The sequence below is a fragment of the Orcinus orca genome, chromosome 9, assembly GCF_937001465.1.
Source record: "Orcinus orca chromosome 9, mOrcOrc1.1, whole genome shotgun sequence".
Lineage (NCBI taxonomy): Eukaryota > Metazoa > Chordata > Mammalia > Artiodactyla > Delphinidae > Orcinus > Orcinus orca.
The window spans coordinates 80,125,585-80,197,673 of record NC_064567.1 but is presented as its reverse complement, the minus strand read 5'-3'; the positions used below and the strand labels follow the sequence as shown (position 1 = coordinate 80,197,673).

Sequence of the window (72,089 nt, the reverse complement as noted above, 5' to 3'; positions counted from 1 at the left end):
TGTTTTTTCATTAGTGGCTCTTACCACATCCCAATTAGCACCAAGGGTATGCATTTCTCCACAACCCCTTCAGCATTTATTGTCTGCAGAATGTTTGCTTGTGGCCTTTCTGACTGGCGTGAGCTGATAGGTTTCTGTAATTTGGATTTGTATGTCTTTAATAATCCCTAATGTTCAGCATCTTTCCACACCTTTCTCTTTTCTTTAGGAAAAACAAAGAAAAAAAGTGTGAGAACAATATACCTCTTGAAATTGTCTTCTTGGAAGGTTGCCCTCTTTTGAATTTTTGGTCGATTTTTGACCCCAGGATTTTTTTGGAGGCCAGGTGTAATTTACAGACCTGCAAGTTTGGTGAATATTTAGTGACCATTAGCACTGGCTTTAAAGCGGCTGTTGTGGGAAACGGCCACAAGGCGGCAGCATTTCTCCATTCCCAAATCTGGTTACTAGGGCAGCACAGCCTTTCTGGAAGTCGTGTTCCCAGGTTGTAAATTAGAATGGACTGTGCCAGGAAAAACCCCTGAAGTTTATGTCTCATTACTTCCTGTTCGTTGTTTTAATCGGGGTAATGATTAGAATACAGTTTGTCCTAGGTGTACACAGTCTGGTTCATTTGTGCATCATATATATCTATTCATGTACAGATCCTTTTCCCATGTAAAAGATTACAGAGTGTTCCGAAGACCTGCCTTGCTATGTGCTCCGTCTTTTTGATATATGTACTTAATCTGTATTTCTATAGGTATGGTAAATCTAATCTTAATTCATCCATTGCTACCACCTTTCCTCTTAGATACACATAGTTTGTTTTTTAAAGTCTCTGTGTGTCTTTGTCGGTGGAAATATGTCCATTTTTGTCAGTAGTTAGGTAACACCTATAAGTGATATGATAGGATATCTGTCTTTTGCTTTCCAATTTACCTCATGTTCTGTGATTCTCCCTAGGCTCATCTGTGGTGCCTCAAAGTGCAGTGTTTCATTGTTTTACATGGCTAGTATTCCGTTGTGTACATGGACCACTTCTTCCTTATCCATTCATCTGTTGATGGACATCTAGGTTGCTTCCATGTCTTGGCTACTGTGAATAAGGCCGCAGTGCAGCTTTTGCAGCCTGTGTCCTCTGGATTCTGGTCTTGTCAGGTGAGAGGCCCAGCGGTGGGCCTGCTGCATCGAATGGGAGCTCCGTTTTTACTTTTAAACGCAGCTCCTTTCTGTTCTCATTATTGGCTGTTACCACTTTACATCTCACCAGCAGCCAGAGGGTACACAGTTCTCTAAAAAACCCCTTCAGCACTTACTGTTTGAAGACTTTTTGATGATGGTCAGTCGACTGGTGTGAGTTGAAACCTTTTTGTAGATTAGATTTGCATGAGTCTAATATATCCTGATGTTGAGCTTTTATCCATTTTCCTTTTAAAGAGAGTGAGTAAAACTTACCTCTTCATGTTATCTTCTTGAACATTTTGCCTGTTTTGAATTTTCTGGCCATTCCCTACCTCAGGACATTTTTTGAGGGCAGGTGTCCTTTACAGCCCTGAGTCCTTGTGAATGTTAACGGACCGTTAGCTGTGGGCTTAAAGCCGCTCTTGCGGGAAACGGCCACAAGGCGGAAGCGTTTCTCCATTTCCGACTCGGGGGTTTTTGGGCAGCAGAGCCTTCCTGGAAATCCTGTTAGTAGGCTGCAAATTAGAGTGGAATGTGCCAGGGCAGACCCCCAAGAGATTATATCTCCTACTTCGTGTTTGTTTTTTTAAATTTAATTTTTATTAATTATCAGAGCAAATTTGATATATCATGCAGTTTCTGCTAGGTGTACAGAATCTGGTTCATCATATCAACGTATCCGTCTATTCATCTTTGGATCCTTTCCAAAGGAAAGGTTATTATACCGTGTTGAGTAGACCTCTGTTGGTATCCCGTAGGATTTTGTGATTATATATGTCATATGTATTAGTACGTGTCTGTTAACCCCCGTATCCTAATTCACCCATTCCTTACACCTTTCCATTTCGTTAAAGATCATTTTGTTTTCTCAATCCGTGCTTTTCCTTCTCTTGGAAATAAGTTCATGAGTATCACTTTTTAGGTAACACCTATGAGTGACGTCATAGTATATCTGTCTTTCAGTTTCTTTCTTCAAGTTGGGTGGTTATCTCTACGTCCTTATATCGTGGTGCAAAGGGCACTGTTTCATCGTTTTCCATAGCTAATATTCCATGGTTTACGTGGACCACTTCCTCTTTGTGCATTTTTCTGCTGATGGACCTTTATCGGGTTCTTCCAAGTGTTGGCTATGTTAAAGGTTCCTGCAGGGCAGGATTGCCAGCCCGTGTCTTTTCCATTCTGCTCTGCTCAGGTGATAGGCGGCGCATCAAAGGACCTACCAGATCACACGGTAGCTCAATTTTTACCCTTAAACGCACTTGCGTTATGTTCTCACTACTGGCTGCTACAAGTTTACATCCCCCCAGCAGCTAGAGGGTACACAGTTCTCTGAAACCCCTTCAGCATTTATTCTTTGTAGACTTTTTGCTGAAGGTCATTCTGATGGCTGTGAGGTGAACATTTATGTAGGTTGGATTTTCATGGCTTTATTAATTGCTGATGTTGAGCATTGTTCAATTCCCTTTTATTTTAAAGAAAAGAAGAAAGAAAAGACACAATGTGCATAAAATATGCCTCTTGAGATGTCTTCTTGAAATGTTGACGTCGTTTGAATTTTCTGGTCGATTTACGCCCCCAGGATGTTTTTTGATGGCAGGGTGTCATTTACAGGCCTGCAATTATTTTGAATATTAAGTGACCATTAGCGCTGTTGTGTGAAACGGCCAGAAGGCGGCAGCACTTCTCCTTACCAAATCTGGTTACTAGGGCAGCAGAGCCATAATGGAAGTTGTGTTGTAGCTTGTAAATTAGAACGGAATGTGCCAGGAAAAAGCCCCTTACGTTTATGTCTCATTACTTGCTGTTCGTTTTGTTTTAATTTAATTTTTATTTTGTATCCGAGAAAATTTGATTACAATGTTTTGTTTGTTCTAGGCGTGTGCAAGATGTGATTCTTTTACACATATATCTAGTCTTCTTCGGATCCTTTTCCCATGTAGGTTATGACCCAATGTTGAGTAGTCTTCTCTTGGTATGCCGTAGGTCTTTGGTGATGATACATTTCACGTGTGTTTGCATATCTCTGTTAACCCCAACATCCTAATGTATCCAATCCTCACACCTTTCCGTTTGGTGAACCGTAAGTTTGCTCAATGAATCTGTGATTACATTTCTCTGTGGAAATATCTTCACTGGTATCAATTTTTAGGTAACACCTATAAGTGATACGATAGGATATGTGTCTTTCGCTTTCTCACTTACTACCAGTTGCATGATTACCTCTAGACTCATCTACCGTGCTGCAAATGTCATTGTTTCATTTTTTTCCTTGGCTAATATTCCATCTGTACACGTACCACTTCTTCTCTGTCCACTCATCTCTTGATGGACTTTTTGGTTGATTCCGTGTCTTGGCTATTGTTGTACTGCTGCAGTGCATATTTCCTGCCTATGTCTTTCCAATTCTGTCTTCTTAGGTTACAGGCCGAGGAGTGGGCCTGATGGATCATATAGTATAGCTCAGTGTTACCTTTTAAAGACACATCCATTCTCTTCCCATTAGTGGCTCTTACCAGGTTACGTCCCACTTCAAATTGAGGGTATGCATTTCTCCACAACCTCTTCAGCATTGAGCGTTTGTACTTTCTTTGCTGATGGTTATTCTTAGCGGGGTGAGCTGATACCTCTTTGTGGTTGGATCCGCATGTGTCTCATAATCCCTTGAAATTGAGCTTTCGGGCATGTCCTTTTATTTTTCAAACCGTTATTACAGCTTACTTCTTCAAATTGTTTTCTTGAAATACGTGCCACATTTTGAAATGTTTTGGCCTTCACCTGCGTCAGGACATTTTGAGGGCAGGTTTCCTTTGCAGCCCTGCGGTACTTGTGCATATGAAGTGACCATTAGCAGAGATTTCGAAGCTGCTGTTGCAGGTATCAGCTAGAGGGCCGCAGTATTTCTACGTTCCCCACCCTGGTACCTAGGGAAGCAGACCTTCCTGCCAGTGGTGTTCCTCAGATACAAATTAGAGTGCAGTGTGCCCTGATAAACGCCCAAAACCTTGTGTCCTTACTTACGTTTGATGTTTTAATTTAATTTATATTTTTCAGTGGAGTAACATTCCGTTGCGTACATGGACGGCTTCTTCTTGGTGCATTCCTCTGTTGATGGACATTTTCATTGCTCCAAGTGTTGGCTACGGTAAGTATTGCTGGAGTGCAGGATTGCCAGCCTGTGACTTTTTGATTCTCATTTTCTCAGGGGGTAGGCCCGGCAGTGGGTGTGACTGATTGACTGCTAGCTCAATGTTTCCCTTTTCAAAGCACCTCCATTGTGTTTTCATGAGTGGCTCTTACCATGTCCCCCTTAGAACGGAGGGTACGCATTTCTCCACAATCCCTTCAGCATTTATTGCTTGCAGCATTTTTGCTAATGGCTTTTCTGACTGCTGTGAGCCGATAGGTTTTTGTAATTTGGGTTTGCGTGTCTTTAGAAATTCCTCAAATTCATCGTTTTTCCACGCCTTTTTCTTTCCTGTTAAAAAAAAGAGAGAGAGAAAAGTGTGAGTACAATATACCTCTTGAAATTGTCCTCTTGGAAGCTCGCCGTTTTTTGAATTTTGTGGTCGATTTTCGACCCCAGGATGTTTTTGGTGGGCAGGTGTCATTACAGAACTGCGAGTTTGGTGAATATTTAGTGACCTTTAGCCCTGGGTTTAAAGCTGCTGTTGTGTGAAACGGCCACAAGGCGGCAGCATTTCTCCATTTTCCAACTCTGGGTTTTTGGGCAGCAGAGCCTTCCTGGAAATCGTGTCAGTAGGCTGCAAATTAGAGTGGAATGTGCCAGGGCACATCCCCAAGAGCTTACATCTCCTCACTTTTTGCTTGTTTTTTAAATTTAATTTTTATTAGTTATCAGAGCAAATTTGATAAAAATATTTTGTTTCTCCTAGGTGTACAGAATCTGGTTCATGATATCAATGTATCTGTCTTTTTGTCTTTGGATTCTTTACTGTGTAGGTTATTACAGAGTGTTGAGTAGACCTCTCTTGGTATTCCATAGGTATTTTGTGATTATATATTTCATATGTATTAGTACATGTCTGTTTACCCCCATATCCTAATTCACACATTCCTTGCACTTCTCCATTTGGTTAAACATAATTGTTTCTTCTTAAGCCATGCTTTTCCTTCTCTTGGCAATAAGTTCATGAGTATCAATTTTTAGGTAACACCTATAAGTGATGACATAGGATATCTGTCTTTCACCTTCTTTCTTACTTCAAGGTGGGTGATTATCTCTAGGTCCTTATATGGTGGTGCAAACGGCACTGTTTCATTGTTTTCCATGGCTAATATTCCATTGTTTACATGGACCACTTCCTCTTTGTGCATTTTTCTGTTGATGGACATTTTGGTTTCTTCCAAGTCTTGGCTATGTTAAATGTTCCTGCAGTGCAGGATTGCCAGCCTGTGTCTTTTCCATTCTGCTCTGCTCAGGTGATAGGCGCATCAAACGACCTACCAGATCACATGGTAGCTCAATTTTTACCCCTAAAGGCACCTCCATTATGTTCTCAGTACTGGCTGTGAGCAGTTTACATCCCCCCAGCAGCTAGAGGGTACACAGTTCTCTGAAACCCCTTCAGCATTTATTCTTCGTAGACTTTTCGGTGAAGAACATTCTGACGGCTGTGAGGTAAACATTTCTGTAATTGGATTTGCAAGGCTTTATTAATTGCTGATGTTGAGCATTTTCCCATTCCCTTTTCCTTTTTAAAGATAAAAACGCAAGAAAAGACAAAATGTGCGTAAAATACGCCTCTTGAAATTGTCTTCTTGAAATGTTGACGTCTATTGAATTTTGTAGTCGCTTTACAACCCCAAGATTTTTTTTTGATGGCAGGTGTCATTTACAAGTCTGCAATTATTTTGAATATTAAGTGACCATTAGCACAGATTTCAAATCTGCTGTTGCAGGTATTGGCCAGAGGTCGGCAGCCTTTCTACGTTCCCCACTCTGGTACCTAGGGAAACAGACCTTCCCGCCAGTGGTGTTCCTCAGTTATAAATTAGAGTGCCATGTGCCCTGATAAACCCCCAAAAGCTGATGTCTCCTTACTTATGTTTGGTTTTTTAATTTAATTTATATTTTTTAGTGGAGTAATATTCCATTGTATTCATGGACCACTTCTGTGTGCATTCCTCTGTTGATGGACATTTTCGTTGCTTCCAAGTGTTGGCTATGGTAAATATTGCTGGAGTGCAGGATTGCCAGCCTGTGACTTTTTGATTCTCATTTTCTCAGGGGATAGGCCCGGCAGTGGGTGTGACTGATTGACTGCTAGCTCAATGTTTCCCTTTTCAAAGCACCTCCATTGTGTTTTTTCATTAGTGGCTCTTACCACATCCCAATTAGCACCAAGGGTATGCATTTCTCCACAACCCCTTCAGCATTTATTGTCTGCAGAATGTTTGCTTGTGGCCTTTCTGACTGGCGTGAGCTGATAGGTTTCTGTAATTTGGATTTGTATGTCTTTAATAATCCCTAATGTTCAGCATCTTTCCACACCTTTCTCTTTTCTTTAGGAAAAACAAAGAAAAAAAGTGTGAGAACAATATACCTCTTGAAATTGTCTTCTTGGAAGGTTGCCCTCTTTTGAATTTTTGGTCGATTTTTGACCCCAGGATTTTTTTGGAGGCCAGGTGTAATTTACAGACCTGCAAGTTTGGTGAATATTTAGTGACCATTAGCACTGGCTTTAAAGCGGCTGTTGTGGGAAACGGCCACAAGGCGGCAGCATTTCTCCATTCCCAAATCTGGTTACTAGGGCAGCACAGCCTTTCTGGAAGTCGTGTTCCCAGGTTGTAAATTAGAATGGACTGTGCCAGGAAAAACCCCTGAAGTTTATGTCTCATTACTTCCTGTTCGTTGTTTTAATCGGGGTAATGATTAGAATACAGTTTGTCCTAGGTGTACACAGTCTGGTTCATTTGTGCATCATATATATCTATTCATGTACAGATCCTTTTCCCATGTAAAAGATTACAGAGTGTTCCGAAGACCTGCCTTGCTATGTGCTCCGTCTTTTTGATATATGTACTTAATCTGTATTTCTATAGGTATGGTAAATCTAATCTTAATTCATCCATTGCTACCACCTTTCCTCTTAGATACACATAGTTTGTTTTTTAAAGTCTCTGTGTGTCTTTGTCGGTGGAAATATGTCCATTTTTGTCAGTAGTTAGGTAACACCTATAAGTGATATGATAGGATATCTGTCTTTTGCTTTCCAATTTACCTCATGTTCTGTGATTCTCCCTAGGCTCATCTGTGGTGCCTCAAAGTGCAGTGTTTCATTGTTTTACATGGCTAGTATTCCGTTGTGTACATGGACCACTTCTTCCTTATCCATTCATCTGTTGATGGACATCTAGGTTGCTTCCATGTCTTGGCTACTGTGAATAAGGCCGCAGTGCAGCTTTTGCAGCCTGTGTCCTCTGGATTCTGGTCTTGTCAGGTGAGAGGCCCAGCGGTGGGCCTGCTGCATCGAATGGGAGCTCCGTTTTTACTTTTAAACGCAGCTCCTTTCTGTTCTCATTATTGGCTGTTACCACTTTACATCTCACCAGCAGCCAGAGGGTACACAGTTCTCTAAAAAACCCCTTCAGCACTTACTGTTTGAAGACTTTTTGATGATGGTCAGTCGACTGGTGTGAGTTGAAACCTTTTTGTAGATTAGATTTGCATGAGTCTAATATATCCTGATGTTGAGCTTTTATCCATTTTCCTTTTAAAGAGAGTGAGTAAAACTTACCTCTTCATGTTATCTTCTTGAACATTTTGCCTGTTTTGAATTTTCTGGCCATTCCCTACCTCAGGACATTTTTTGAGGGCAGGTGTCCTTTACAGCCCTGAGTCCTTGTGAATGTTAACGGACCGTTAGCTGTGGGCTTAAAGCCGCTCTTGCGGGAAACGGCCACAAGGCGGAAGCGTTTCTCCATTTCCGACTCGGGGGTTTTTGGGCAGCAGAGCCTTCCTGGAAATCCTGTTAGTAGGCTGCAAATTAGAGTGGAATGTGCCAGGGCAGACCCCCAAGAGATTATATCTCCTACTTCGTGTTTGTTTTTTTAAATTTAATTTTTATTAATTATCAGAGCAAATTTGATATATCATGCAGTTTCTGCTAGGTGTACAGAATCTGGTTCATCATATCAACGTATCCGTCTATTCATCTTTGGATCCTTTCCAAAGGAAAGGTTATTATACCGTGTTGAGTAGACCTCTGTTGGTATCCCGTAGGATTTTGTGATTATATATGTCATATGTATTAGTACGTGTCTGTTAACCCCCGTATCCTAATTCACCCATTCCTTACACCTTTCCATTTCGTTAAAGATCATTTTGTTTTCTCAATCCGTGCTTTTCCTTCTCTTGGAAATAAGTTCATGAGTATCACTTTTTAGGTAACACCTATGAGTGACGTCATAGTATATCTGTCTTTCAGTTTCTTTCTTCAAGTTGGGTGGTTATCTCTACGTCCTTATATCGTGGTGCAAAGGGCACTGTTTCATCGTTTTCCATAGCTAATATTCCATTGTTTACGTGGACCACTTCCTCTTTGTGCATTTTTCTGCTGATGGACCTTTATCGGGTTCTTCCAAGTGTTGGCTATGTTAAAGGTTCCTGCAGGGCAGGATTGCCAGCCCGTGTCTTTTCCATTCTGCTCTGCTCAGGTGATAGGCGGCGCATCAAAGGACCTACCAGATCACACGGTAGCTCAATTTTTACCCTTAAACGCACTTGCGTTATGTTCTCACTACTGGCTGCTACAAGTTTACATCCCCCCAGCAGCTAGAGGGTACACAGTTCTCTGAAACCCCTTCAGCATTTATTCTTTGTAGACTTTTTGCTGAAGGTCATTCTGATGGCTGTGAGGTGAACATTTATGTAGGTTGGATTTTCATGGCTTTATTAATTGCTGATGTTGAGCATTGTTCAATTCCCTTTTATTTTAAAGAAAAGAAGAAAGAAAAGACACAATGTGCATAAAATATGCCTCTTGAGATGTCTTCTTGAAATGTTGACGTCGTTTGAATTTTCTGGTCGATTTACGCCCCCAGGATGTTTTTTGATGGCAGGGTGTCATTTACAGGCCTGCAATTATTTTGAATATTAAGTGACCATTAGCGCTGTTGTGTGAAACGGCCAGAAGGCGGCAGCACTTCTCCTTACCAAATCTGGTTACTAGGGCAGCAGAGCCATAATGGAAGTTGTGTTGTAGCTTGTAAATTAGAACGGAATGTGCCAGGAAAAAGCCCCTTACGTTTATGTCTCATTACTTGCTGTTCGTTTTGTTTTAATTTAATTTTTATTTTGTATCCGAGAAAATTTGATTACAATGTTTTGTTTGTTCTAGGCGTGTGCAAGATGTGATTCTTTTACACATATATCTAGTCTTCTTCGGATCCTTTTCCCATGTAGGTTATGACCCAATGTTGAGTAGTCTTCTCTTGGTATGCCGTAGGTCTTTGGTGATGATACATTTCACGTGTGTTTGCATATCTCTGTTAACCCCAACATCCTAATGTATCCAATCCTCACACCTTTCCGTTTGGTGAACCGTAAGTTTGCTCAATGAATCTGTGATTACATTTCTCTGTGGAAATATCTTCACTGGTATCAATTTTTAGGTAACACCTATAAGTGATACGATAGGATATGTGTCTTTCGCTTTCTCACTTACTACCAGTTGCATGATTACCTCTAGACTCATCTACCGTGCTGCAAATGTCATTGTTTCATTTTTTTCCTTGGCTAATATTCCATCTGTACACGTACCACTTCTTCTCTGTCCACTCATCTCTTGATGGACTTTTTGGTTGATTCCGTGTCTTGGCTATTGTTGTACTGCTGCAGTGCATATTTCCTGCCTATGTCTTTCCAATTCTGTCTTCTTAGGTTACAGGCCGAGGAGTGGGCCTGATGGATCATATAGTATAGCTCAGTGTTACCTTTTAAAGACACATCCATTCTCTTCCCATTAGTGGCTCTTACCAGGTTACGTCCCACTTCAAATTGAGGGTATGCATTTCTCCACAACCTCTTCAGCATTGAGCGTTTGTACTTTCTTTGCTGATGGTTATTCTTAGCGGGGTGAGCTGATACCTCTTTGTGGTTGGATCCGCATGTGTCTCATAATCCCTTGAAATTGAGCTTTCGGGCATGTCCTTTTATTTTTCAAACCGTTATTACAGCTTACTTCTTCAAATTGTTTTCTTGAAATACGTGCCACATTTTGAAATGTTTTGGCCTTCACCTGCGTCAGGACATTTTGAGGGCAGGTTTCCTTTGCAGCCCTGCGGTACTTGTGCATATGAAGTGACCATTAGCAGAGATTTCGAAGCTGCTGTTGCAGGTATCAGCTAGAGGGCCGCAGTATTTCTACGTTCCCCACCCTGGTACCTAGGGAAGCAGACCTTCCTGCCAGTGGTGTTCCTCAGATACAAATTAGAGTGCAGTGTGCCCTGATAAACGCCCAAAACCTTGTGTCCTTACTTACGTTTGATGTTTTAATTTAATTTATATTTTTCAGTGGAGTAACATTCCGTTGCGTACATGGACGGCTTCTTCTTGGTGCATTCCTCTGTTGATGGACATTTTCATTGCTCCAAGTGTTGGCTACGGTAAGTATTGCTGGAGTGCAGGATTGCCAGCCTGTGACTTTTTGATTCTCATTTTCTCAGGGGGTAGGCCCGGCAGTGGGTGTGACTGATTGACTGCTAGCTCAATGTTTCCCTTTTCAAAGCACCTCCATTGTGTTTTCATGAGTGGCTCTTACCATGTCCCCCTTAGAACGGAGGGTACGCATTTCTCCACAATCCCTTCAGCATTTATTGCTTGCAGCATTTTTGCTAATGGCTTTTCTGACTGCTGTGAGCCGATAGGTTTTTGTAATTTGGGTTTGCGTGTCTTTAGAAATTCCTCAAATTCATCGTTTTTCCACGCCTTTTTCTTTCCTGTTAAAAAAAAGAGAGAGAGAAAAGTGTGAGTACAATATACCTCTTGAAATTGTCCTCTTGGAAGCTCGCCGTTTTTTGAATTTTGTGGTCGATTTTCGACCCCAGGATGTTTTTGGTGGGCAGGTGTCATTACAGAACTGCGAGTTTGGTGAATATTTAGTGACCTTTAGCCCTGGGTTTAAAGCTGCTGTTGTGTGAAACGGCCACAAGGCGGCAGCATTTCTCCATTTTCCAACTCTGGGTTTTTGGGCAGCAGAGCCTTCCTGGAAATCGTGTTAGTAGGCTGCAAATTAGAGTGGAATGTGCCAGGGCACATCCCCAAGAGCTTACATCTCCTCACTTTTTGCTTGTTTTTTAAATTTAATTTTTATTAGTTATCAGAGCAAATTTGATAAAAATATTTTGTTTCTCCTAGGTGTACAGAATCTGGTTCATGATATCAATGTATCTGTCTTTTTGTCTTTGGATTCTTTACTGTGTAGGTTATTACAGAGTGTTGAGTAGACCTCTCTTGGTATTCCATAGGTATTTTGTGATTATATATTTCATATGTATTAGTACATGTCTGTTTACCCCCATATCCTAATTCACACATTCCTTGCACTTCTCCATTTGGTTAAACATAATTGTTTCTTCTTAAGCCATGCTTTTCCTTCTCTTGGCAATAAGTTCATGAGTATCAATTTTTAGGTAACACCTATAAGTGATGACATAGGATATCTGTCTTTCACCTTCTTTCTTACTTCAAGGTGGGTGATTATCTCTAGGTCCTTATATGGTGGTGCAAACGGCACTGTTTCATTGTTTTCCATGGCTAATATTCCATTGTTTACATGGACCACTTCCTCTTTGTGCATTTTTCTGTTGATGGACATTTTGGTTTCTTCCAAGTCTTGGCTATGTTAAATGTTCCTGCAGTGCAGGATTGCCAGCCTGTGTCTTTTCCATTCTGCTCTGCTCAGGTGATAGGCGCATCAAACGACCTACCAGATCACATGGTAGCTCAATTTTTACCCCTAAAGGCACCTCCATTATGTTCTCAGTACTGGCTGTGAGCAGTTTACATCCCCCCAGCAGCTAGAGGGTACACAGTTCTCTGAAACCCCTTCAGCATTTATTCTTCGTAGACTTTTCGGTGAAGAACATTCTGACGGCTGTGAGGTAAACATTTCTGTAATTGGATTTGCAAGGCTTTATTAATTGCTGATGTTGAGCATTTTCCCATTCCCTTTTCCTTTTTAAAGATAAAAACGCAAGAAAAGACAAAATGTGCGTAAAATACGCCTCTTGAAATTGTCTTCTTGAAATGTTGACGTCTATTGAATTTTGTAGTCGCTTTACAACCCCAAGATTTTTTTTTGATGGCAGGTGTCATTTACAAGTCTGCAATTATTTTGAATATTAAGTGACCATTAGCACAGATTTCAAATCTGCTGTTGCAGGTATTGGCCAGAGGTCGGCAGCCTTTCTACGTTCCCCACTCTGGTACCTAGGGAAACAGACCTTCCCGCCAGTGGTGTTCCTCAGTTATAAATTAGAGTGCCATGTGCCCTGATAAACCCCCAAAAGCTGATGTCTCCTTACTTATGTTTGGTTTTTTAATTTAATTTATATTTTTTAGTGGAGTAATATTCCATTGTATTCATGGACCACTTCTGTGTGCATTCCTCTGTTGATGGACATTTTCGTTGCTTCCAAGTGTTGGCTATGGTAAATATTGCTGGAGTGCAGGATTGCCAGCCTGTGACTTTTTGATTCTCATTTTCTCAGGGGATAGGCCCGGCAGTGGGTGTGACTGATTGACTGCTAGCTCAATGTTTCCCTTTTCAAAGCACCTCCATTGTGTTTTTTCATTAGTGGCTCTTACCACATCCCAATTAGCACCAAGGGTATGCATTTCTCCACAACCCCTTCAGCATTTATTGTCTGCAGAATGTTTGCTTGTGGCCTTTCTGACTGGCGTGAGCTGATAGGTTTCTGTAATTTGGATTTGTATGTCTTTAATAATCCCTAATGTTCAGCATCTTTCCACACCTTTCTCTTTTCTTTAGGAAAAACAAAGAAAAAAAGTGTGAGAACAATATACCTCTTGAAATTGTCTTCTTGGAAGGTTGCCCTCTTTTGAATTTTTGGTCGATTTTTGACCCCAGGATTTTTTTGGAGGCCAGGTGTAATTTACAGACCTGCAAGTTTGGTGAATATTTAGTGACCATTAGCACTGGCTTTAAAGCGGCTGTTGTGGGAAACGGCCACAAGGCGGCAGCATTTCTCCATTCCCAAATCTGGTTACTAGGGCAGCACAGCCTTTCTGGAAGTCGTGTTCCCAGGTTGTAAATTAGAATGGACTGTGCCAGGAAAAACCCCTGAAGTTTATGTCTCATTACTTCCTGTTCGTTGTTTTAATCGGGGTAATGATTAGAATACAGTTTGTCCTAGGTGTACACAGTCTGGTTCATTTGTGCATCATATATATCTATTCATGTACAGATCCTTTTCCCATGTAAAAGATTACAGAGTGTTCCGAAGACCTGCCTTGCTATGTGCTCCGTCTTTTTGATATATGTACTTAATCTGTATTTCTATAGGTATGGTAAATCTAATCTTAATTCATCCATTGCTACCACCTTTCCTCTTAGATACACATAGTTTGTTTTTTAAAGTCTCTGTGTGTCTTTGTCGGTGGAAATATGTCCATTTTTGTCAGTAGTTAGGTAACACCTATAAGTGATATGATAGGATATCTGTCTTTTGCTTTCCAATTTACCTCATGTTCTGTGATTCTCCCTAGGCTCATCTGTGGTGCCTCAAAGTGCAGTGTTTCATTGTTTTACATGGCTAGTATTCCGTTGTGTACATGGACCACTTCTTCCTTATCCATTCATCTGTTGATGGACATCTAGGTTGCTTCCATGTCTTGGCTACTGTGAATAAGGCCGCAGTGCAGCTTTTGCAGCCTGTGTCCTCTGGATTCTGGTCTTGTCAGGTGAGAGGCCCAGCGGTGGGCCTGCTGCATCGAATGGGAGCTCCGTTTTTACTTTTAAACGCAGCTCCTTTCTGTTCTCATTATTGGCTGTTACCACTTTACATCTCACCAGCAGCCAGAGGGTACACAGTTCTCTAAAAAACCCCTTCAGCACTTACTGTTTGAAGACTTTTTGATGATGGTCAGTCGACTGGTGTGAGTTGAAACCTTTTTGTAGATTAGATTTGCATGAGTCTAATATATCCTGATGTTGAGCTTTTATCCATTTTCCTTTTAAAGAGAGTGAGTAAAACTTACCTCTTCATGTTATCTTCTTGAACATTTTGCCTGTTTTGAATTTTCTGGCCATTCCCTACCTCAGGACATTTTTTGAGGGCAGGTGTCCTTTACAGCCCTGAGTCCTTGTGAATGTTAACGGACCGTTAGCTGTGGGCTTAAAGCCGCTCTTGCGGGAAACGGCCACAAGGCGGAAGCGTTTCTCCATTTCCGACTCGGGGGTTTTTGGGCAGCAGAGCCTTCCTGGAAATCCTGTTAGTAGGCTGCAAATTAGAGTGGAATGTGCCAGGGCAGACCCCCAAGAGATTATATCTCCTACTTCGTGTTTGTTTTTTTAAATTTAATTTTTATTAATTATCAGAGCAAATTTGATATATCATGCAGTTTCTGCTAGGTGTACAGAATCTGGTTCATCATATCAACGTATCCGTCTATTCATCTTTGGATCCTTTCCAAAGGAAAGGTTATTATACCGTGTTGAGTAGACCTCTGTTGGTATCCCGTAGGATTTTGTGATTATATATGTCATATGTATTAGTACGTGTCTGTTAACCCCCGTATCCTAATTCACCCCATTCCTTACACCTTTCCATTTCGTTAAAGATCATTTTGTTTTCTCAATCCGTGCTTTTCCTTCTCTTGGAAATAAGTTCATGAGTATCACTTTTTAGGTAACACCTATGAGTGACGTCATAGTATATCTGTCTTTCAGTTTCTTTCTTCAAGTTGGGTGGTTATCTCTACGTCCTTATATCGTGGTGCAAAGGGCACTGTTTCATCGTTTTCCATAGCTAATATTCCATTGTTTACGTGGACCACTTCCTCTTTGTGCATTTTTCTGCTGATGGACCTTTATCGGGTTCTTCCAAGTGTTGGCTATGTTAAAGGTTCCTGCAGGGCAGGATTGCCAGCCCGTGTCTTTTCCATTCTGCTCTGCTCAGGTGATAGGCGGCGCATCAAAGGACCTACCAGATCACACGGTAGCTCAATTTTTACCCTTAAACGCACTTGCGTTATGTTCTCACTACTGGCTGCTACAAGTTTACATCCCCCCAGCAGCTAGAGGGTACACAGTTCTCTGAAACCCCTTCAGCATTTATTCTTTGTAGACTTTTTGCTGAAGGTCATTCTGATGGCTGTGAGGTGAACATTTATGTAGGTTGGATTTTCATGGCTTTATTAATTGCTGATGTTGAGCATTGTTCAATTCCCTTTTATTTTAAAGAAAAGAAGAAAGAAAAGACACAATGTGCATAAAATATGCCTCTTGAGATGTCTTCTTGAAATGTTGACGTCGTTTGAATTTTCTGGTCGATTTACGCCCCCAGGATGTTTTTTGATGGCAGGGTGTCATTTACAGGCCTGCAATTATTTTGAATATTAAGTGACCATTAGCGCTGTTGTGTGAAACGGCCAGAAGGCGGCAGCACTTCTCCTTACCAAATCTGGTTACTAGGGCAGCAGAGCCATAATGGAAGTTGTGTTGTAGCTTGTAAATTAGAACGGAATGTGCCAGGAAAAAGCCCCTTACGTTTATGTCTCATTACTTGCTGTTCGTTTTGTTTTAATTTAATTTTTATTTTGTATCCGAGAAAATTTGATTACAATGTTTTGTTTGTTCTAGGCGTGTGCAAGATGTGATTCTTTTACACATATATCTAGTCTTCTTCGGATCCTTTTCCCATGTAGGTTATGACCCAATGTTGAGTAGTCTTCTCTTGGTATGCCGTAGGTCTTTGGTGATGATACATTTCACGTGTGTTTGCATATCTCTGTTAACCCCAACATCCTAATGTATCCAATCCTCACACCTTTCCGTTTGGTGAACCGTAAGTTTGCTCAATGAATCTGTGATTACATTTCTCTGTGGAAATATCTTCACTGGTATCAATTTTTAGGTAACACCTATAAGTGATACGATAGGATATGTGTCTTTCGCTTTCTCACTTACTACCAGTTGCATGATTACCTCTAGACTCATCTACCGTGCTGCAAATGTCATTGTTTCATTTTTTTCCTTGGCTAATATTCCATCTGTACACGTACCACTTCTTCTCTGTCCACTCATCTCTTGATGGACTTTTTGGTTGATTCCGTGTCTTGGCTATTGTTGTACTGCTGCAGTGCATATTTCCTGCCTATGTCTTTCCAATTCTGTCTTCTTAGGTTACAGGCCGAGGAGTGGGCCTGATGGATCATATAGTATAGCTCAGTGTTACCTTTTAAAGACACATCCATTCTCTTCCCATTAGTGGCTCTTACCAGGTTACGTCCCACTTCAAATTGAGGGTATGCATTTCTCCACAACCTCTTCAGCATTGAGCGTTTGTACTTTCTTTGCTGATGGTTATTCTTAGCGGGGTGAGCTGATACCTCTTTGTGGTTGGATCCGCATGTGTCTCATAATCCCTTGAAATTGAGCTTTCGGGCATGTCCTTTTATTTTTCAAACCGTTATTACAGCTTACTTCTTCAAATTGTTTTCTTGAAATACGTGCCACATTTTGAAATGTTTTGGCCTTCACCTGCGTCAGGACATTTTGAGGGCAGGTTTCCTTTGCAGCCCTGCGGTACTTGTGCATATGAAGTGACCATTAGCAGAGATTTCGAAGCTGCTGTTGCAGGTATCAGCTAGAGGGCCGCAGTATTTCTACGTTCCCCACCCTGGTACCTAGGGAAGCAGACCTTCCTGCCAGTGGTGTTCCTCAGATACAAATTAGAGTGCAGTGTGCCCTGATAAACGCCCAAAACCTTGTGTCCTTACTTACGTTTGATGTTTTAATTTAATTTATATTTTTCAGTGGAGTAACATTCCGTTGCGTACATGGACGGCTTCTTCTTGGTGCATTCCTCTGTTGATGGACATTTTCATTGCTCCAAGTGTTGGCTACGGTAAGTATTGCTGGAGTGCAGGATTGCCAGCCTGTGACTTTTTGATTCTCATTTTCTCAGGGGGTAGGCCCGGCAGTGGGTGTGACTGATTGACTGCTAGCTCAATGTTTCCCTTTTCAAAGCACCTCCATTGTGTTTTCATGAGTGGCTCTTACCATGTCCCCCTTAGAACGGAGGGTACGCATTTCTCCACAATCCCTTCAGCATTTATTGCTTGCAGCATTTTTGCTAATGGCTTTTCTGACTGCTGTGAGCCGATAGGTTTTTGTAATTTGGGTTTGCGTGTCTTTAGAAATTCCTCAAATTCATCGTTTTTCCACGCCTTTTTCTTTCCTGTTAAAAAAAAGAGAGAGAGAAAAGTGTGAGTACAATATACCTCTTGAAATTGTCCTCTTGGAAGCTCGCCGTTTTTTGAATTTTGTGGTCGATTTTCGACCCCAGGATGTTTTTGGTGGGCAGGTGTCATTACAGAACTGCGAGTTTGGTGAATATTTAGTGACCTTTAGCCCTGGGTTTAAAGCTGCTGTTGTGTGAAACGGCCACAAGGCGGCAGCATTTCTCCATTTTCCAACTCTGGGTTTTTGGGCAGCAGAGCCTTCCTGGAAATCGTGTTAGTAGGCTGCAAATTAGAGTGGAATGTGCCAGGGCACATCCCCAAGAGCTTACATCTCCTCACTTTTTGCTTGTTTTTTAAATTTAATTTTTATTAGTTATCAGAGCAAATTTGATAAAAATATTTTGTTTCTCCTAGGTGTACAGAATCTGGTTCATGATATCAATGTATCTGTCTTTTTGTCTTTGGATTCTTTACTGTGTAGGTTATTACAGAGTGTTGAGTAGACCTCTCTTGGTATTCCATAGGTATTTTGTGATTATATATTTCATATGTATTAGTACATGTCTGTTTACCCCCATATCCTAATTCACACATTCCTTGCACTTCTCCATTTGGTTAAACATAATTGTTTCTTCTTAAGCCATGCTTTTCCTTCTCTTGGCAATAAGTTCATGAGTATCAATTTTTAGGTAACACCTATAAGTGATGACATAGGATATCTGTCTTTCACCTTCTTTCTTACTTCAAGGTGGGTGATTATCTCTAGGTCCTTATATGGTGGTGCAAACGGCACTGTTTCATTGTTTTCCATGGCTAATATTCCATTGTTTACATGGACCACTTCCTCTTTGTGCATTTTTCTGTTGATGGACATTTTGGTTTCTTCCAAGTCTTGGCTATGTTAAATGTTCCTGCAGTGCAGGATTGCCAGCCTGTGTCTTTTCCATTCTGCTCTGCTCAGGTGATAGGCGCATCAAACGACCTACCAGATCACATGGTAGCTCAATTTTTACCCCTAAAGGCACCTCCATTATGTTCTCAGTACTGGCTGTGAGCAGTTTACATCCCCCCAGCAGCTAGAGGGTACACAGTTCTCTGAAACCCCTTCAGCATTTATTCTTCGTAGACTTTTCGGTGAAGAACATTCTGACGGCTGTGAGGTAAACATTTCTGTAATTGGATTTGCAAGGCTTTATTAATTGCTGATGTTGAGCATTTTCCCATTCCCTTTTCCTTTTTAAAGATAAAAACGCAAGAAAAGACAAAATGTGCGTAAAATACGCCTCTTGAAATTGTCTTCTTGAAATGTTGACGTCTATTGAATTTTGTAGTCGCTTTACAACCCCAAGATTTTTTTTTGATGGCAGGTGTCATTTACAAGTCTGCAATTATTTTGAATATTAAGTGACCATTAGCACAGATTTCAAATCTGCTGTTGCAGGTATTGGCCAGAGGTCGGCAGCCTTTCTACGTTCCCCACTCTGGTACCTAGGGAAACAGACCTTCCCGCCAGTGGTGTTCCTCAGTTATAAATTAGAGTGCCATGTGCCCTGATAAACCCCCAAAAGCTGATGTCTCCTTACTTATGTTTGGTTTTTTAATTTAATTTATATTTTTTAGTGGAGTAATATTCCATTGTATTCATGGACCACTTCTGTGTGCATTCCTCTGTTGATGGACATTTTCGTTGCTTCCAAGTGTTGGCTATGGTAAATATTGCTGGAGTGCAGGATTGCCAGCCTGTGACTTTTTGATTCTCATTTTCTCAGGGGATAGGCCCGGCAGTGGGTGTGACTGATTGACTGCTAGCTCAATGTTTCCCTTTTCAAAGCACCTCCATTGTGTTTTTTCATTAGTGGCTCTTACCACATCCCAATTAGCACCAAGGGTATGCATTTCTCCACAACCCCTTCAGCATTTATTGTCTGCAGAATGTTTGCTTGTGGCCTTTCTGACTGGCGTGAGCTGATAGGTTTCTGTAATTTGGATTTGTATGTCTTTAATAATCCCTAATGTTCAGCATCTTTCCACACCTTTCTCTTTTCTTTAGGAAAAACAAAGAAAAAAAGTGTGAGAACAATATACCTCTTGAAATTGTCTTCTTGGAAGGTTGCCCTCTTTTGAATTTTTGGTCGATTTTTGACCCCAGGATTTTTTTGGAGGCCAGGTGTAATTTACAGACCTGCAAGTTTGGTGAATATTTAGTGACCATTAGCACTGGCTTTAAAGCGGCTGTTGTGGGAAACGGCCACAAGGCGGCAGCATTTCTCCATTCCCAAATCTGGTTACTAGGGCAGCACAGCCTTTCTGGAAGTCGTGTTCCCAGGTTGTAAATTAGAATGGACTGTGCCAGGAAAAACCCCTGAAGTTTATGTCTCATTACTTCCTGTTCGTTGTTTTAATCGGGGTAATGATTAGAATACAGTTTGTCCTAGGTGTACACAGTCTGGTTCATTTGTGCATCATATATATCTATTCATGTACAGATCCTTTTCCCATGTAAAAGATTACAGAGTGTTCCGAAGACCTGCCTTGCTATGTGCTCCGTCTTTTTGATATATGTACTTAATCTGTATTTCTATAGGTATGGTAAATCTAATCTTAATTCATCCATTGCTACCACCTTTCCTCTTAGATACACATAGTTTGTTTTTTAAAGTCTCTGTGTGTCTTTGTCGGTGGAAATATGTCCATTTTTGTCAGTAGTTAGGTAACACCTATAAGTGATATGATAGGATATCTGTCTTTTGCTTTCCAATTTACCTCATGTTCTGTGATTCTCCCTAGGCTCATCTGTGGTGCCTCAAAGTGCAGTGTTTCATTGTTTTACATGGCTAGTATTCCGTTGTGTACATGGACCACTTCTTCCTTATCCATTCATCTGTTGATGGACATCTAGGTTGCTTCCATGTCTTGGCTATTGTGAATAAGGCCGCAGTGCAGCTTTTGCAGCCTGTGTCCTCTGGATTCTGGTCTTGTCAGGTGAGAGGCCCAGCGGTGGGCCTGCTGCATCGAATGGGAGCTCCGTTTTTACTTTTAAACGCAGCTCCTTTCTGTTCTCATTATTGGCTGTTACCACTTTACATCTCACCAGCAGCCAGAGGGTACACAGTTCTCTAAAACCCCTTCAGCACTTACTGTTTGAAGACTTTTTGATGATGGTCAGTCGACTGGTGTGAGTTGAGACCTTTTTGTAGATTAGATTTGCATGAGTCTAATATATCCTGATGTTGAGCTTTTATCCATTTTCCTTTTAAAGAGAGTGAGTAAAACTTACCTCTTCATGTTATCTTCTTGAACATTTTGCCTGTTTTGAATTTTCTGGCCATTCCCTACCTCAGGACATTTTTTGAGGGCAGGTGTCCTTTACAGCCCTGAGTCCTTGTGAATGTTAACGGACCGTTAGCTGTGGGCTTAAAGCCGCTCTTGCGGGAAACGGCCACAAGGCGGAAGCGTTTCTACATTTCCGACTCGGGGGTTTTTGGGCAGCAGAGCCTTCCTAGAAATCGTGTTAGTAGGCTGCAAATTAGAGTGGAATGTGCCAGGGCACATCCCCAAGAGCTTACATCTCCTTACTTTTTGTTTGTTTTTTAAATTTAATTTTTATTAGTTATCAGAGCAAATTTGATAAAAATATGTTGTTTCTCCTAGGTGTACAGAATCTGGTTCATCATATCAATGTATCTGTCTTTTTATCTTTGGATTCTTTCCCGTGTATGTTATTACAGAGTGTTGAGTAGACCTTTCTTGGTATTCCATAGGTATTTTGTGATTATATATTTCATATATATTAGTACATGTCTGTTAACCCCCATATCTTTTTTTTTGTTTTTTTTTTTGCCGCACACTGGCCTCTCACTGTTGTGCCCTCTCCCATTGCGGAGCACAGGCTCCAGACGCGCAGGCTCAGCGGCCATGGCTCACGGGCCCAGCCACTCCGCAGCATGTGGGATCTTTCTGGACCGGGGCTTGAATCCGTATCCCCTGCATTGGCAAGCAGACTCTCAACCACTGCGCCACCAGGGAAGCCCCAACCCCCAGATCTTAATTTCCATTCCTTACACCTTTCCATTTGGCTAAACGTAATTTTGTTTTCTTAATCCATGCTTTTCCTTCTCTTGGAAATAAGTTCGTGGGTATCAATTTTTCGGTAACACCTATAAGTGATGTCATAGGATATCTGTCTTTCAGTTACTTTCGTACTTCAAGTTGGGTGATGATGTTTAGGTTCTTCTATGGTGGTGCAAATTGGCACAGTTTCATTCTTTAACATGGCCAATATTCCATTGTGTCCATGGACTACTTGTTCGTTGCACATTTTTCTGTTGATGGACATTTTGGTTTCTTCCAAGTCTTGGCTATGGTAAAGTTCCTGCAGTGCAGGTTTGCCAGACTTTTCCTTTTTTCATTCTGGTCTGCTCAGGTGATAGGCACATCAAAGGACCTCCCAGATCACATGGTAGCTCAATTTTTAAGTTTACACGCACCACCATTCTCTTCTCACTACTGGCTGTTACCATTTTATCTCCCCCCAGCAGCTAGAGGGTACACAGTTCTCTAAAACCCTTTCAGCATTATTCTTTGTAGACTGTTCTCCTGATGATCATTCTGACGACTGTGAGGTGAACGTTTCTCTAGATTGGATTTGCAAGGCTTTTTAAATTCCTGATGTTGAGCATTTTTCCATTCCCTTTTTCTTTTTGATGGCAGGTGTCATTTACAGGCCTGCAATTATTTTGAATATTAAGTGACCATTAGCGCTGTTGTGTGAAACGGCCAGAAGGCGGCAGCACTTCTCCTTACCAAATCTGGTTACTAGGGCAGCAGAGCCATAATGGAAGTTGTGTTGTAGCTTGTAAATTAGAACGGAAAGTGCCAGGAAAAGCCCATTAGGATTACGTCTCATTACTTCTTGTTCATTTTTTAATTTAATTTTTTATAACAGCAAATTTGATTACAATGTTTTGTTTCTTCTAGGTGTGTGCAAGTTGTGGTTCTTTTACACATATACATATGTCTCTTCTTCTTCAGATCCTTTTCTCATGTAGGTTATGACACAATGTTTGGTAGTCTTCTCTTGGTATGCCATAGGTCTTGGGTAATTCTTTATTTCACAAGTGTATGTATATCTCTGTTAACCCCAATATCGTAATGTATCGAATCCTCACAACTTTCCATTTGGTGAACCATAAGTTGCTTAAATGAATCTGTGATTGCCTTTCTGTGTGGACATATCTTCATTGGTATCAACTTTTAGGTAACACCTATAAGTGATACGATAGGATATGTCTTTCACTTTCTCACTTACTACAAGTTGCGTGATTACTTCTAGACTCATCTATGGTGCTGCAAGTGGCTTTGTTTCATTTTGGTGTATACATTCGTTTTAATGTATACACAGATATGTGTATTATATCTCTAAACATACAAAATGTTTGCATATAATGACCAAACAATGAAAGATATATGTAACAATGAAACAGATTCTGTACACCTAGAACAAACACAACAGTGTAATCAAATTTGCTCTGATAAAAGTAAAAATTAAACTAATAATACCAACAGAAAATAAGGAGACATAAGTTTTGGGAGATTTGTCCTGGCACATTCCACTCTAATTTACAACCTACAAACAGGACTTCCAGGAAGTTTTGGGGGGATTTGTCCTGGCACATTCCACTCTAATTTACAACCTGCAAAGGGAGTTCCAGGAAGGCTCTGTTGCCCTAGTAACCAGCATACTGGGAATAGAGAATTGTTGCCACCTTGTGGCCATTTCCTGCAACAGCAGCTTTAATCCGAGTGCTAATTGTCACATAATATTCACAATTACTACAGGGTTGTAAATGACAACTGCCCTCAAGTAATGCCCTGGTGTGGGGCTTCCCTGATGGTGCAGTAGTTGAGAGTCTGCCTGCCGATGCAGGGGACACAGGTTCATGCCCCGGTCCGGGAGGATCCTACGTGCCACAGAGCACCTGGGCCTGTGAGCCGTGGCCGCTGAGCCTGCACATCCAGGGCAACAGAAGAGGCCACAGCAGTGGGAGGCCCGCGTACCACACACAAAAAAAGATTAGGGTTACCATACATATACAAATACATATATCAAAAAGACCGACCATATACCAAGGGAGGTCTACTGAATGCTCTGTAATAATTTACATAGGGGCTTCCCTGGTGGCGCCATGGTTAAGAATCTGCCTGACAATGCACGGGACACGGATTTGATCCCTGGTCCGGGTAGATCCCACATACTGCAGAGCAAGTACGATCGTGCACCACAGCTATCGAGCCTGCGCTCTAGAGCCCACGAGCCACTACTGAAGCCTGCACGCCAGAAAGCGTGCTGTGCAACAAGAGAAGCCACTGTAGTGAGAAGCCCATGCACCACAGTGAAGAGGAGCCCCCGCTCATCGCAACTAGGGAAAGCCCACATACAGCAACGAAGATCCAACTCAGCCAAAAATACATGAATAATTAAATAATAATAATTTACATGGGAAAAGGATCTATACATGAATATATATATATATAATGTTAATTGAACCCAATTGTGTAACCTAGAAAAAACAATATTCTAATCATTACCCCAATTTAAAAAATTAAAACCACGAACAACAATTAAGACAATCTTACTGGGGTTTTTCCCGGCAGATTCCTTTCTAATTTACAACCTAGGAACACGACTTCCCGGAAGGCTCTGCTGCCCTAGTAACCAGATTTAGGAATGTAGAAATGCTGCCACCTTGTGGCCGTTTCCCACAGCAGCAGCTTTAAACACAGGGCTAACGGTCACTTAATATTCACAGTAATTGTAGTTAAACACAGGGCTAACGGTCACTTAATATTCACAGTAATTGTAGGGCTGTAAATGACACGTGTCCTCAAAAAATGTCCTGGGGTAGGTAATGGCAAAAAAAGTTAAAAACAGAAAAATTTTCAGGAAAACAATTTGAAGAGGTAAGTTTTACTCACTCATTTAAAAAAATAGAAGAACATGGATAAAAGCTCAATATCAGGAATTATTAGTTGGATGCAAATCCAAACTACAGAAAGATTTCGCCACCCAGTATTCAAAATGCCATCAGTAAAAAGTCTACAAACAATGAATGCTGATGGGTTTGTGGAGAAATGCATACCCACTATGCTGTTGGTTGGATGTAAACCAGTAACAGCTAATCATGAGAACAGAATGGAGCTGCGTTTAAAAGCTAAAAATTGAGGTACCATATGATGCGGCCGATCCCCTAATGGGCCTATAACCTAAGACCAGAATCAGAAAGACACAGACAGGCAAACATGCACTGCAGCAATATTTACAATAGCCAAGACATGCAAGCCAACAAAATGTCCATGAACAGATAAATGGACAAAGATGAAGTGGTATATGTACCAAATGGAATATTGGCCCCGGAAAAAAATGAACAATGCCGTTTTCATGACTACAGATGAGCGTAGGAATAATCATACAATGAAGTAAGTCAAAAGGGAATGACAAATATCATACCATTTATAGATGTTATCCTAAGATTGCTACCAGTGAGCATATTTCCACAGAAAAAGACACTCACAGACTTATAAAACGAACCAATGGTTAACCAAAATGAAAGGTGGGAGGATGGATAAATTAGGATTATGGGGGTAACATACATATACTAATGTATGTTAAATGTATATAAACATATAACATATAAACTATAAGAATTATATAATCAGCAATACATATAAAATATATAATGACCAAACACCTACCAAATACCAAGGGAGGTCTACTCAACACTCTGTAATAACATACATGGTAACAGGATCCAAAGATGAAAAGATATATATATATGAATAATTGACCAGATTCTGTACAGCCAGACAATCACAACACTCTAATCAAATGACTCCGCTAAGGAATATAAATTAAATTTAAAAAACAAACCTAAGTAAGGAAACAAACTTCCGGGGGTTTCTCCGAGCACATTCCACTCTAATTTACAACGGAGGAACACGACATCCAGGAAGACTCTGTTGCCCTAGTAACGAGAGTTGAGAACGTAATAATGCTGCCGGCTTGTGGCTGTTTACCACAACAGCAGCGTTAAACACAGTGCTAATGGTCACTTAATATTCACAAGGACTGCAGGGCTGTAAATGACACCTGCCCTCAAAAAATATCATGGGGTCAGGGACGTACATTAATATTCAAAGCACGGCAAACTCTCGAGAAGACAATTTCAACAGGTAAATTTCCTCACAGTGTTTTTCTTTTTTTTTTTTAAAGGGACATGAAAAAATGTTCAACATCAAGAATTATTAGAGACATGCCATTTTAAACTACAGAAAGGTATCACCTCACAGTAGTCTGAATGGCCATCAGAAAAAAAAATGTCTGCAAACCACAAATGCTGAATGGGTTTCTGAGAATGTGTACCCTCCTGTGCTGTTGCTGGGATGTAAACTGGTAACAGCCACTAATCAGAACAGAATGAAGGTGCCTTTAAAAGGTAACAGTTGAGCGACCATATGATCTTGCCGAACCTCTAATGGGCCTATAACCCGAGAAGACCAGAATTCAGAAAGACCCAGCACCCAAACGTGCACTGCAGTGATATTTAAAATAGCCAGACGTGGATGCAATCAAAATGTCCATCTACAGATGAATGGACAAAGAAGAAGTGGTACATGGACAGAATGGAATATTAGCTATGGAAAAGATGAAACAATGCCTTTTGCAGCACCACAGATGAGCCTAGAGATAATCATACTACATAAAGTAAGTCAGAAAGAGAAAGACAAATATCTGATGATATCATTTACTGGTGTGATCTGAAAATTGATACTCATGAACATATTTCCACAGAGGAAGACCTGTACAGACTTAGAAAAAGGTGAAAGGAATGTAAAAATTAGGAGGTTGGGGTTAACCTACATTTAATAATACATATAAAATATATAATCAGGAAGGACCTACTGGATGCCAAGGCAGGTCTCCTCAATGCTCTGTGATGACCAAGATGGGAAAGAATCTAAACCTGATTAGATATATGTATATGTAGGAATGATCCAGATTCTGTACACCTAGAATAAACAAAACATTGTAATCAAATTTACTCCAATAAGAAATAAAAATTAAATTAACAAGAAGTAATGTGACACAAGCTTTTGGGTATTTGTCCTGGCATTTTCCACTCTAATTTACAACCTAGGAACAGGAGTTCCACTGAGGCTCTGTTTGCCCTAGCTATCAAGTTGAGTAGGAATAAATTTTGCTGCCTTGCTGCCCTTTCCTGCAACTGCAACTTTAAAACCAATGCTTATGGGTTCTTAATATTCACAAGGTCTGTAGGGCTGTAAATGACACCTGCGATCAGGAAATGTCCAGGGGTAGGTAAGCAAAAAGAAAAATCCAAAAGAAAGAGACTTTCAGGATCCTATTTCACTAGGTAAATTTTACTCACACTGTATAAAAGAACACTTGAAAAGATGCTCTAATTCATGTTTATTAGCAGCATGGAAATCAAAACTACAATGAGGGATCACTTAGCGTGAGTCAGAATAGCCATCATCAAAAAGTCTACAAACAATAAATGCTTGAGAGTTCGTAGAAAAAAGGGAACCCTCCTATGCTGATGTTGGGATCTAAGGTGGTAACAGCCACTATAGAAAACAGTATGGAGGTGCCTTTACAAGGTAAAATTAGAGCTGCCATACGATCCAGCAGTCCCACTCCCAGGCGTATATCGAGAGAAAAGCAGAATTGGAAAACCCACATGCGCCCATATGTGCACCGCAGCACAATTTACAATGTCTACGACATGGAAGCAACCAAAATATCCATCGGCAGGTGGATGGATACAGAAGTCGTACATGTTCACAGTGAAATATTACTCAGAAATGAAAAAGAATGAAAGAATGCCATTTGCAGCATAATGGATGGACTAAGTGAAGTCAGAAAGAGAAAGTCAAATATCATATGATACCACTTATAGGTGAAATTTAAAAATTGATACCAATGAACTAATTTACAAGAGAAAAACAGGAACTTTCCTGGTGATCCAATGGTTAAGAATCTGAGCTTCCGCTGCAGGGGGTGTGGTTTCAATCCCTGCCTCGCAGTGCAGCCAAAGAAATAAAAGAGAAACGGACTCACAGACTTAGAAAACAAACTTATGGTTACCCACTGAGAAAGGTGGGGGGAAGGAATAAATCAGGAGGTTGGGAAAAAACATTTACACACTAATACATATAAAATAGGTAATCAACAAAGACCTACTGTATAACAAAGGGAAGTCTACTCAACACTCTCTAATAATCTAAATGGGAAAAGAATCTGAAGATGAATAGACATATGAATATACACAACTGAACAAGATTCTGTATGCCTACCACAGACACACTATGTTAAATCAGCTTTACTCCAATTAAAAAGAAACATTAAATTTTAAAAAACCCAAGAATAACAAAACACAAGATTTTGGGTGTTTGTTCTGGCACAGTCCACACTCATTTACAATCCAGGTGCCCATCTTCCACAGTGGCTCTGGTTACCAAAGTAATCAGAGAGGGGCATGAAGGAAATCCAACTGCTTGTGCCCATTTCCACAATAGCAACTATAAAACATGTGCTTATGGGCACTTAATATTCACAAGGACTGCCAGGGTGTAAATGACACCTGCTCTTAACAAATGTCCTGTGGTAGTTATAGAAAAAAAATTCAAAATAGACTTTCAAAAAGCCAATGTCAACTGTAACTTTTTCTCACAGTGTTTAAGAAAACACATGCAAAGATGCTCAACATCTCGAAATATAAGACACATGCAATCAAAACTACAGCAAGGTATCACCTAGCACAGTGAGAATGGCCATCATCAAAAAGTCTATGAACCATAAATGCTGGAGAGGACATGGAGAAAAGGGAACCCTCCTATGCTGTTGGTGGGATGTAAGCTGGTAACGGTCACTATAAAGCACAGTAAGATGCCTTTAAAAAGTAAAAATACACTTACCATATCATCCAGGAGTCCTGCTTCTGGGAGTACATCTACAGAAAACCAGAATTCAAAAAGACAAATGTACGCAAACCCAAACATGCACTGCAGCACTATTTACAATATCCAAGACATGGAAGCAACCAAAATGTCTATCAACAAATGAATGGACAAAGAAAAAGTGGTACATGTACACAATCGATTATTACTCAGAAATGAAAAAGCATGATCATCTCTAGGTCCATCCCTGTTGCTGCAAATGGCATTATTTCATTCTAAGTGAAGTAAGTCAGATAGAAAAAGACAAATATCCTATGATATCACTTATAGGAGTCTAAAAAATGATAGAAATGAACTAATTTATAAAACAGAAACCGATAGACTTCAGATACCCTTTAGGGAGAAAAGTTTTTAAAAATGTCACCCTGAAAACAATAAATAACATTGTAAAGGTATTACTTCTCAAATTAACCTATACCAGGTATTAGCAAACTAAACCTGCAGATCACATCCAGCCTATCACCTTCTTTTGTAAATTAAACTTAATCAATGATCCACAAAAAAACCCACAATGAGACATCACGTCATCCTTCTCAACATGGCTGTTATTCCAAAGTCTACAAATATGAAATGTTGTTCCTGACATGGAGAGAAGGGAATCCTAGTACACTGTTGGTGAGATTGTAAATTGGTACAAGCACTATGAAAACAATATGGAGGTCCTGAAAAAAGCTAAAAGTAGAATTATATTAGCCAACAATTCCACTGCTTGGTATATGTCCAAAGAAAATGAAGACACCAATTTGACAAGATACATGCATCCCAATGTTCATAGCAGCATTATTTACAATTGCCAACATATGGAAGCCAACTAAATGTCCCTCCACAGATGAGTGGATAAAGAAGATGTGGTATGTATACACAATAGACTATTACTCAGCCATTAAAAAGGATCAAATTCTGCCACTTGCAACAAAGTGGATAGGCCTAGAATATTTATACCTACTTAAATAAGTTAGAGAAAGGGGAATACCCTATGTTCTCACTTCTCTGTGGAATCTAAAAAATGCAAGAAAGGAATGTATAGAACAAAATAGACTCACAGAGAACAAATTAGTGGTTACTGGTGGGGTGAGTGAAGTGGGGAGGGAAAGACAGTAGTTTGTTTCTCTAAATCTAATACTCCTATGTATGAAATAAACAAGGATATATAGTACAACACAGGGAAATATAGCCACTATTTTGTAATAACTTTAAGTGGAGCATGCTCTATGAAAATATTAAATCCATATGTTGTAGCACTGAGACTCATGTAATATCATAAATCAACTATACTTCAATTTAAATAATCCCTAGGGTGACTGAATGGATTAAAGAAAGTTCAGTTACATACTGTGTACAAGAGATTCATGTTAACTTTAAATCCATATATAGCATAAAATTGAATGATTGGAAAAAAGATACTCCATGAAAATGATACTTGCCTGACTAGTCTATTATCAGGCAGAAAAAAACCTGAGGTCAAACCTCTCAAAGGAAAGCAGGTTATCATTCATCAAGAAATTATCACAATTATAAATATGTATGTATCCAACATTGGAGCCTCTCAACATATAACAATTGATATCAAATGAACCTAACAGACATATACAGTACATTCCACTCGACAGCAGTAAAATTTCCATTTTTCTTAAGTACACAAAGATTTCCTAGCGTAGATTATATGTTAAGCCACAAAACAAGTCTTCAAAATCCAAGAATACTGAAATCATATCAAGTATCATTTCCAACCACAATGGTATGAAACTGAAATTCAATATTAAAAAGAAAAATTGAAAGTTCAAGAACACTTAGAAATTCAACAATAAGCTCCTGAATAGCCAATGCATACAGGAATAAATCAAAAGGGAAATTTTTAAAAAATCTTAAACAAAATTGAAAACACAAAGTACCTAACTTTATGGAATACAGGAAAAACAATGCAATTCAAAGAGTTTTGTTTACAGTGATAAATGCATATATTAAAAAAAATTCTTGAGAAGGGATCAAGATGATAGAGTAGGAAGATACTGAGTTGCCCTCCTGCCATGGACACACCCAAATTACAACAATGTACAGGGAAATTATCTCTGAGAATGACCTGAAGACTAGCAGGGAAAATTTCCACAACTAAAGATATAAGGAAGGAGAAACCACAAGGCAGGTAGGAGCACTAGAAACACAGTCTAATTGGAACCCACACCTCGAGCAAAGTGACCCACAGCTGGAAGATATCACAATTGCATAGGTTCTCCACACGAAGGGAAGGGTCTGAACCCTGCATCAGGCTGCTCAGCCCAGGGTTCCTGCACTGGGAAGAAAAGAACACAGCAGGTGTGGCTTTGAAAACGTGCAGGGCTTACTTTCAGGAAAGCTGGAGGCTAAAGAAAACTGAGACTTTGCTCTCATAGGGCACACACAAATCTCACACGTTCTCAGTCCCTATGCAGAGCCAACAGTGTGAAAGACACCTGGGTCAGACCCACTTGCTAATCTCGGAGAGCTTCTTGGAGAGGCAGGAGGCAGCTGAGATTCCCGCTAGGAACTGAGACATTGGCAAGCAACATTTTAGCGTCTTCCCTGGAACTGATTAGAATCAGGGGCCTGCCCCATCAACCAACATGCCCATAGCACTCCTGCACCACAAGGCCTCACAACCAGACACACTGGGGGCCTACCCTGTCCACCTGTGCACCTGGAGCACCACACAGCCACCCATAACAGAGGGCTTCCTTGGCTACCAGCACACCCACAGCAATCACATACTGCAGGGGCTCACAGCCATTTAGGCCAGGGTCCAACACCGCCTACCAGCTTGTCCACAGTAGTTGGTCCTGCTGTAAGAGAAAGGTGTGTGCAGCCCACACAGGGGACACCCCTGGAGCATGTATGTGGCTCTGCTGGCCAGAGGACAATATGCTACTGGGCCCTATGAGTCATCTCCTATATAAGGCCACTTCTCTGAGACCCGGGAATGTAACAACCTGAACCTAATGAATAGAAATGCACAGAGAATTAGGAAACATGAGGAAATAGAGGAATATGTTACAAATGAAGTAACAAGACACGACATCAGAAAAAGAACTGAATAAAACAGGGATAAGCATTCTACCCGATAAAAAAAGTGTTCACAGTAATGATTATAAAGATGCTCACCCAAGTCAGGAGAAGAATAGATGGACATAGTGAGAATTTCAACAAAGAGTAATAACATGTCATAAAGAACCAAACAGCTGAAAAATACAATAAATGAGATTAAAACACACACACACATACACACATATGAGGGAAGCAAAGTTATATGATACAGAAGAACAGATCAGTGAAATGAAAAACGGAGTAGTGAAAATCACCCAAGCTTAATAGCATGAATAGAAAAAAGAATAGAAAAAAGAAGTAAGACTATAGGTAAAGGGACCTCTGAGACAACATCAAGAATATTCACATGAGCATTACAGGGGACCCAGAAAGAGGAGAAGAGAGAAAGGGGCAGGGAGCTTATTAGAGGATACGGTAACTGATAACTTTCCTAACCTAGGGAAGGAAACATACATCCAGGTCCAGGAAACACAGAGTCCCAAACAAGATGAAGACAAACAGGTCCAAACCAAGACATATTATAAAGTGCCAAAAATTTAAGGTAAAGAGAGACCATAGAAGCAGTGAAATAAAAGCATCTAGTTATGTTCAAGGTATTCCCATAAGACAGCTGACTTTTCAGCAGAATTTGCAGACTAGGAAGGAATGACAGGATGTATTCAATGGGCTAAAAGGAAAAAGCCTACAATAAGAATACTCTACTGGCAAGATTATGATTCAGAATTGAAGGAGAGGGCTTCCCTGGTGGCACAGTGGTTGAGAATCCGCCTGCCAATGCAGGGGACACGGGTTCGAGCCCTGGTCCAGGAAGATCCCACATGCCACAGAGCAACTATGCCTGTGCGCCACAACTACTGAGCCTGTGGTCTAGAGCCCGTGAGCCAGAACTACTGAGCCCACAAGCCACAACTATTGAAGCCCGCATACCTAGAGCCCGTGCTCTGTAACAAGAGAAGCCACCGCAATGAAGCCCGCACACCACAACAAAAAGTAGCCCCTGCTGGCCAAAACTAGAGAAAAGCCCGTGCGCAGCAACGAACACCCTACGCAGCCAAAAACAAATAAATAAGTAAATTTAAGGAAAAAAAAATTGAAGGAGAGATCAAGAGTTTCCCAGACTAGCAAAAGCTAAAAGAGTTCATCACTAATAAAATAGCCTTATAAGCAATGTTGAAGGAATTTACTTAGGCTTAAAAGAAGTCTCACTAATTATTGATAGTAACAAGAAAACAAACAAAAGTAAAAATCTCACTGCAAAAAGTATAGAGTAAGGGTAGTAGATCAAACACTTATTAATCTTCTGTAAAGAATAAAAGACTGTAGTAATATGTTTTTTTTAAAAAGATAGGGCCCAAATAAATCAGAAACGATAGAGATGAAGTTACAGCAGACACCAGAGAAATACAAAGTATCCTAAGAGATTACAACAAACAATTATACACCAACAAATGGGGCAACCTAGAAGAAATGGATAAATTCCTAAAAACATAAATCTTCCACGATTGAGTTAGCAATAAATAAAAAATCTAAATAGATCAATTACTAGAAATGAAATCAATCAATAATCAAAAAACTCCCAATAAATAAATGTCCAGGACCAGGTAGCTTTACTAATAAATTCTACCAAACATTTAAAGGACAGCTAACATCTATCCTTCTCAAACTATTCCAAACAATTGATGAAGGAATGCTTCCAAACTTATTTTCTGAGGCTAGCATCACCCATATATAAAAAACAGAAACACACACATCAAAAAAGGTAAATTACAGACCAATATCCCTGATGAACATAGATGCAAAAATCCTCAACAAAATATTAGTAAACTGAATTCAACAATACACTAAAAGAAACATACTCCATGATAAAATGGATCATCTGAGTAATGCAGAATGATTCCGTCTATGCAGATCAATTAAGTGACAATCCAGTTTAGCAGAACAAAGGATAAAATCATATGATCAACTTCATACCTCCAGTAGAGGATTTGGCAAAATTCAACAAAATTCAGTATTTGAATTATGATAACTCTCAACAAGGTGGGTATAGAGGCAACATACCTTTTTATAATAAAGGACAGGGACTTCCCTGGCAGTCCAGTGGTTGGGAATTCGCGATTCCACTGCAGCAGGTGTGGGTTCAATCCCTGGTCAGGGAACTAGGGTCCCCCATGCTGTGCGGTGCAGCCTGAATGAATGAATGAATGAATAAATAAATAAATATAAAGGGGATATAGGACAAAAGCAGACCTAATATCATACGTAATGGTGAAAAGCTGAAAGCATCTCCTCTAAGAAGAGGAACAAGACAAGGATGCCTACTCTCACCACTTTTATTCAACACAGGATGAATAGTTCCAGCCACAGCCAAAAGACAAAAATTAAAATAAAAAATAGGATCTAACTTGTAAAGGAAGTAGAACTGTCACTGTTTGCAGATGACATGATAATATTTAGAGAAAACCCTAAAGATCTCACCATCAAACTATCAGCATAAATAAACTCAGTAAATTTGAAGTATACACAATTTTTTTCTTCTTATTAAGTTTTTTGGAGTATAGTTGCTTTACAATGTTGTGTTACTTTTTACTATACAGCAAAGTGAAGCACCTATATACATATACATATATCCCCTCTTTTCTGGGTTTCCTTCCCATTTAGGTCACCACAGAGCACTGAGTAGATTTCCCTGTGCTATACAGTAGGTTCTCATTGGTTATCTATTTTATACATAGTATCAATAGTGTATATCTGTCAATCCCAATCTTCCAATTTCTCCCATCCCCGTTTTCCCCCCTTTGTGTCCATACATTTGTTCTCTACATCTGTGTCTCTATTTGTTTTGCAAATTAGATCATCTATACCATTTTTCTAGATTCCATATATATGCGTTAATATATATTTGTTTTTCTCTTTCTGACTTCCTTCACTCTGTATGACACTCTAGGTCCATCCACATCTCTACAAATAACCCAATTTCGTTCCTTTCTGTAGTTGAGTAATATTCTGTTGTATATATGTACCACATCTTCTTTATCCATTACTCCGTTGATGAACATTTAGGTTGCTTCCATGTCCTGGCTATTGTAAATAGTGTCACAGTGAATATTGGGGTGCATGTGTCCTTTTGAATTATGGTTTTCTCTGCGTGGGTATATGCCCAGTAGTGGGATTGCTGTATCATAACGTAGCTCTATTCTTAGTTTTTTAAGGAAGCTCCATACTGTTCTCCATAGTGGCTGTATCAATTTACATTCCCACCAACAGTGCAAGAGGGTTCCCTTTTCTCCACACCCTCTCCAGCATTTACTGTTTGTAGATTTTATGATGATGGCCGTTCTGACCGGTGTGAGGTGATACCTCATTATAGTTTTGATTTGCATTTCCCTAATAATTAATGGTGTTGAGCATCTTTTCATGTGCCTGTTGGCCATCTGTATGTCTTTTTTGGAGAAACGCCTATTTAGGTCTTCCACCCAGTTTTTGATTGGGTTGTTTGTCTTTTTTGATATTGAGCTACATGAGCTGTTTGTATATTTTGGAGATTAATCCTCTGTCAGTTGCTTCATTTGCAAATATTTTCTCCCATTGTAAGTGTTGTGTTTTCGTCTTGTTTATGGTTTCCTTTGCTGTGTAAAAAAGCTTTTAAGTTTAATTAGGTCCCATTTGTTAATTTTTGTTTTTATTTTCATTGAAGTATACACAATTAATATACAGTTTTTCTCTGCTCTAATAACAAACTATCAGAGAAATTAAGAAAAAAATTTACAATTGTACCAAAAATAATAAAATACCTGGGAATAAATTTACCACGGAGGTGAAAGATTTTTATATTAAAAATTATAAGACATTGATGAAGGAAATTGAAGATGACACAAATAAATGAAAAGATATCCCATGCTCTTGGATCAGAAGAATTAATCTTTTTAAAATAGGCTTATTACTCAAAGCAACCTGCAGATTTAAAGCAGTCCCTATCAAAATACCCATGACATTGTTCACAAACAGAACAAATAATCCCCAAATAAATATAGAACCACAAAATACCCACACTGCCAAAGCAATCCTGAGAAAAAAAGACCAAAGCTGGAGATAGCATGCTCCCTGAGTACAAAGCTACAATAATCACAAAAAAAAGACACATAGATCAAGGGAATCGAACAGAGAGCTCAGAAAGGAACCCACACACTCATGGTGAAAATATCTACCACCAAGGATGCAAGAATATACAATGGAGAAAAGACAGTCTCTTCAATAAGTGGTGTTGTGAAAACTGGAGGGCTACATGTACAACAATGATTTTAGAACATTTCCTCAAACAGACACAAAATTCAAAATGGATTAAGGATGTAAAGGTAATACACCAAGCCATAAAACTTGTAGGAGAAAACACAGGCAGAACACTCTTTGACATAAATTGTAGCAATATTGTTTTGGGATCTGGCCTCTAAGGCAAAAGAAATAAAAGCAAAAATAAACAAATGGAAGCTAAATAAAACTTAAGAGCTTTTGCACAGCCATGAAAACCATCAACAAAATCAAAATTCAAAGTGCAAAGTGTAAGAAAATATTTGCAAATGGTCTGACAAAAGGTTAATATCCAAAATATATAAATGGTTCATACAACTCAATAACACATACATAAAAAATGAACAAACACAATCAATAATGGTCAGAAGACATGAACAGACATCTTTCCAAAGAAGATACAGATGGCTAAAAGGCAGATGAAAAAGTGCCCCACATCACTAATTATTAGAGAATTTCAATTCAAAACAACCATGAGATATCAAAAAGAGATATCAAAATAGCTCTCATCAAAATGTCTACAAATACCAAATTTTTGAGAGGATGTGGAGAAAAGTGAACCCTTGTATACTGTGGGTAGGACTGTAAACTGTTGCAGGCAATATGGAAAATAGGATGGAGCTTTCTCAAAAAACTAAAAATACAACTACCATATGATTCCTCAATAACACTCCTGGGTACCTATCTAGGAAAAAAATGAAAACACTAACTCAAAAAATATGTTAAGCCCCAATGTGCATAGCAGCACTATTGACAATGGCCAAGATATGAGAGCAACCGAAATGCCCATGAACAGACAAATGGATAAATAAGATACGGTATATATGTACAGTGGAATATTACACAGCCATAAAAAGAATGAAATTCTGCCATTTGCAGCATCGTGGATGGACCTCAAGAATATTATGCTTAATGAAGTAAGTCAGAGAGAGACAAATACTCTGTGATATTATTTATATGTGGAATCTAACAATAATACAAATGAATGTATATGCAAAACAGAAACAGACTCACAGACCTATAAACAAACTAGTGGTTACCAGTGGGGACAGGTAAGTGGGAAGGGGCAAATTAGGCATATAGGATTAAGAGGTACAAACTACTATGTATAAAATAGATAAGCAACAAAGATATATTGTATAGGACAGGGAATTATTGCCATTCTCTTGTAAAAACATTTAATCAAGTGTAATTTGTAAAAACTCCCAGATCACCTGAAACTGTTATTATATTGTAAATATACTATACTTTTAAAAAATAAACAAAACAAAAAAACAATTGGGTAGAGGAACTGAATATACATTTTGCCAAAAAAAGAAAAAAAAAAGATGGCTATAAGGCACATGTAAACATGCTCAACATCACTAATCATCAGGAGGGAAATGCAAATCAAAACCACAAAAAGAGATCACCTTAAACGTGTTAGAATGGCTATCATCAAAATGACAACAATTAATTAGTGTTGCTGAGGATGTGGAGAAAAGAGCACTCACCTGCACTGTTGCCAAGAATGTATATCAGTGCAGCCACTATTGAAAACATTACGAAGGGTTCTGAAAACAAAAACATAAAACTACATATGAGTTACCAATTCCACTTTTGGCTATTTATCCAAAGAAAATAAAACAAAGCAAAAAACTAATTTAAAGAGATACATGCACCTGTGTTTATTGCAACATAACTTACAATAGCCGATATATGATAGAAACCTAAATGTTCAATGATAGACAAATGGATAAAAAAGTGTTTTTTTATATATATATATACACACATACATGTATACACATACATATGAATATACACATATATACATGTATCTATACATATGTAGATATATATTCAGATACATATATGTATATATGTGTATACAAATGTACATATAAAGTTATATATTATATATTAGCCATAAAAAGATAAAGTCTTGCCATTTTTGACAACATGGATGGACCTAGAGAGTATTATGCTCAGTGAAGTCAGTCACACAGAGAAAGACAAATACCACATGATCTCACTCATATGTGTAATCTAAAAACAAAACAAACACAACAAAACCAGTTTTACAGACACAGTGAACAAACTGGTGGTTGCAAAAGGGGAGGTGAGTGGGTCTTGGACAAGGCAGGTGAAGGGGTGTAAGAAGTACAAAATTTCAGTTATATGATAAAAATTGACAAGAATTTAATATACAGAATAAAGAATATGGTTCATGATATTGCAGTAACTGTGGATGGGGACAGATGGTTACTAGCCTCATCAGGTGATCGTTTTGTAATATACTTAAATCCTAAATCATTGTTGTACATATGAAACTAATGTAATATTATGTCAATTATTCTTCAATTAAAAAAAAGAAAGAAAGAAAGAAAAAGAGAGCATGCCCTGACAGAATTTCCCCTGAGCCATTTCTTGGGAGTGTGTTTGTAATGAACAGCCTTGAAGAATGAGCTAATGTCTCTCCCTCAGACACACAGGAACCTGCTAACCTCTCATTTTAAAAGCAGTGGAGTCCTCAAACTCAGGATTCCTCAGTGTAACACAACCGAGTGCATGCATAGCACTCAACTGGATCCCTCTCTGTCATCCCAGTGGGAACTGGGGTATAGGGAAGGAGAACCAATACAATATTATGCTCATGCTTGCTGTGTCATAGGTAATAAAACCTTTTGTCTCTGAAAAAAACCTCAAAGAACCTAACTTTACAATGAAAGGAACTAGGAAAAGAACAAACTAAGCCCAGTATTTGCAGAATGAAATAAATAATAAGGATTAGAGCAGTTATAAAAGTAATAAAAGGGCCTACTGTCTAGCACAGGGAACTCTACTCAATACTCTGTAGTGATCTATATGGGAAAAAATCTAAAAAAGAGTGGACATACATATAACTGATTCACTTTACAGAACACACATTGTACATCAACTATACTCCAAAAAAAATTAAAAATAAATAGAGACTACAAAAACAATACAAGGATAAATAATATTGGAGTTTCTTTTTGAAAAGATAAACAAAATTGACAAACTGTTAGCAAGAATAAGAAAAAGAGAGACTGAATGAATGATGAATAAACAAATAAACACACACACACATGCATATAAAGGCATTGGAAATCAGTAAGAGGCGAGGATTTCATTTGGCACAGTGTTGAACACAGGAGTAAAGAAGCAGAGCCATCACCTCACAAAAGACACTGAAATCCCATGGCACCGTTGGGTCAGCTGCAGGGACAGGGGTTTTGGATGGAGGGTATTTCTCTCAAAATCTCCCAGGGCACTCACCCTTCTCTATTCCACCCCACTACTCCATTCACTTTTCCTTTCTCAATTTCTGGAACCCCTGGGGCAGCACTTCTTAAGCTGGAGGCCCCAGGGACCACCTCTGCTGTCCAGATTTTTCATGGATCTTTACAAGGTTTTGACTGGAAGCCAGGTGGCAAGGTCCCTGTGTGTGTGGCTGGACTGGGAGTAGAGGGGGGAACTGGAGCCTTAAGGCACAATGAATGATCAGAAAGAAAAATGAAGGAAACAATCTTATTTACCAACACATCCAAAGAAATAAATACCTAGGAACAAACCTACCTGAGGAGACAAAGGAACCATACTAGGAACACCATAAGATGCTGATTAAAGAAATTAAAAATGACACAAACAGATGGAATGATACACTATGTTCTTGGACTGGAAGAATCAATATTGTTAAAATGATAATATAACGCAAGACAATCCACAGATTAAATGCAATCCCTATCAAATGACCAATGGCATATTTCACACAACTAGAATAAAAAAATTTAAGTTTGTATGAAAACACAAAGACCCCTAGTAGCCACACTAACCTTAAGAAAGAAAAACGGAGCTGGAGGTATCAGACTTCCTGACTTCAGGCCATACTACAAAGTTACAGTCCTGAAAACAACAGGGTACTGGCACAAAACAGAAATATAGATCAATGGAGCAGGAAAGAAAGCCCAGAAGTAAACCCAATCACCTATGGTCAATTAATCTATGACAACAGAGGCAAGAATATACAATGGAGAAAAGACAGCCTCTTCAGTAAGTGGTGCTGGGAAAACTGTACAGCTACACGTAAAAGAATGAAATTAGAACATTCTTTAACATCATACACAAAAATAATTTTAAAATGAATTAAAGACCTAAATGTAAAAGTGGATACTATAAAACTCCTAGAGAAAAACATAGGCAGAAGACACTTTGACATAATTGCAGCAAAATCTTTTTGGATCCACCTCCTAGAGTAATGATGATACAAACAAAAATAAACCAATGGGACATCCATCCAAAATAAACAAATGGATTAAACTCTAAAATATACAAACAGCTCATGCAGCTCAATATAAAAAAACACAATGAAAAAAATGCAGAAGATCTAAATAGACATTTTTCCCAAGAAGACATACAGATGGCCAACAGGCACATGAAAAGATGCTCAAATTACTAATTATTAGAGAAGTGTAAATCAAAACTACAATGAAGGGAGAAAATACAAGAAACGTTTAACAAGGACCTAGAAGAACTAAAGAGCAAACAAACAATGATGAACAACACAATAAGTGAAATTAAAAATTCTCTAGAAGGGACCAATAACAGAATAACTGAGGCAGAAGAACGGATAAGTGACCTGGAAGGTAAAGTAGTGGAAATAACTACCACGGAGCAGAATAAAGAAAAAAGAATGAAGGACATTCTCAGAAACCTCTGGGACAACATTAAACGCACCAACAATCGAATTATAGGGGTCCCAGAAGAAGAGAAAAAGAAAGGGAATGAGAAAATATTTGAAGAGATTATAGTTGAAAACTTCCCTAATGTGGGAAAGGAAATAATCAAGTCCAGGAAGCTCAGAGTCCCATACAGGATAAATCTAAGGAGAAACACACCAAAACGCAAATTAAACTATCAAACATTAACTAAAAAGAAAAATTATTAAAAGCAGCAAGGGAAAAACAACAAATAACATACAAGGGAATCCCCATAAGGTTAACAGCTGATCTGTCAGCAGCAACTCTGCAAGCCAGAATGGAGGGGCAGGACATATTTAAAGTGATGAAAGGGAAAAACCTACAACCAAGATTACTGTACCCAGCAAGGATCTCTTTCAGATTTGACAGAGAAATTAAAACCTTTACAGACAAGCAAAAGCTAAGAGAATTCAGCACCACCAAACCAGCTTTACAACAAATACTAAAGGAACTTCTCTAGGCAGGAAACACAAGAGAAGGAAAAGACCTACAGAAACAAACCCAAAACAATTAAGAAAATGGTAGGAACATACATATTGATAATTACCTTAAATGTAAATGGGTTAAAGCTCCAACCAAAAGACAGAGACTGGCTGAATGGCTACAAAAACAAGACCAGTATATATGCTGTCTACAAGAGTCCCACTTCAGACCTAGGGACACATACAGACTGAAAGAGAGGGCATGGAAAAAGATATTCCATGCAAATGGAAATCAAAAGAAAGCTGGAGTAGTAATTCTCATATAAGACAGAATAGACTTTAAAATAAAGACTATTACAAGAGACAAAGAAGAACACTACATAAGGATCAAGAGACCAATCCTAGAAGATGTAACAACTGTAAACATTTATTCACCCAACACAGGAGCCCCTCAATACATAAGGCAAATGCTAACAGCCATAAAAGGGGAAATCGACAGTAACACAATAATAGTAGGGGACTTTAACACCCCACTTTCACCAATGGACAGATCAACCAAAATGAAAATAAATTAAAAAACACAAGCTTTAAATGATACATTAAACAAGACGGACTTAATTGATATTTATAGGACATTCCATCCAAAAACAACACAATACACTTTCATCTCAAGTGCTCATGGAACATTGTCCAGGATAGATCATATCTTGGGTCACATAACAAGCCTTGGTAAATTTAAGAAAATTGAAATTGTATCAAGTATCTTTTCCGACCACAATGCTATGAGACTAGATATCAATTGCAGGAAAAAATATGTAAAAAATACATACACATGGAGGCTCAACTATTCAAGAGATCACTGAAGAAATCAAAGAGGAAATCAAAAAATACCTAGAAGCAAAATAAGATGAAAACACGACAGCCCAAACCTATGGGATGCAGCAAAAGCAGTTCTGAGAAGGAAGTTTATAGCAATACAATCCTACTTCAAGAAACAAGTTAGGGCTTCCCTGGTGGTGCAGTGGTTGAGAGTCCGCCTGCCAATGCAGGGGACACGGGTTCGTGCCCCGGTCCGGGAGGATCCCATGTGCCGCTGAGCGGCTAGGCCTGTGAGCCATGGCCGCTGAGCCTGTGCATGTGGAGCCTGTGCTCCACAATGGGAGAGGCCTGCATACCACAAAAAAAAAAGAGAGAGAGAAACAAGCAAACAAACAACCTAAACTTACACCTAAAGCAATTAGAGAAAGAAGAACAATAACAAAAACTCCCAAAGTTAGCAGAAAGAAAGAAACCATAAAGATCAGATCAGAAATAAATAAAAAAGAGGGAAATGATAGCAAAGAGCAATAAAATTAAAAGCTGGTTCTTTGAGAAGATAAACAAAATTGATAAACCATTAGCCAGACTCATCAAGAAAAAAAGGGAGAAGACTCAAATCAATAGAATTAGAAATGAAAAGAAGTAACAACTGACAATGCAGAAATACAAAGGATCATGAGAGATTACTACAAGCAACTATATGCCAATATAATGGACGACCTGGAAGAAATGGAAAAATTCTTAGAAAAGCACAACCCTCTGAGACTGAACCAGGAAGAAATAGAAAATATAAACAGACCAATCACAAACACTGAAATTGAAACTGTGACTTAAAATCTTCTAACAAACAAAGGCCCAGGAACAGATGGCTTCACAGGCAAATTCTATGAAACATTTAGAGAAGAGGTAACACCTATCCTTCTCAAACTCTTCCAAAATATAGCAGAGGAGGAACACTCCCAAACTCATTCTATGAGGCCACCATCATCCTGATACCAAAACCAGACAAAGATGTCACAAAAAAAGAAAACTACAAACCAGTATCACTGATAAACATAGATGCAAAATTCCTCAACAAAATACTAGCAAACAGAATCCAACAGCATATTAAAAGGATCATACACCATGACCAAGTGAGGTTTATCCCAGGAATGCAAGGATTCTTCAATATATGCAAATTAATCAATGTGATATACCATATAAACAAAGTAAAGGATAAAAACCATATTATAATCTCAATAGATGCAGAAAAACATTTTGACAAAATTCAACACCCCATTTATGATAAATACTCTCTAGAAAGTAGGCATAGAGGGAACTTACCTCAACATAATAAAGGCCATATACGACAAACCCACAGCCAACATCATTCTCAATGGTGAAACACTGAATCCATTTCCTCTAACATCAGCAACAAGACAAGGTTGTCCACTCTCACCACTATTATTCAACATAGTTTTGGAAGCTTTAGCCACAGCAGTCAGAGACGAAAAAGAAAGAAAAGGAATCCAAATCAGAAAAGAAGAAGTAAAATTGTCACTATCTGCAGATGACATGACACTATACATAGAGAATCCTAAAGATGCCACCAGAAAATTACTAGAGCTAGTCAATGAATTTGGTAAAGTACCAGGATACTAAATTAATGCACAGAAATCTCTTACATTCCTTTACACTAATGATGAAAAATCTGAAATAGAAGTTAAGGAAACACTCCCATTTACCACTGCAACAAAAAGAATAAAATACCTAGGAATAAACCTACCTAAGGAGACAAAAGACCTGTAGTCAGAAAACTATAAGACACTGATGAAAGAAATTAAAGATGATACAAACATATGGAGAGATATACCATGTTGTTGGATTAGAAGAATCAACATTGTGAAAATGACTGTACTACCCAAAGCAATCTACAGATTCAGTGCAATCCCTATCAAACTACCAATGGCATTTTCCACAGAATTAGAACAAAAAAATTTCACAATTTGTGTGGAAACACAAAAGACCCCAAATAGCGAAAGCAATCTTCAGGAAGAAAAATGGAGCTGGAGGAATCAGGCTCCGTGTCTTCAGACTATACTACAAAGCTTTTGTAATCAATACAGTATGGTACTGGCACAAAAACAGAAATATAGATCAATGGAACAGGATATGAAGCCCAGAGATAAACCCACGCACATATGGTCACCTTATGTTTGATAAAGGAGGCAAGAATATACAAAGGAGAAAAGACAGCCTCTTCAATAAGTGGTGCTGGGGAAAATGGACAGCTACATGTAAAAGAATGAAATTAGAACACTCCCTAACACCACTCACAAAAATAAACACAAAATGGATTAAAGACCTAAACGTAAGGCCAGACACTATCAAACTCTTAGAGGAAAACATAGGCAGAACAATCTATGACATAAATCACAAGATCCTTTTTCACCCACTTCCAAGAGAAATGGAAATAAAACAAAAAATAAACAAATGGGACCTAATGAAACTTAAAAGCTTTTGCACAGCAAAGGAAACGATAAACAAGATGAAAAGACAACCCTCAGAATGGGAGAAAGTATTTTCAAATGAAGGAACTGACAAAGGATTAATTTCCAAAATATACAGGCAGCTCATGCAGCTCCATATCACAAAGACAAACAACCCAATCCAAAAATGGGCAGAAGACCTAAATATACATTTCCCTAAAGAAGATACACAGATTGCCAACCAACACATGAAAGGATGCTCAACATCATTAATCATTAGAGAAATGCAAATCAAAACTACAATGAGGTATCATCTCACACTGGTCAGAATGGCCATCATCAAAAAATCTACAAACAATAAATGATAGAAAGGGTGTGGAGAAAAAGGAACCCTTTTGCACTGTTGGTGGGAATGTAAATTGATATAGCCACTATGGAGAACAGTATGGAGGTTCCTTAAAAACTAAAAATAGAACCACTATATGACCCAGCAACACCACTACTGGGCATATACACTGAGAAAACCATAATTCCAAAAGAGTCATGTACCACAATGTTCATTGCAACACTATTTACCATAGCCAGGACATGGAAGCAACCTAAGTGTCCACTGACAGATGAATGGATAAAGAAGATGTTGCACATATATACAATGGGCTATTACTCAGCCATACAAAGAAACGAAACTGAGTTGTTTGTAGTGAGGTGGATGGACCTAGAGTCTGTCCTACAGAGTGAAGTAAGTTAGAAAGAGAAAAACAAATACCGTATGCTAACACATATATATGGAATCTAAAAATAATAATAATAATTCTGATGAACCTAGGGGCAGGACGGGAATAAAGATGCAGATGGAGAGAATGGGCTTGAGCACACAGGAAGGGGGAAGGCTAAGCTGAGATGAAGTGAGAGGGTAGCATTGACATATATACACTACCAAATGTTAAATAGGTAGCTAGTGGGAAGCAGCTTCATAGCACAGGGAGATCGCCTTGGTGGTTTGTGACCACCTAGATGGGTGGGATATGGAGGGTGGGAGGGAGACGCAAGAGGGAGGGGATATGGGGATATGTGTATAAGTATAGCTGATTCACCCTGTTATACAGCAGAAACTAAGACAACATTGTAAAGCAATTATAGTCCAATAAAGATGTTAAAAATATATTAATTAATAAAAAAACACATGCACCCCAATGTTCACTGCAGCACTATTTACAACTGCCAAGGCATGGAAGCAACCTGAATGTCCATTGACAGATGAATAGACAGAGAAGATGTGGTATATATATACAATGGAACACTACTCAGACATAAAAAAGATGAAATAATGCCATTTGCAGCAACATGAATGGACCTAGAAATAATCATACTAAGTGAAGTAAGTCAGACAGAGAAAGACAAATACCGTATGATACCACTGGTATGTGGAACCTAAAAAAAAATGATACACATGAACTTATTTACAAAACAGAAGTCAACTCACAGATAAAGAAAACAAACTTATGGTTACCAAAGGTGAAAGATTGGGGGGAGGAATATAGTATATTAACTATACTTCAATAAAAAATATAAAAATAAATTGCATTAAAAAAGTTATATGAGTGCAAGGATAGTTTGGAAAAGGAGTAATTTTTCACCGCAGAAGATTTGCTTTAACATTATACTTTAACTGGTGAACTCTGTTGTAATGCACGGTATGTTTCAGAATGTTATTGATAATTTGTTGATTAAATCTAAGTTTTTTTTAAAGTATAATACACTCCATAACTGACTGTTTCACCAGGCTGTATTCAGTGATCAAGAATTCACTCATCTTTCATCAAAGTTTTATACCATTTGAACAGCATCCCCCGTATCCCCCACTGCAACTTCCTGACAATCAAGATTCTGACCTATAATTACAGCAAATGGACTTAACAGGCATTTACAAGACATTTCATCCAACAACTTGTTCTCATGGAACATACTCCAGGATAGGTCATATCATAAAACACAAATATGTCTTAGCAAATTTAAGGAGATCAAAATCATATCAACTGTCTGGACACAATGATATAGAACTAGAAATCAACAAGAGTCTATCTGGAAAATCTACAAAAATGTGGAAACTAAACAGTACACTTCTGAAAAATCAGTGGGTCAAAAAAGAAATCAGAAGTGAATTAAAAGGATTTCCCTGGTGGTGCGGTGCTTAAGAATCCACCTGCCAATGCAGCAGACATGGGTTCGAGCCCTGGTCCAGGAAGATCCCACATGCCATGGAGCAGCTAAGCCCGTGCGCCACAACCCCTGAGCCTGTGCTCTAGAGCCCACGGGCAACAACTATTGAGCCCGTGTGCCACAACTACTAAAGTCCACACGCCTAGAGCCTGTGCTCCACAACAAGAGAAGCCGCCGCAATAAGAAGCCAGCGCACCGCAATGAAGAGTAGTGCCTGCACACCACAGCCAAGAGTAGCCCCTGCTCGCCACAACTAGAGAAAGCCCCTGTGCAGCAACAAAGACCAAACACAGCCAAAAATAAATAAATAAATTTTTAAAAAGTGAATTTAAAAAAAACTTCAAAACAAATGGAAATGGAAACACAACCTACTGAAACCTATGGGATGCTGCAAAAGCAGTCAGAGAGGAAAGTTTACAGCCATAAGTGCATATGGCAAGAAATTAGAAAGCACCTAAATAATCTAACTGTACATTTCAAGGAACTAGAAACAGAAGAAATGTACCCCAAAGTTAGCAGAGGGAGGGATGCAATAAAGACTAGAGTAGAAATAAATAAAATAGATAAAAGAAAATCAATAGAAGAAAATCAATAGAAAGGATCAACAAAATAAAGGCTGTATTTTCAAAACCATAAAATTCACAAACTTTCAGCTAGACTAGGAAAAAAGAGAGAAGACAAAATCATAAATGAAGGAGGAGACAGTACCACTGATACGACAGAAATACAGGATCATAAGAGACTACTATGAACAAATATATGCCAACAAATTAGATATCCTAGAAGAAACTGGTAACTCCTAGAAACACGCTACCTACCAAGACTGAATCAGGAAGAAATAGAAAATCTAAACAGACCAATAACAAGGGATTGAATCAGTAATCAAAAAACTCCCAACACAGGGGCTTCCGTGGTGGCACAGTGGTTGAGAGTCCGCCTGCCAATGCAGGGGACACGGGTTTGTGCCCCGGTCCGGGAAGATCCCACATGCCGCGGAGCGGCTGGGCCCGTGAGCCATGGCCACTGAGCCTGTGCATCCGGAGCCTGTGCTCCACAACGGGAGAGGCCACAACAGTGAGAGGCCCGCATACCGCAAAAAAGAAAAAAAAGAAAGAAAAGGAAAGAGAACTACAGGTCAATAAAACTGATTAACACAGATGTAAAAATTCTGAACAAAATATTAGCAAATCAACTTCAACAATACATTAAAAGGATAATACACTGTGACCAAGTGGGATGTATCGCTGGGATTAAAGAATGTTTCAACATACACAAGTGAATATGCGAGATACATCACATTAATAGAGTAAAAATAAAAAACACATGATTGTTTCAATACATGCAGAAAAAGCAATGGACAGAATGCTATTCTTTTATGATTAAAAACTCTGAAGAGATTGAGTATAGGGGGGTATGTACCTCAACATAATTAAGGCCATATGTAATAAGCCCATAGCTAACATCCTACTCGTTGGTAAAAAGGTAAAAGCTATTTTTCTAAGATCAAGAACAAGACAGTGATGCCCACTTAATCACTCTTATTCAATATAGTACAGGCAGTGTTAGCTGGAGCAATTAGGCAAGACAAAGAAAGGTATACAAATCAGAAAGAGAGAACTAAAATTATCATTATTTGAAGATGGTATGATTTTGTATGTAAAAAATCCCAAGGAATTCACCAAAAAGTTGTAACTAATCAAGAAAGTATGTAAAATTGCAGTATATAAAATCAACATACATCATCAGTTGTATTTCTATACACAGATAGTAAAACATCTGAAAAAATAAAGAAAACAATCTAATTTACAATAGCATCAAAAATAATAAAATATCTAGAAATAAATTTGACAAAGTTGTTGGAAAGTCTCTACATTGAACACTGCAAGACACTGATAAAATAAACTGGAGTCACTAAAAAATGGAAAGATATCCTATGTTTATAGATTGGAGGAATTTCTAAGATTAAAAGTCCTTAACACCATCTGTAGATTCTAACAATCTCTCTCAAAAATCCAATGACATTCTCCACAGAAATAAAAAATTCAATTTTAAACTTTCTATGGAACCAGAGAAAATCTGAATAGCCAGTACAGTCCTGAGAAAGAAGAACAACACCTGAGGCATCACAGTTCCTAATTTCAAACTATACTACAATCTATATTAATTAAAACAGTAAAGTGCTGGCATCAAAATAGACACCCAGACCAATGTGACAGAACAGAGAGCCCAGAATTAAACCCCTACATTTAAGGTTAACTAATTTTTGACAAGGTAGCCAAGAGCAACCATAGGGAAATAATAGTGTTTTCAATAAATGGGGTTAGAAAATCTGGATAAGCACAAGCAAAACAGAAATTTGAACCCCTATCTTAGGTCAGTCACAAGAATTAACTCAAGATGGATCAAAGACTTGAACCTAAGGACTGATACCATAAAAGTCTTAAAAGAAAGCATAAAAAACTCTTCCACATTGGTTCTGATGATTATTTTTTTTAATATGACGCCAACAGCACAAACAACAAAAGCAGAAATCCACAACCAAGAAGAAATCAAATTGAAAATCTTCTAGGGACTTCCCTGGGGGTCCAGTGGTAAAGAATCTGCCTTACAATGCAGGTGACGTGGGTTTGAACCCTGGTCGGGGAACTGAGATCCCACATGCCGCAGGGAAACTAATCCCGTGCGTCACAACTACTCAGCTTGCCCGCCTCAATTAGAGAGCCTGCATGCTGCAAACTATAGAGCCCACACACCCTGGAGCCTGCGAACCACAACCAGAGAGAGAGAAGAAAAAAAAACCCACACACCACAGCTAGGGAGAAACCCGCACACAGCAACAAAGAGCCCGCATGCTGCAACTAAAACCCAATGCAGCCAAAAAATAAATAAATAAAATACATGAATGACTAATAAATAAAGCTAAAAAAAAAAGCTACTGTACAACAATATAGACAATCAACAAAATGAAAAGTAAACCTACCAAATGGGAAAAAAATTCAAACCATAGACTGGATAAGGGGCATGTAATCAAAATACATTTTTAAAAAACCTCATAAAATGCCACAAGAAATCAAACAATTCAATGTATGAATGGGCAAAGGAAACATTTTTCTAAAAAGGACATATAGATGGCCAATAAGTATACAAAAATGTACTCAACATGACTAATCATCAGTACAGTGCCCATAAAAACCACAATGAGATATTATCTCACACCTGTTAGAATGGCTATCATCAAAAAGACGAGAAAATAAGTGTTGGTGATGATGTTGACAAAAGGGAACACTTGTGAACTGTTAGTGGGGATATAATTTTGCAGCAACTACGGAAAACAATATGAAGCTTGCTCAGAAAAGTTAAAAATAGCCCTGTTACACAATCCAGCAATTCCACTTCTGGGTATTTATCCAAAAAAAAAATAAAAGCACTAACTTGAAAAGAAATATGCACTCCCATATTTCTTGCAGCATTATCCACAATAACCAATATATGGAATCAACCTAAGTTCCTATCAAAAGATGAAGGGATAAGAAAGATATTATATCTATATCTATAGATATTATATCTATATTACCTATATTTACATACACACAGTGGATATTATTTAGCCATTAGAAAGAAAGAAATTCTACCATTTTTAACACTGATGTACCTTGGGTAATTATGCTGATATAAGTCATAAAGAAAAAGACAAATACTATGTGATATCCTTTATATATGGAAATAAAAAGAAGCCAAACTTATAAAAATAAAGAATACAATGTTGGTCACCAGGGGCTGGCATGTGGGGAATAGGAGAGATGTTGTTTAAGGATACAAACTTTTAACTAATAGTAAATAATTCCTAAAGATCTGATGCACACGATAGTCAATACAGACCATGGTATTGTATTATAATCATCAAACTTGCTAAGAGACTAGATCTTAATTTTTCTAACCACAATAAAGAAATAATAATTATGTGACATGACAGAGGTGATACCTACTGCTACAGTGGCAAAGCATAACACTTAAATGTATCAAAGCACCATTAAATTCAAGTAATATTTTATGTTAAGTATAAGAAAAAAGAAATGCAATAAGCATAATCAATATACAAACAGATCAAGCAGAATAAATTTTCTGTAAGTTAGAAGACAGTAAGTTGAAAATATCCACTCAGAGGAGAACAACGAAAAAAAGAGTGAAGAAGGATTTTGTGATCTATCGGATACCATCAAAAGAAACCTTCTGTGAATTATGGAGTCTTAAAAGGAAAAGATAGAGAGAGAAGGCTTATTTAAAGAAATAGTTGCAAAGAACTTTTGTAATCAGGGGAGAGATTTGGATATCCAAGTTCATGAAGCTCATAGGGCACCAAAATAAAAAAAAAAATTAAAGAAAAACATTCCCCAAAACACATTATAGTAAAACTGTCAACCATCAAAAGCAAAGAATCTGAAAAGCACCAAGTGGAGAGAAGCTTATAACTTACAGGAGAAACCTCATAAGGTTATCAGTTGATTTCTCAGCAGAAACCTCACAGTCTAGGAGAGAGTGGGATAATACATTCAAATTACCCAATGAAAAAAAAAACTGCCAACAAAGAGTATCCTCTCCATCATAATTGTCCTTCTTAAATAAAGAGATTAAAAACTTTCCCAAAAAAGCTGAGTTCATAATCACTATTTCTGTCTTTAAAAAATTCTAAAAGAGTTCCTCAAGCTGCAATAAAAGTAAACTAAATAGTACCATGAAAACATATGAGAATACGCAAGACTTGTAAACATAAGTATATAGTTAAGGTAAGAATACTTTTAATAATGTGATATGGTGGTGTGTTAACCGATTAACTTTAGTATAAAGGTTAAAGTATGTGATTATTAAAATAACTGCAGCTATAATAATTTTAACATGTAAACAATATACAAAGAGGTAAGCTGTAACACATACAAAAATTTTGTAACATATACAAAAATTCATGGAGGGGAGTAAAAGCAGAGTTTTGCATTTGTGTCATGGAATTATATTATCAACATAAAATACACTTATATCTGTAAGATGTTTTCTGTATGCCTCATGGAACCACAGAGCAAAAATCTTACAGTAGATTCAGAAAACATAAAGAGATGGGAATCATAACATACCACTACAGAATATCACTAATTCACAAAGAAAGGCAGCAACAGAGGAAGGAACAACAAAAAAATCCAGAAAACAATAAGATGGCATCGGAAAGTCCTTAACTGTCAATAATTACTGTAAACATAAATGTATTAAATTCTTTAGTCCAAAGTCATAGAGTGGCTAGACAGATAAAAATACAAGATCGAACTATATGCTAGCTGTCAGAGACTCACTTCAGAGTTAAAAACACAAATAAGCTCAAATTGAAGCTCTGGTACAAGATATTCCATACAAGTGGAAACCAAAAGAAAGCAGTGGTAGGTAGAGTTATACCAGACAAAATAGACTTTAAGCCTAAAGCTGCAACAAGGGAAAAAAAAATAAGGGCATTATATAATGATAATGTTTTCAATTTATCAAGACAAAAATCATAAATATGTACCCAACAGTGGAGGATCTTAATATATTAAGCAAACACTAACAGATTTGAAGAGACAAATAGACAATACTAAAAAAAAAAAAAAAATGTAGGGATCTTTAATACCCAACTTTCAACAATGAATAGGTCATCCAAAAAGAAAATCAATAAGGAAATACTGAACCTGAGCTGTACATTAGACCAAATGGACTGAACAGACCAAAACAGAACAGTCCATCCAACAGCAGCAGAATACATATTCTTCTCAAGTGAACACTGAACATTCTCCAGGACAGATCATGTGATTGGTCACTAAACAAGTCTTCACAAATTTAAGAAGACTGACATCATACTAAGTATTTTTTCAACCATAATGGTAAGAAACCAGAAACGAACAGGACAGACTCTGGAAAATTTACAAATATGTGGAAATTAAACAACATGATCCTAAATAATCAATGGGTCAAAGGAAAAAACTAAATAAAAAGACCACGGGCTTCCCTGGTGGCACAGTAGTTAAGAATCTGCCTGCCAATGCAAGGGACACGGGTTGGATCCCTGGCCCAGGAAGATCGCACATGCTGCAGAGCAACTAAGCCCGTGCGCTGAACTATTGAGCCTGTGCTCAAGAGCCCGCAAGCCACAACTAATGAGCCCACATGCCACAACTATTGAAGCCCGCATGCCTAGAGCCCGTGCTCTGCAACAAGAGAAGCCACCGCAATGAGAAGCCCGCGCACCGCAACGAAGAGTAGCCCCCACTCATGGCAACCAGAGAAAACCCGTGTGCAGCAACGCCGACACAACACAGCCAAAGATAAAAACAAATAAATTAATTTATTTTAAAAAATCAATAAAAAGACTGAATCATGAAGAAATGAAACAATCTAAACAGACCAAATTACTATTAAGGATATTGAATCAGTTCTCAAAAACCTTCTAACAAAAAAATACCATGACTAGATGGCTTCACTGGTGAATTCTACGAAACTTTTAAAGAAGAATTAATATGAATCATTTTTAATTGGGTAAATCATATAAATCTATTTGTGGGTGATACACTTTGTATATTATAAATACACTAGGGGAGACATACCCACAGTGATATAAAATAAGTTAGAGCTACTGGTTCTTAATCTCTGATTTCTTTGAAAAATTATTTATCATTTGAGTTGAGCTTTGTTTCATAAATTAAACACAAATGAGCATACATTAATAATGAGATTTTTGTAAACTTTTTTGAAAATACAAAGAAGTGATAAAGAAGAGTATGACTGTTATATTAGTATGGAGTATAATGGAAACTTACAAGAACAAGGCTTGACCAATTGCAACCTCCACTTGAAAAGCCAATATCTTTAATAAACAAAGGTGACAATGTTCATTTTCCAAAGAAAACTACAAGCAAAAAAAAAGAAGAAGAAATGGGATTTTCCAGATTTACCTTAATGGTTTATGCACATTTTCTCAGTGAATCACACCAGACATTTACTAAAGATAAAATATATGAACTTCATAGTGGAGGAATCTTGCGGAAAGCACCTGAACCAGTGAATGGCAGGTGTAATGGGACAAATGATTATCAGGTGACTGAAGCTCACAAGACACATTATCACTACTGTGGTATTCCAGGTGAAAATACATAAGAAAAGCAAAATCTGAAACTATCATGAAAAAAATGTCACTTTTATGCAAATTTCAGTCCACATATACCTCCCATGTTCCCTGACTGTTACACTGTATTTAAATAGTCTTTCTTATCAACATACAGAGCAAATCTCTCCTAATTACTTTTTCTCCCAGAACCTTATCTGGGCCACTAATGCCATCCCACTTAAAAGAGCATTTTCTTAATCCTGCTGTGATAAGCTGACGTTTCTGTTGCATTCAGATGTACATTAATCATTCCACTTTCCCTTCTTCACTAATATCCAGCATCTGAAATTATGCCATAGGGCATTTCGGCTATTACTGCCTTCCCATGTTGATCTTTCACAAAGAGAATAATTTCAGTAGTTGAATGTCATTTATTCATAGTGAGAATTCTCCATGCTCTGTAGGGAGCATGGATGCAGACAATGGGGAAAAGGCTCTGGATCACAGGGGAGAGGTACCCTAAAGAGTGGACTTTGACTATCATAAGAAGGAAAAAAATAAGTAGTTGAAAAGAACTTTGCAAGGCAGGAACATCAGTAGAAAATTAAAGGTTTGTAGGTTCACAATCCATGAAATTTCAGGAGGAAAAGCAGACACAGCCTCTGACCCAGGACAGGACACTCCCCTGGGAAGCTGCCATTCCCTCATCTTCCTCCTGCTTTGGTTGTCTTCTCATGGACATTATGTTGAGGCACCACATCAGCATGTTGAGAATATGCTTTCAGCACCATCAGCACAGCTCCTTCACCTGTTCCCACTACAGCCACAGACAAATGGACCTCAAAATGCTGAAATGCCAACATTTTGAAAAAGAGAGATTCAGGAACGATGACCCCTGAATGGAGACCAAACTGTGAGCTTTTTCCTTCCTGTCTACACACGCTCTCCCCTCACGCAGATGCCCAAAAACTCTGCTACAGCACAGAGTCAGTGGACTATGCTGCCCCGCCCCTTCCAGTCCCATGTAGAGCAGACACCGATGTCTCCCCAAAGGAAGAAGGACCAAAGACTGGAAGCAACTCTCACCGATTACCCAGCAGCCCTTGGGCTTAAACCTGGCCTCACCTTAGAATCACCTGGAATTAAAACAACATGGATGCTCCCACCCAGATCAATAGACAGACTCTGTGGGGAGGGCACAGATGATGTTATTTCTAAATACTCATCATGTAGTACTAATGGGAAACTGCATGGGACCCACGTAGCAAACATTTCTTCTGCAGCTTCAAAGTGCATATAAATTTGAGGGAGATCAGGGCCCCACTTTAGGTTATGATCCTCCTCATGGGGCTCATGAAATGGCATCTTTAACAAGCTTTTTGTTGGAGCAGATGTTACTCCCTCAGACCCGTATTCAGCAGCACTGAGCTAGAGATATTAGGCATAGCACACCTGAGTCCACTGTGTAGCGTGAAGGTTTGGGATAAGAACTTCCAGAAGTGCAGGTTCCCTGGGCCTGATTCCTAGGGACTGAGCTCTTCCTGGAATGGGTGTGGCCTTGCTGTTGCCTAGGGTAGATGCTACTGTGTTGGTGGAAATCATGTGGTGGGTTTAGGGAGATGTGAGGGGTCACCCATAGAAATCTACTGAAAGGTACCCTTAGTCCTTAGGTCCTCTAGCCCTCTCTCCTCTCAGGGCCCACTTGACCCACAGGACTTCCTGGGGGCAGAGCATGACCACCTGTCCTTAGGTAAGCTGAGACTCCATACCCCCAAAGATGCAGAGCACAAAGTTGTTTACACCACAGATTTGTTTGAAAATAAACCGAAGGCAGTGATGGAGGGTGGGTTAACATTTTGGGTTGGGAATGGACAGAAACCTTTGAAAATAATGACATGAATGCGTATCTGATGATTAACAAAAAAGTCATGATCTATATTAAGTAATAAAGCACATTATAAATGAATCAACAGATCAGAATAATTTGCTTACTGTGTGTGTGTTATGAATTGTAGAGTCACAGTTTGTTCTCCTGACCCCCACTTTATACTTTCTAACATCTTTAAAGTGCATTAATTAAATAAAAATTAGAGAAAAGCATATCTGCTTTTTCAAATATTCTTTGAGAATACTGAATCATTTAAAAATTGTATTTTATTCTTTTTTAAAAATTAATTTTTTATACAATTTTAAGTTTACATTTCATTTAATTATTATAAAATATTATTTCCCTGTTTTGTAAAATACATCCCCACCCACAGCCAATATTTGTACCTCCCACTCCCCAACCCCTATATTGCTCCTCCATGAACCCCAGGGGTAACCACTAGTTTGTTCTATATATCTGTGAGTTTGTTTTGTTATATTTACTGATTTGTTGTACTTTTTAGATTCCACATATATGTGATATCACACGGTACTTGCCTTTCTCAGTCTGACTTATGTCACTTAGCATAATGCCCTCCAACTCCACCCGTGTTGCTGAAAATGGAAAAATTTTATGTTTTTTTATGGCTGAGTAGGATGGCATTGTGTGTATATATATCACATCATCTTTATCCATTCATCTGTTGATGAACACTTAGCTTGCTTCCATATCTTGGCAGTTGTAAAAAATGCTGCTATGAACACTGAGGTGCATGTATCTTTTTGAATTAGTGTTTTGGGGCTGTTTTTGTTATCCACCCAGGAGTGGAATCGCTGGGTCATATGGTAGTTCTATTTTTAGTTTTGGAATCTTTTAATATATGCCAATAAGTGTTTCATGCTCCACTTACCAATGTAAATATTTAAATTTTAAGTGATTGTTTAAAAAGCCATTTAGGTTCATAGCAAAAGTGAAAACATGACAGAGATTTCCCATATGCTTCCTGCTCCCACACAGGTATAGGCCCCTCATGCTCAACACCCCACAAAAGAGTGGTACATTTGTACCGTCGATGGGTCTACATTGATACATCATACTTGTTCAAAGACCATAGTTTACCTTATGGTTCATCCTTAGTGATGTACATTCTGTGGGATTGGACAAATGCATAATGATAAGAATCCATCATTATATCAATAGTATTATACAGATTATTTTAATTATCCTGAGAATTCTCTAGACTTAAGCTATTCATTGTCCCATCTCTGCCACCCTGGGCTACCACTGACTTTTTAACTGTCTTATACATATGTCTTTAACATAATATCGTATCTTTGGAATCATATATCTTGTACCATTTTCATACTTGTTTCTTTCACCTTGTAATATGCACTTAAGAATTCCAGCCACTATGGAAAAGAGTTTGGAGATTCCTTAAAAAACTAAAAGCTACCATATGATCCAGCAATTCCACTACTTGGTATAAATGTGAAAAAAACAAAAACACTAATCCGAAAGGATACTTGCACCTCTATGTTGATAGCAGCACTATTTACAGTAGCCAAGACACTGAAACAACACAAGTTACTATCAACAGACAATTGACCTTAGAAGATATGGTAGGGACTTCCCTGCTGGCACAGTGGTTGAGAATCCACCTGCCAATGCAGGGGACATGGGTTTGAGCCCTGGTCTGAGAAGATCCCACATGCCGTGGAGCAACTGGCCCCATGAGCCACAACTGCTGAACCTGCATGCCACGACTGCTGAGGCCCACGTGCCTAGAACCCCTGCTCTGCAACAAGAGAAGCCACCGCAACGAGAAGACTGCACACCACGACGAAGAGTGGCCCCCACTTGCAGCGACTAGGGAAAGCCATGCGCAGCAATGAAGACACAACGCAGCCAGAAATAAAATAAATAAATATTTTTAAAAAGATGTGGTGTATGTACCTGTATAATGGAATATTACTCAGCCATAAAAAAGAATAAAATAATGCTATTTAAAGCAACATGGATGGACCTAGAGAACATTATGCTTAATGAAATAAGACAGAGGAAGACAAATGCTATATGATCACTTATAGGTGGAATCTAAAAAAATAATACATAAATTTATATACAAAACAGAAACACACTCACAGACACAGAAAACAAACTTATGGTTACCAGAGGGGAAAGGCAGGGGAAGATGAACAAATTAGGGTATGGAATTAACATATACAAGCTATTATACATAACATAGATAAGCAGCAAGGATTTACTGTATAGCACAGAGAACTTTATTCAGTAGCTTGTAATAACCTATAATGGAATGGAATCTGCAAAAAAAAATCAGTATGCTGTACAACAGAAACTAACATTATTTTATATCATTTATACTTCAAAAGAGAAAAAAAGAATTTCCCATATATTTTTATGGCTTGATAGCTTACTTTTTTAGTGCTGAATATTATTCCCTTCCCAGAATATACTAGAGCATATTTTTCCATTCATCTACTGAAGGACACCTTAGTTTCATTCACATTTTGGCAATATTGAATAAAGGTACTAAAAATATCCATATGCAGATTTTTTATGGACAAATGTTTTTAACTCCTTTCAGTATACATGCATGAGAACACTTTCTGGATTGTATAGTAAGAGTATGTTCAATGTTGGAGAAAGTGTCGGTCTGTCTTCCAAAGTAGGTCTATTATTTTTCATTTCCACCAGCAATGAACGAGAGCTCCTATTGATCCACATCTTCTACAGCATTTGTTGCTGTCATTGTTCCACATTTTGGCCAGTCTAAGAGTTACATAGTGGTATATCATTGTATTTTTAATTTGCATTTTAATGACAGCATGTAATCTGGATTATTCTTCCATATACTTACATGCGAAGTGTCTGTGTTCTCTGGTGAGGTGGCTGTAAATTGTGTTGGTCCACTTTTTAACTGAGCTGCTTTTCTTATTTTTTTTCGACCCAACCTGTATTTTATTTCTTTTCTTGCCTTACTGCATGAGCAAGGGACGTCCTTGATTTTTAACTGAATTTAGTGGGAAAGTCTCATGTTTCTAACCACTAAGCACAATGTGCGGTGAAAGTTTTTGTAGATTTTTGTTATCAACTTGAGAAAACTCCTATTTATTTCTATTTTATTGAGAGTTTTCATGAAGAATGAGTGTTGGATTTTTTAAAAAAGTCTTCTGCATCTATTGATATGATAATATAGTTTTCTTCTTTAGGTTGTTAATATGATGGCTGTAATTATTGGATTTTAGAATGTGGAACAGGCCTTGCATATCTGGAATAAATCCTTCTCATTCATGGTACACAATTCTGTCAAAACATTGTTGGGTTCGTTAATTCGTTAATATTTTTTTGAGGAGTTTTGCATCTAAGTTCCAGAGAGATATTGGTCAGTAGTTTCCTTTACTATTCATATTTTTGTCTTGAGTTCCCACGTTGTGTTTTTGGTGTCAGACTTTCATTTGAGGAAATTCTCAGTCATTTAAAAAATATCTTCTGTTTTCTATCTTTATTCTTCTCTTGCTATACCCATTATGTATATGTCATAGCATTTTTAGTTGTTCCACAATTATTGATTATTTGGTTCTGTTGGTTTCTTTCCAGCCCATTTTCTCTTTTCTTTTGAGATTTGAAGGTTTCTCTTGATAGGTATTCAAGCTCAGAGATATTTATCCTCAGCCAGCTCTTTGGCTACTAAAATGAAATACCAGAGACTTGGTAGTTTATAAACAACAAATTTTATTCTCATAATGGCTGAAGTGCTTTCCCTAACTAAGGCCCTGATGCTGGTCCTAACTAGACGCTGGTGCTGTCCCTAAAGTAGGCCCTGATGCTGTCAATAACTAAGGTCCTGACACTATCCTTAGCTAATGTCCTGACGCTGGTCCTAACTAAGGCCATGAAGCTGTCTCTAATTCCCTAAGTCTATCTTTAACTAATGGCCTAACTTTTTCCCTAATTACTCTATGACACTGGCGCTAACAAAGGCCCTGACATGTCCCTGAATAGATGCTGACAGTGTTGCTAACGTAGGCCCTGATACTGTCGATAACTAAGGTCCTGACACTACCCCTAAGTACCTGACACTGTCCCTAAGGCCCTGACAATGTCCCTAACACCTGTACTGTCTCTTACTAGGGGTCTCAAGTTTTCTCTAACAGAGGCCCTGATGCTGTCCCTAACTAAGGCCCTGAATCTGCCCCTAACTAATGTCCTAACAATGGCCCTACCTAACACTCTGAGGCTGGCCCTATTAATGTCCTGACAGTGTCCCTAACTGAGGCCCTGACACTCTTCCTAAAGACTTGATGCTGTGTCTACCTAAGGCACTAACATTTTCTGTAACTGATTATCTGACTCTTTCCCTAGCTAACACCCTAACTTTGTCCCTAACACCCTGACACTAGTCCTAACTAAGGCCCTGACAATGTCCCTAAGTAACAGCCTGAACTGTGTCTAATCAAGTCCCTCAAGCTATCTCTAACTGAAGCCTTGACATTCTCCCTAACCAAGCCCCTGATGCCATCCCAAGCTAATGGCCTGAGCTATAACTTGTGAAGACCCAAACCCTGTCCCTAAGACCTTGACACTCTCCCTAACTTGGGCTCTGACGCTTTCCCTCATAGACCAGGCTGTCACTAAATAACACCCTGATCCTGCCCATTACTAAAGCCCTGAATATGTCCCTAAGAAAGTCTCTGAAGTGTCCCTAAGTAACGGCCTGAACTGTCTCTTACTAAAGCCCTCAAATTATTTCTGAGGTCCTGACAACACTGTCCCTAAGGGCCTGTTGCTGGGCCCTAACTAACGTCCTGATGCTGAACCTAATTGGGGCCCTGATGCTCTTCCTAAGGCCTTGATGCTGATTCTACCTGAGGCCCTAAAACTGCCTATAACTAATGACCTCTTTCCCTGACACCCTAATTTTGTCCCTCATTAATGCACTGACACTGTTCGACACAACAGCCCTGATGTTGACCCAGTCTAAGGTCTTGATGATGTCCCTCATAGCCTTAGATGCCCTCACTGTTGGCCTGACCCTGTCCCTAACCAAGGCCCTGACCCTCTTCCTAAGGTTGTGATAATATCTCTACCTAAGGCACTAACACTGTCTATAATAATGCCCCAACTCTTTCCCTAACACCGTGATGCTGTCCCTGATAGCCTCATATACCTCTCAATAATGCCCTGATTCCGTCTAACTAAGGCCCTGAATATGTCCCTAAGTAAGTCTCTGATGCTGTCCCTAAGGCCCTGATGCACTCTCTACCTGAGGCACTGACACTGTCTATAATAATGGCCCGACTCTTTCCCTAACACACTGATGCTGTCCCTGAGGCTCTGAAGATGTCCCTAAGTAACAGCCTGAACTGTGTCCAATTAAGGCCCGCAAATTATCTCTAACTGAAGCCTTGACATTCTCCCTAACGAAGCCCCTGATGCTGTCCCAAGCTAATGGTCTGAACTAGAACTTGCAAAGTCCTTAACCCTGTCCCTAGGACCCTGATACTCTCCCTAACTTAGGCCCTGATGCTCTCAGAGCCTAAGTGGTCACTAAATAATGCCCTGATCCTGTCCATTACTAAGGTCCTAAATATGTCCCTAAAAGTCAGTGAGGTGTCCCTAACTATCTCTTACTAAGGCCCTCAAGTTTTCTCTGAGGTCCTGACACTAAGGCCCTGATGCTCTTCCTAACTAAGGCCTTGACGCTGTCTCTACCTGAGGCCCTGACACTGTCTACAATAATGGCCTGCCTCTTTCCCTAACTAATACGCTGATGATGTCACTAATAGCTGCAGACATCCCACAATAATACCCTGACACTCACCCTATCTACAGCTCTGATTCTGGCATTATTTAAGTCTATGAGAATAGACCTAAAGAACAGGCTGAACTATTTCTAACTAAGTCCCTGACGGTGACCCTAATAGACTGAGATATCCAACACTATCACCCTGATCCTGTCCATAACTAAGGCCCTGAATATGTCCCTAAGAAAGTCTCTTACGATGTCCCTAACTAACGGCCTGAACTCTCTTTACTAAGGCCCTAAGTTATCTCTGAGGCCCTGACGCTGTCCCTAACCATGGCCCTGAAGCTGTCCCTCATAGCATTTACTGTCACTAAATAACACCCCGATCCTGACCATTACTAAGGCCCTGAATACGTCCCTAAGAAAGTCTCTGATGTGTCCCTAACTAACGGCCTGAACTGTCTTATATTAAGGCCCTCAAGTTTTCTCTGAGGTCCTGACACTATCCCTCACTAAGGCCTTGAGGCTGGCCCTAACTAATGTCCTGATGCTGTCCATAACATCGATGAAGCTCCGATGCTCTTCTTAACTAAGGCCTTGTCAAAGTCTCTACCTGTGGCCCTGCCACTGTCTGTAACTAATGACCTGACTCTTTATCTAGCTAACACCCTAATTATATCCCTCACTAATGCCCTGAGAATGGTCTTAACTTTGGCCCTGATGCTGGCCCTAACTAATGACATGACACTGGCCCTTACTAAGGCCTCACATTGGGGTTGTCCCAGGCTGATGGGCAGTTTTCTCTTGTCCGCATCTCTAGCCAGCTGCCTGCCATTGGCTACTCTAAGATTCTACGATGCAGTGGTCCCATGTGGGATGTGCCTGAATAAGCTGACCTGCGGGAGGAGGGTCATGGCCACTCTGCCCTCCAGGGGACTGCGGCTCAGGGTAGGAATCACTCAGCCAGTGTCTGGACACGGTTCTGTGTCCTTGTTTGTTGTAATTTCCTTGGAGTTACCTCTAACATTTTTTAAATGGATCTCCCCCTCGACATATTTATAATATAAATTATTTGCCACATTAAAATTCAGGAATGACATTATTAGAATGAGCAGGAAGGCACAGGACGCCCCCCCGCAAGGATCTATTACTTGGAGGATTTAAAATTCTAATGAAAACACTCATTCTCATCACCCTCTTAGGCATCAGCACAAGGCCGGAATCAGCTGCATTCTTTATTTATCCCTCTGATTTTTCCAGAACCTTTCCTTCGAGGAGAAATCTCTGGATTCTGAGGGAACTGTGAGTGGTAACCACCAGGTAAATCTGATTCTGAAAAGCAAGAGGAAAAGAGACAGGGCAGGAGATGAGAATCGATGATGGGGAGAAGCAAGGGCGTCCATGTGCAATCTCAGGCTGAGTCTGGGTTAATCTCCAACGAAGCTAAGGACCACCAGGAGCTGGCCCCACTGGCCTTGTCACCTGGTGTGGGGATTGGGGACATCCAAACCACCATGCCCACTTTCAGAGAAATAAAGAAGGTGGGAGGGCGCCCCTGGGAGCCACATTGAAAATGTTCATGTTGTGAAATAATAAGATGCCTTTTTCAGAAAAGTAAAGACTCTTCTCTTGGTTCTCAAAGACTTGCAAATACTCTGTGTCCTTCTGGAGGCATGCTGAGGCCTTCAGCCTTTGAGAGCAGTAATGGGAGGGAATATGGGCTCAAAACAATCTGGCACTCACTCCCTGAGGGTGCTGAGAATGACCCGTGTCCACCCCTCGGGTGCTGTGGGGCCTGAAACCCCCTGATCACCGAGGACGGGAGGGGCCACACAGACACTCCACTGGACCACCGGGGGCTTGGCTGCTGGGCTACAGTCCTTTATCAGATACATGGTTTGCAAACATCTTGTGCCATTTCGGATGGTGGATTATCTTGTTCCTTGCTCCTTTTATAAACAATGTTTTTTTCATTTTGAGGAAGTCCAATTCAACTATTTTATCTTTTGTTGCTTGTGCTTTTGGTAGCAGATCTAAGAAATCATACCCAAATCCAAGGTCATGAAGATTTACTCTCATGTTTTCTTCTATGAGTTTTATAATTTTGGTTCTTAGATCTAGGCCTTTGATCCATTTTGTGTTGATTTTGTTTATGGGATGGGGGAAAGGTAAGGGTCTAACTTTCTTCTTCTGTGTGTCAGTATCCAGCTGTCCCAGCACCTGTGCTGTTTGGGAGAAAATATTTGCAGATGATGTGACCAACAAGGGCCTAATTTCTAAAATATACAAACAGCTCATACAACTCAAAAAAAAATCAAAAAGTGGGCAGAAGGTCTAAATAGACATTTCTCCAAAGAAGACATACAGATGGCCAATAGGCACATGAAAAGATGCTCCACGTTGCTAATTATTAGAACAATGCAGATCAAAACTACAGTGAGGTATCCCCTCATAGTGGTCAGAATAGCCATCAATAAAAAGTCTATAAATAAACGCTGGAGGGTGTGTGGAGAAAAGGAAACCCTCCTATGCTGTTGGTCAGAACGTAAATTGGTGCAGCCACTATGAAAAACAGTATGGAGGTTCCTCAAAAAACTATAAATAGAGCTGCTGGGGCTTCCTTGTTGGTGCAGTGGTTAAGAATCCGCCTGCCAATGCAAGGGACACGGGTTCGAGCCCTGGCCCGGGAAGATCCCAAATGCTGTGGAGTAACTAAGCCCGTGAGCAACAAGTACTAAGCCTGTGCTCTAGAGCCCATGAGCCACAACTACTGAGCCTACATGACACAACTACTGAAGCCCACGCGCCCAGAGCCCGTGATCCCAACAAGAGAAGCCACCGCAATGAGAAGCCCGTGTACCGCAATGAAGAGTAGCCCCCACTCGCCGTAACCAGAGAAAGCCCGCACACAGCAATGAAGACCCAACACAGCCAAAAATAAAAATAAATAATAAAATAAATAAATTTATAAAAATATAAATAAATAAAAATAGAATTGCCATATGAACCAGCAATCCCACTCCTGGGCACATATCTATACAAAACTATAATTTGAAAAGATACATGCACCACTATGTTCATAGCACCACTATTCACAATAGCCAAGACATGAAAGCAACCTGAATGTCCATCAACAGATGAATGGATAAAGAAGATATGATAAATATATACAATAGGATATTACTCAGCAATAAAACAGAGTGAAATAATGCCATTTGCATCTACATGGATGGACCTAGCAATTATACTAAGTAAAGTCAGACAGAGAACAACAAATACCATATGATATCACTTATATGTGAAATCTAAAATGAGACAAATGAATCTACAAAACAGAAACCGACTCACGGAAAACAGACTTGTGGCTGCCAAGGGGAAGACGGGGGAGGGATGGATTGCGAGTTTGGGATTAGCAGATGCAAACTATTATATATAGGATGGATAAAAAATAAAGTCTTACTGTACAGCACAGGAAGCTATATTCAATACCCTGTAGTAAACCATATGTATATATGTAATAAACAGTATGTTTGTGTATATATATATATATATATATATATATATATATATATGAATCACTTGTACAGCAGAAATTAACACAACATTGTAAGTCAACTGTACTTCAATGAAATAAATTTTTTAAAAATTAGGTGGAGAGGGCTTCCCTGGTGGTGCAGTGGTTGAGAGTCCACCTGTCGATGCAGGGGACACGGGTTCGTGCCCCGGGCCGGGAAAATCCCACATGCCGCGGAGCGGCTGGGCCCGTGAGCCATGGCCGCTGAGCCTGCGCATCGGGAGCCTGTGCTCCGCAACGGGAGAGGCCACAATAGTGAGAGGCCCGCGTACCGCAAAAAAAAAAAAAAAAAAAAAAAATTAGGTGGAGATTATACCATCAATTAGTTTGAAGGCACTTTTATAAAGTAGGCCTTGTTTTTCTTGTCCTTTCATCCTGGGACAAATGTATAACAGAAACTAACCAGGATTACTCCAGTCTGAACTCATATCACACAGAACTTTAATTGTTGAAAAAAACATTAATACCGATTACACCATGGGGTGTCCTGATCCAATATCAAGTTTGTAAACCTTGTATCAAGCCTGCAGAATCCACTAAATTTGGAAATTCAAACTGAAATGAAGCCAACTATCCCATGACTTCTCCAAAACTAGTTATACAACAATCAATTGGAAACCATATGCAATCAAATGAATGTAGACAGAAACAACCATACCCTTCTTTTTTTTTCCTTTGAGATGAAGACGGTATTTAAGGTGATGTCTTCGGCCATTTCAGGGTGTTACTCAATTTCCTGTGTATCTCCCATGCACACAGGAGGTATACATGTTAGTTAACTTGTTTGTGCAACTATACGAAGGCAGTCAATACCACAAAAGTGTATATGTAAAATGAATTAAATGGTAAATGTCATGTTTTGTATTTTTAATGACAATGAAAAAAAAAGTGTATTGCTGATATTTCTCACAACATAAAGGTATATTAAAAACATCCTTAGTGAAAAAAGCCATACAGAAAAGGCCACCCAGATCCCATACTCATCTTGTCTGCTTCAAATCCATCAAGGTTGTCCAAATGAGGAAAAAACTCAGTTATGGTTCCAGAAAAAGAAAACTGGATCAGGATGGAAAAATACATTTTCATACAGTTGGGACAACAGGCGAAAGTTGAAGTGGGCCTGTATATTAAATTATACATTTAATATAATTTATAATTAAATTATATTAAATTATAATGTAGACATCATGATTTCCTCATTTAACCCCTAACCTCATTTAGGGGTTATATGCTGATTCCTCAGGAGAGTGTCCCTGTTTTGGGTAAAACACACTGAGCATTTTGTGTGAAGTGGCAAATGTGAGTACTTTTGCCATCATTGAAACTTTTCTGTACATTTTAAATTACTGGCAAGTAAATTACTTTTCAAAACAACCATGTCAGTACCATGCCAGAAAATCAGATAAGACAGCCATCAAACTTTGTTATAGAGGCCAAGACTTACCCAAAGTTCAACCAAAGTTGTGATTGTTATTTCCTTTGTAGGGGTCCACATGGTATTAAGAGGCACAGTGGGAGGGACTTCCCTGATGGCACAGTGGTTAAGAATCAGTCTGCCAATGCAGGGAACACGGGTTCAACCCCTGGTCCGGGAAGATCCCACGTGCTGTGGAGAAACTAAGCCCATGCATCACAACTACTGAGCCCACGCGCCTAGAACCCGTGCTCCACAACTAGCGAAGTCACTGCAATGAGAAACCCGCGTACTGCAGCAAAGAGTAGCTTCCGCTGCCGCAACTACAGAAAGCCCGTGCACAGCAACAAAGACCCAACACAGCCAAAAATAAATAAATTAAAAAAAAAAAAAGGCACCGTGAGAGGAGTACATTAGTAGCTACCATGTCTTGGGTCCTGTGGATTACCTGGGATGCAGTAGAAACAGTGAGATTTTAGCATTACAATTTTTCACATTACTTCAAAAAATGTTAAAAAAATAAATTCAGTAAAGTTGCAAAATATGGAATCATTACGCACAAATCAGTTTTGTTTCTATACACTTAAAACGAACCATCAGAAAGAAAAATTAAGAAAACAATCCCATTTGCAACTCCATCAAAAAGAACAAACTATTTAGGAATAAATTTAACCAAGGACATGAAAGACCTATACTCAGAAAACTATAAAGTATTGATAAAGAAATTGAAGACACAATAGAAAACAATATTCCATGCTCATGCATCAGAAAAATGACTATTATTAAAATGTTTATTCTACCCAAAGCCATCAACAAACAGTGCCAGGAAAACTAGACACCAGGCTCCAAAGAACAACACTGGTCACCATCTACACTGCATATAAAACTAACTAAAAGCGCACAGTATTCCACATTAAACCCTTTCTCTCCTGAGTCCCCTGAAGATGCACCCCACCCACCCAGCAGTCAGCTGCACAGGAAGATTCTCCACACTTTCTCATTTTTTCCTCTCGTGGCATCTCCTTACCAATGGGTCCTGAGAAAAGCCAGCTCCAGTCAGTGTAGACACTGCCCCATGGTCCAGAAACCTAAACCCTGACAGGAGTCAAAGCTGCTGTCTGCTTGTCACAGAGCAAAGTCTGTGGGCCGGATGCACCTGTGCCCCCAGGGTCAGACAGCGTCCCCTGTGGGACATCAGAAAAGTGCCGGGAGTGCCACACTCACAAACCCAGAGGCCTCATCCAGAATGCTGTTCTGCTGTATATACTAAGTTTGGAAATCCAAACTGAAATGGAGACAAGTATCTCTCTGTATCTTCTCAAAACATGGTTAAGGAACAATTAATTAGAAACCATATGTAATGAAATGAATGTAGACACGAACTTTACAGTGTAAACCGAAATTCACTCAAAAGTGCCCGTAGACAAGTTTAAATTACCAAACTATAAAAATTCTAGAAGAAAAAAGAAAATCTAGGACTTTCCTGGTGGTGCAGTGGTTAAGAATCCGCCTGCCAATGCAGGGGACACAGGTTCGAGCCCTGGTCCGGGAAGATCCCACATGCCACAGAGCAACTAAGCCCGTGCGTCACAACTACAGAGCCTGCACTCTAGAGCCTACGCACCATAACTACTGAGCACACATGCCACAACTATTGAAGCCCGCGCACCTAGAGCCCATGCTCCACAACTAGAGAAGCCACCGCAATGAGAAGCCCACTCATGGCAACAAAAGTAGCCCCCGCTCGCCGCAACTAGAGAAAGCCTGCGTGCAGCAACGAAGACCTAACGCAGCCAAAAATAAGTAAATAAATAAATTTATTTTAAAAAAAAGAAAGAAAATCTACATGACCTTGCGTCTGGTGATGCGTTTTTAACACACAACACCAAAAGTCTATCAACAAAAGAAAAATAATTGATAATGTGGACTTTATAAAATTAAAAATTTCTACTCTATGAAAGAACTTATTCAGAAAACCAAAAGACAAAGCACAAACTGGAATAAACTATTTCCAAAACACATATCTGATAAAGGGTTTGTACCCAAACAATGCCATTAAAATTTGATAAAGATTGAAACACACACCTGGCCAAAGAAGATAAACAGATACTAAATAAGCATACAGGAATATACTCAAGATGCTGGTGGAATGCATGTACAACCAACTTTGGAAGACAGTTTGGCAGTTTTTTCCAAGTCTAAATAGTCTCACCTTAGGATCCAAGAAGCGTACCTCTTGTATTTAGACAACTGCTTTGAAAACCTGTGTTCAAACAAAAACTAGCATCAAGTAATGCACAGCAGCTCTATTCATAATGGCTAAAAACGTAAAGATATCACGATGTGCTTCTGTAGATGAAATCATAAGCAAATTAGGGCACATACATGTCAAGGGGAGCCGAATACACCACCCCAAAATATGCTCATTAGACAAAAGGATTATTTTGGACGGATTAATTTAAAAAAACAGCAGACCCAGGAGAATCTTTGAAAACCAAGTAGAAAATGCCCTTTTATGAGGTAAATTCACATTTATTGAGGATATCTCCATTTATTAGGGTATGTCCCTCTCTGGACCAGGAATTGAATGATGACTAAATATCAAGAAAAACTTGTCGGGACTTCCCTGGTCATCCAGTAGTTAAGACTCCACACTCCCAATACAGGGGGCCTGGGTTCGATCCCTGGTCAGGGAACTAGATCCCACATAACGCAACACCTGGCACAGCCAAATAAATAAATATTTAAAAAAAAAAAAAAGCTTGTCAATGAAATAGGTCTGGATGTAAATCTGCATAACAACCATACCCTTGTTTACTGTGCTTTGCCTAATAACCTTCCTTAAATGGCTTCCTTCATTCCCTAATATCTTTCTTCTGTTCTTAGCTGAAGGTAGCCTTTAAGGTAATGGCTTGGGCCAGACTAAGTTTTCCTGGGTATCTTTCAAGAATACAGGAGGTATGCATGGTATATATTAAACTTCTGATTGTTTTTCTCCAGTTCATCTCCCTTTCACTACAAGGGGGATCTCAATGAAGAACATAGAAGAGTAGAGGGAAAATTATTTTTCCTCTCATATAAGTGCAATGCAATAGTATTCAGAGATATAAAGGAATGAATCATCAACCCGTGCAAAAAAGAAAAAAATAGATGAATCTAACACATTGCTAAGTGAAAGAACCCAGTCTGAAGTGCTACACACTGTATGGCCTCATTTATATGACATTCTAGAAAAGGCAAAACAGACATGGTAAACCGTTTATGGAATATGTAGTTGAAAAGGTCCGTAGGATACTTCAGTGAATACCTGTCACTGTGCATTTGTCTACACCCACAGATTTTTTACAACCCAACAAATAAATTATAATCTATTCAAATTATTTACTTAGGATATGGGAGTGTCAAAGACAGGCATACAGAATGTAACAAACAATCTAACTGATTTAGAAAGGCATGAAAAAACTCACTGTTGGTGGTGGGACAAAATGGGCTGACCTAAGTTAACTTTGGAAATGAGCAGACTCTGTAGGCCAAAGGCAAAATATGCTGTACGTACACAGTGGACTCTATAAGTTCTTTCCCATGGGGAGTAGTAGCTAACAGTACTGAAACTACTATATCAGTAATCGAATGGAACAAGTACTGAATTTAATGACAAATGGTGGAAGCCAGGTTTCTTACCACTGGAGTGGGAAGTCACAGACAAACAAAGTGAGAAGGTTACAATATCCATGTCATAACAGATCAGGTTGGAGGCATCAGTATAAACTATCTTTAGGCTAATAGAGATACACATAGTTCCACACGGAAATCTTTATAATTATGTGTATATGCATAGGCTGGGATACATGCATATATTTCCATGCACTGTCAGCTGAGCATATTTAGCTCCCACATGTAAGTTTTTAACACCATTCTCTAATAAAAGGAACAAGGGCTCTTTGAAGAAAGGGCTGATGCTAGGACTGAGACAGTAAATATATGAAGCAGGATAATCTTAAAATATCAGAGTAAAGAAGTACCAAAAATTTTAAAAACCCACAAAAGAAAAATTATGTAAAATGAAAACAGGAGCAAACAGAAAATGCTCTCAACAGCCAAAGCAAGAATGAACTAAGCAGTCTAATAATGTAGTGCTAGATTGTAACCAAAAGTTTACAGTAATTATCCATGTGTCCAAACTGGTAAAAATAAGTTACATAGTTTTTGATGAATGATGTTAAATAGAAATCTCCTAGGCAGAAAGCTTCTAAACAATTCATATAGACTAAGCAACTCTAGCTGTCCATCAAGGATGGACATTAGCTGTCCATCAAGGATGTGAAGCTAACCCCTCTCTCCTCAAGTGTGGCTTCTGCATTATGACTTCCTCCTAATAAGACACACAGGATGGACATGGGAAAAAATCAATTGCACTGTGGGAAAACTTCACAAACACTACCTCAGCCTGGTGACCAAAGTTAATAATGTAAGTGAGCAGTTCCCTTAAGAGCCTGTTCTCTTGATATACAGTGAAGAGGAAGCACTTTACCTCTGTGATCTGCTTTTTCAAAGCCAAGTCTAATTACAACAAAAACACCAAGCAAATTCCAGTGCAGGGCAGCTTACACAATACCTGACCAGTCCTCCTCTACACTGTCAAGGTCATGGAAACAAGGAGAGTCTGAGCAACTGTCAAAGCCCAGAAGAGACTAAACAGACATGATTACCCCATGTCCTTTGAGACCCTGGAACAAGGAAAGGTATAACAAAAGAAACATGAATAGAGACTTAAGTTAATAATAAAGTATCAATATTTGTTCATTATTTGTGATGATTCTGTAGAAAATTAGACTGGAAAAATTAAAAGTCAAATAAGAGAAACCTATTGTAACAAACTGGAAATCTAGAGGAAACAGGTGATTTCTTTGTAAAAACACATTACCAAAATGAACCCTAAATTAAGGAAAATACAAAAAGACTAATTAACCACTGAGGAACCTCTTCCCCTATTGGTTATCCTATCACTGTTCCAGGGTTTTCCTCTCCCAGGACAGGGAAAGAGCTGTTTGGCAGCTCCCCTAGTATATGACCCCAGCCAGTGTCTTCATCTCCCCCAGCCACACCTACCCAGTGAGGACACCTGAGGATGGATCAGGGATTATTCATTTGGATGTGTCAACTAGGACTTTTTTTATTCCCAGGAACTGGACACACTTACTGAAGTAAAATAAATTAGTATTTATTATAAGTGTAGAAATAAATTAATACTTGCAAGTGGCAAGTTTAAGAATGGGTTTGGACCTGGCAGGTCCAGTGTCTCACACTCTCTGTGTGACCTCGTTTCTCACCAAATCTTTGTCCTGCTCAGTGCCTTTGGGGGACCCCATTCACAGGCACAGTCTCTCTCACTGCCCTTGGGCCAACAGCAACTCTAGGCTGACAACCACTCACCATCCTTTTTCCGATAAAAAGTTTCTCCTTTTCCTGGGTTCTAAGAAAAGTCATGGTTTTGAATACCTTTGGCCTGGCTTGGGTTTCATTCTCATCCTTGACCCATCACCAGAAGATGGAAAATGGGACCGGCTAGATGTGGGTTGTAAACCCATCTTCGAGCTGGGTGGAACATGGACTCATTCTTCTGGAAC

The 72,089-nt window shown here is 39.1% G+C and overlaps 1 long non-coding RNA gene across 1 annotated transcript; it reads left to right on the top strand.

The window, feature by feature from the left end:
* The first annotated feature begins 25,815 nt into the window (after nt 1–25,815).
* LOC125965437 (uncharacterized) lies at nt 25,816–62,762 on the top strand. The gene is made up of 3 exons (XR_007479313.1): nt 25,816–25,843; nt 54,664–54,753; nt 62,735–62,762. It is a non-coding gene; the product is annotated as an uncharacterized LOC125965437 (long non-coding RNA).
* The last annotated feature ends 9,327 nt before the right edge of the window (nt 62,763–72,089 follow it).